Source organism: Physella acuta, unplaced genomic scaffold, assembly GCF_028476545.2.
Source record: "Physella acuta isolate Inbredline_101_S28 unplaced genomic scaffold, ASM2847654v3 ptg000378l, whole genome shotgun sequence".
In the NCBI taxonomy this organism is placed as follows: domain Eukaryota; kingdom Metazoa; phylum Mollusca; class Gastropoda; family Physidae; genus Physella; species Physella acuta.
In genome coordinates, this window is record NW_026731897.1 from 144,111 (window position 1) to 205,058 (window position 60,948).

At 37.5% G+C, this 60,948-nt stretch overlaps 4 protein-coding genes across 4 annotated transcripts; 1 reads left to right on the top strand and 3 right to left on the bottom strand.

The window, feature by feature from the left end:
* Positions 1-2,723: 2,723 nt before the first annotated feature.
* LOC131941950 (uncharacterized) lies at positions 2,724-6,200 on the top strand. Its single transcript, XM_059301584.1, has 4 exons — positions 2,724-2,727; positions 2,913-4,055; positions 4,105-5,822; positions 5,955-6,200. The coding sequence occupies exons 1-4, from the start codon at positions 2,724-2,726 to the stop codon at positions 6,198-6,200; spliced, it is 3,111 nt and encodes a 1,036-aa protein (XP_059157567.1).
* An 11,837-nt stretch (positions 6,201-18,037) lies between these two features.
* On the bottom strand, positions 18,038-27,562 carry LOC131941951 (metabotropic glutamate receptor 1-like). The gene is made up of 5 exons (XM_059301585.1): positions 27,329-27,562; positions 26,716-26,848; positions 25,745-25,893; positions 20,055-21,560; positions 18,038-18,691 (listed from the first exon to the last, which is right to left on the bottom strand). Exons 1-5 carry the CDS (start codon positions 27,560-27,562, stop codon positions 18,038-18,040), a joined length of 2,676 nt encoding a protein of 891 aa, XP_059157568.1.
* Positions 27,563-31,557: 3,995 nt separating this feature from the next.
* On the bottom strand, positions 31,558-48,284 carry LOC131941952 (metabotropic glutamate receptor 1). Its single transcript, XM_059301587.1, has 11 exons — positions 48,134-48,284; positions 47,336-47,584; positions 46,678-46,807; positions 45,233-45,381; positions 42,098-43,615; positions 41,005-41,409; positions 35,462-35,697; positions 34,334-34,505; positions 33,481-33,968; positions 32,451-32,535; positions 31,558-31,953 (listed from the first exon to the last, which is right to left on the bottom strand). The coding sequence occupies exons 2-11, from the start codon at positions 47,582-47,584 to the stop codon at positions 31,558-31,560; spliced, it is 3,828 nt and encodes a 1,275-aa protein (XP_059157570.1). The 5' UTR covers positions 48,134-48,284.
* Positions 48,285-51,177: 2,893 nt separating this feature from the next.
* Positions 51,178-60,327, bottom strand: LOC131941953 (uncharacterized). The gene is made up of 2 exons (XM_059301588.1): positions 59,453-60,327; positions 51,178-52,428 (listed from the first exon to the last, which is right to left on the bottom strand). The coding sequence occupies exons 1-2, from the start codon at positions 60,158-60,160 to the stop codon at positions 51,178-51,180; spliced, it is 1,959 nt and encodes a 652-aa protein (XP_059157571.1). The 5' UTR covers positions 60,161-60,327.
* Positions 60,328-60,948: the final 621 nt, after the last annotated feature.

The following is a 60,948-nucleotide window of genomic DNA, read 5'->3' on the forward strand; positions in this document are numbered from 1 at the left end:
TGTCTGACAAGAACGCTCTGTCTGACAAGAACGCTCTAGAGAAAACACAAGCAATTTAAAAACATGCACAGTAATTCGAAAAACGAAATATGACGTCGACACATTTAGCGTAGAGTAGAACATAATCTCAAACCAGAGAGTGCACACATTAATATAATGACGTCATTGATTATCGCGTAAACATTGAATAGAAAGGAAATGTTGTCTAATCTAAATGGTTTGCGTGAAGAGTTTCTTGCATACAATTCTTCGGGTAGGGGCGAAGCCCCACCCCACGCGTAAGAACGTCTGAGCCCCTCCCCCCTCCCCAACTCAAAAGAAATTTCTTCATCGATACTCTATAATAAAATTACCGCCTAATTAATGTGTCTAATCTAAAAAGTGGTTTTCTTGCAATTTCTTTAATGCAATTCTTCGGGTAGTGTCTAAGCGCGACACCAGTGTTTCTTTCAGACTTTTTCCTCCCCGGAGAGGGGTGGGGGGTACTTGGAATTTTCGGGGGCGGGTGTAGAATTTTCGGGGAGGGGGCGGACACTAAAAAAAGTATATAATTATATTTCGTTGAATGGGACGGTAGACATGTTTTTTTAGGGCGGGGGGGGGGGGGGGGGTTGGTGGGGGGGGGGGTGGTGTGTGTGTGTGTGGGGGGGGTGAGTGGGGGGGTGGTGGTTTTAATTTAGACTTTTTCCTCCCCGGAGAGGGGTGGGGGTACTTGAAATTTTCGGTGGCGGGGGTAGAATTTTCGGGGAGGGGGCGGACACTGGAAAAAGTATATAATTATATTTCGTTGAATGGGACGGTAGACATGTGTTTTTTTTTTGGGGGGAGGGTGGGGGGTGGGGGGTGGGGGGGTGGTGTGTTTGGGGGGGGGGGGTGGTGTGGGGGGGGGGTGGGGGTGGTGTGTGTGGGTGGGGTGGGGTGGTTTTAGTTTAGACTTTTTCCTCCCCGGATAGGGGTGGGGGTACTTGAAATTTTCGGTGGCGGGGGTAGAATTTTCGGGGAGGGGGCGGACACTGGAAAAAGTATATAATTATATTTCGTTTAATGGGACGGTAGACATGTTTTTTTTTTTTGGGGGGGGGGGGGGGGTGGGGTTGGGGGTATGTGTGTGTGGGGGATGGGTTGGTTTTAGTTTAGAGAAAAGAGACAGCACTATCAACCTAGCGCCCGGTGTATCCTTCCTCAACGGGCCATTTTTCTCGTTAATGTTATACTTGCCTCCAAAATGACGCACACACAAGCCGCCACTTTCTGTAACTCGCGCAGACGAACCTTGACCGAGGGGTCCCCCGGTAGGTTCTGACTGCAGTAGGAAAGGTCAAAGGCCTTAATCGCCACACACACGTAGAGCGCGTTGAAACTCAGTTCAAAAAATCCAAGCCCAGCCATACACGTCAGCTTCTGAGGTTGAAAAACAAAGAAAGGAATCGCGAAGTAGCCCAAAGACGTGCACACGATTTGACAGCTGGCGATACAATAATGGCCTGATGTTATTCGGAGATAGAACTTTTTACTGTAGTATGCGTACTGAGTAAAAGCTGATACACCGAACAGCGCCATGGATAGGAAGATAAGTAATTGGGATGTCAATGACGTGAAGTAGATGTAGGATATTTTAATGGCTTCGCAGGACGATTTCTTTCCTTGTTGGACCGTAGGCCAGTAGAAGGTTGGGCATTTCTCGCAGTGACTGCCGTTACCCGCCACGATCTCGTAAGAGCTGCATTCAGTGCACGTCCAGCAACAGCGGTTGTAGAAGTCTTTGGCGGCGTCTCCTGGGCATTCTGGCTGGCACCGATAGGACGCTTCAAAAACGTTCTCAGGCACAGTGAATCCCTCCAGGTCGAGTTTCCGGAGCAAATTCGTCGTTTTTGTCGTGTAATCAAACCTGGAAATCTCCACGACCCTGCTGCCAGTGTCCGTAGAGATTGACTGGAAGATACATACGTCGGTTAATCGTAGTCGATCTTCATCAAAAAAATATATATTTTGGTCGGCAAAAGACTTCACGTCGCTGATAAAACGAACCATTTCATGTCTAAAACCCAAGAAACAGTCGGCCGCTTCTTGTCTGTCTTTCCCAGGGCAGTACTCAGTTAACAATTTTTTTATCGCGGCTGCATACACCTTTACAATATCATACACGTCGCCTAGAGGCAAAGCATTCAATAAATTGTCATCGTGCCGAAAATGCTGCGCGCATAGCGTATGCGGACATTTATAAACGTTTGCGTACAAGCTCTTTATCCACGGGTCTTGATTTTTCGCGCTGTCTAACCCCATCAAATGATATTTCAACCCGGTGACCTGAGTGGCAGGGGGCCCGAGGGACAGGAAACCTTTGGCCAGGTTCCCAGTGTAAAGCTCGTAATAAAAGAAATCACATCCGATGATGATGATCGAACCTTCTAACTCGGAGTCCTTCACGGCCTGCGACAGTTTCCGCGCCGACGAGGACAGGACGAATGCAACGATAACGTTGACGTCAAAGGTGTTGCGGTGGTAGAGGAGGAGACTCCGGAAGTCGACGTCACTTTTCACGCTCGATATGACGCCGATGCACATGCCGAACTTCTTTCGATCTTTCTTCAGCAGCCTGACACTGTGATAGCCGTAAGGATTCGCATCGGCAATCACGGAAAAATAGAACCATTTTTTTTCCACTAGGAACTGCATCAGGGCCTGGACATGGTGTTTCATGGTGGGCGTGACCCGAAAAAGCGATGGGTATTTCATCTGTGGAAGATACATGTTTCAAAATAAAATGGTTACTGTTAAACCTTGAAAAAAGTTGATTTTTTATTTGTTATTTTGTCAAGTAAAACGGGTGTTGTTTGTTTATACAAAGAATAGGTGGATACAGTATAAAATTATCAGAATATCTTGAAATTACGATTTGGTGGACCAAGTAGTGGACCAAGTAGTGGACCAAGTGGTGGACCTGGTGGTGGACCAAGTGGTGGACCTGGTGGTGGACCAAGTGGTGGACCAAGTGGTGGACCTGGTGGTAGACCAAGTGGTGGACCTGGTGGTGGACCAAGTGGTGGACCAAGTGGTGGACCAAGCGGTGAACCAAGTGGTGGACCTGGTGGTGGACCAACTGGTGGACCAAGTGGTGGACCAAGTGGTGGACCAAGTGGTGGACCAAGTGGTGGACCTGGTGGTGGACCAACTGGTGGACCAAGTAGTGAACCAAGTAGTGGACCAAGTGGTGAACCAAGTGGTGGACCAAGTGGTGGACCTGGTGGTGGACCTGGTGGTGGACCAAGTGGGGGACCAAGTGGTGGACCAAGCGGTGAACCAAGTGGTGGACCTGGTGGTGGACCAACTGGTGGACCAAGTGGTGGACCAAGTGGTGGACCAAGTGGTGGACCTGGTGGTGGACCAACTGGTGGACCAAGTGGTGAACCAAGTGGTGGACCAAGTGGTGAACCAAGTGGTGGACCAAGTGGTGGACCAAATGGTGGACCAAGTAGTGAACCAAGTGGTGGATCAAGTAGTGGACCAAGTGGTGGACCAAGTGGTGGACCTGGTGGTGGACCAACTGGTGGACCAAGTGGTGAACCAAGTAGTGGACCAAGTGGTGAACCAAGTGGTGGACCAAGTGGTGGACCAAGTGGTGGACCAAGTAGTGAACCAAGTGGTGGACCAAGTAGTGGACCAAGTGGTGGACCAACTGGTGAACCAAGTGGTGGACCTGGTGGTGAACCAAGTGGTGGACCTGGTGATGGACCAACTGGTGGACCAAGTAGTGGACCAAGTGGTTGACCAAGTAGTGGACCAAGTGGTGGACCAAGTGGTGGACCAAGTGGTGGACCAAGTGGTGGACCTGGTGGTGGACCAAATAGTGGACCAAATAGTGGACCTGGTGGTAGACCAAGTGGTGGACCAAGTGGTGGACCAACTGGTGGACCAAGTGGTGGACCTGGTGGTGAACCAAGTGGTGGACCTGGTTGTGGACAAAGTGGTGGACCAAGTGGTGAACCAAGTGGTGGACCAAGTGGTGGACCAAGTGGTGAACCAAGTAGTGGACCGACCAAGTGGTGGACCAAGTGGTGGACCAAATAGTGGACCAAGTTGTGGACCTGGTGGTGGACCAAATAGTGGACCAAGTGGTGAACCAAGTGGTGAACCAAGTGGTGGACCAAGTGGTGGACCAAGTGGTGGACCAAATAGTGGACCAAGTGGTGGACCATGTGGTGGACCAAATAGTGGACCAAGTGGTGGACCAAGTGGTGGTACAAATAGTGGACCAAGTGGTGGACCAAGTGGTGGACCTGGTGGTGGACCAAGTGGTGGACCAAGTGGTGGACCAAGTGGTGGGCCAAATAGTGGACCAAGTAGTGGACCAAGCGGTGGACCAAGTGGTGGACCAAATAGTGGACCAACTGGTGGACCAAGTGGTGAACCAAGTGGTGGACCAAGTGGTGGACCAAATAGTGGACCAAGTGGTGGACCTGGTGGTGGACCAAATAGTGGACCAAGTGGTGAACCAAGTGGTGAACCAAGTGGTGGACCAAGTGGTGGTCCAAGTGGTGGACCAAATAGTGGACCAAGTGGTGGACCAAGTGGTGGACCAAATAGTGGACCAAGTGGTGGACCAAGTGGTGGACCTGGTGGTGGACCAAGTGGCGGACCTGGTGGTGGACCAAGTGGTGGGCCAAATAGTGGACCAAGTAGTGGACCAAGCGGTGGACCAAGTGGTGGACCAAATAGTGGACCAACTGGTGGACCAAGTGGTGAACCAAGTAGTGGATGACCAAGTGGTGGACCAAGTGGTGGACCAAATAGTGGACCAAGTGGTGGACCTGGTGGTGGACCAAATAGTGGACCAAGTGGTGAACCAAGTGGTGAACCAAGTGGTGGACCAAGTGGTGGTCCAAGTGGTGGACCAAATAGTGGACCAAGTGGTGGACCAAGTGGTGGGCCAAGTAGTGGACCAAGTGGTGAACCAAGTGGTGGACCAAATAATGGACCAAGTAGTGGACCAAGTGGTTGACCAAGTGGTGGACCTGGTGGTGAACCAAGTGGTGGACCTGGTGGTGGACCAAGTGGTGGACCAAGTGGTGGACCAAGCTGTGGAACAAGTGGTGGACCAAGTGGTGGACCAAGTGGTGGACCAAATAGTGGACCAAGTGGTGGACCTGGTGGTGAACCAAGTGGTGAACCAAGTGGTGAACCAAATAGTGGACCAAGTAGTGGACCAAGTAGTGGACCAAGCGGTGGACCAATTAGTGGACCAAGTGGTGGACCAAGTGGTGGACCTGGTGGTGGACCAAGTGGTGGACCAAGTGGTGGACCAAGCTGTGGAACAAGTGGTGGACCAAGTGGTGGACCAAGTGGTGGACCTGGTGGTGGACCAAATAGTGGACCAATTGGTGAACCAAGTGGTGGACCAAATAGTGGACCAATTAGTGGACCAAGCGGTGGACCTGGTGGTGGACCAAGTGGTGGACCAAGTGGTGGACCAAATAGTGGACCAAGTAGTAGACCAAGTGGTGGACCAAATAGTGAACCAAGTGGTGGACCAAGTGGTGGACCTGGTGGTGAACCAAGTGGTGGACCTGGTGGTGGACCAAGTGGTGGACCAAGTGGTGGACCAAATAGTGGACCAAGTAGTGGACCAAGTGGTGGACCAAATAGTGGACCAAGTGGTGGACCAAATAGTGGACCAAGTGGTGGACCTGGTGGTGAATCAAGTGGTGAACCAAGTGGTGAACCAAATAGTGGACCAAGTAGTGGACCAAGTAGTGGACCAAGCGTTGGACCAATTAGTGGACCAAGTGGTGGACCAAGTGGTGGACCTGGTGGTGGACCAAATAGTGGACCAATAGGTGAACCAAGTGGTGGACCAAATAGTGGACCAAGTAGTGGACCAAGCGGTGGACCAAGTAGTGGACCAAGTGGTGAACCAAGTGGTGGACCATGTGGTGGACCAAGTGGTGGACTAAGTGGTGGACCTGGTGGTGGACCAAGTGGTGGACCTGGTGGTGGACCAAATAGTGGACCAATTGGTGGACCAAGTAGTGGACCAAGTGGTGGACCAAGTAGTGGACCAAGTGGTGAACCAAGTGGTGAACCAAGTGGTGGACCAAGTGGTGAACCAAGTGGTGGACCATATGGTGAGGTACACAGTGCTAGTGCACAACTTTCAGGAACACCACGCCATCCCCAATATTTCTGCGACCCGGCAGAACTGATGACCTACAAATGACCTACAAATGACCTACAAACGTGGTACCTTATTTGTGAGCACATCGTCTGTGGCCCAAGAGCTGATCACCGGAATCTTAGCGGCTCCAAGAATTGACGCGAGTGACATTGTAGTCAAACTATACTCGGTACCAAGTACTCCGATGACGTTGAATGACCTCAAATAGCCAGGGATTTCTAGGAGAACATTTCAAAGCAAAGTCCTGGGTATACAATAGTTTCACACAAGCTTGGGGTTTGTTTCGAGGTTTGGGTAAAGGTGAAAATACATTAAAACACATCCTTCATAAACACAACAAAACAAACACAATAAAATAAGCCAGTCTAGTATCTTTCTCGTATATACGAAGTATAGAGAAAGTATTGTAATTGTGCACAAAAATCACTTGAAATTTTAACAATTTTCACCGTATTACACCTCAATCCTTCTTCACATCCGAAGTATAGAGGACTTATTTTAATCGGGCAAAAATTATCAATCCAGATTTATCAAAATTAAAAGGTTTTATGCGTAATCTAGTCTGAAATACTGGGCTTTGCAATTCTGTCCGTATGTCTGTGTGTCTGTGTGTAAACACGATTACTTGAGTACCGTTACAGCTAGGTTGCTGAAATTTTATATATAAGTATTTTATCAAAATCGTATATCCGTATCAACTTTTTGATTTCCAATAACCGGAAGTGGTACTTTTTCTACTTTGAATTTTTCAAAAGCCTATAACTTGAGTACTATTTCAGATAGATAAATTAAGTTTCACATGTGAGTAAAAGTTCTAATTTTCTACCTTCCGTTAAATTTTGAGTAATTTCCGTTGACCGGAAGTACTAATTTACGCTACTTCCGATTTCTCAAAAAACTAATGTACATTTTTAAAGTACAAATAATATTGCGCACTAGTACAAAAACAGAGCAGTCATAATCGTGTGGTTTTTACATTCAACACAATCAAACAACAAACCTTTCGTGCCAAATTGTATTTCATCTAAGTCGGAAATGAAGCGAAGGGCTTGCAACGCTGAGACGTTCGCGCTCCCACAGTTGTCAATGATTGCATAACCTAAAGTAAAACTAGGAGATTTGTCGTTCATCTGGAATTAACGAATTATTAAAAAATAAGATTTTCATGAATTCTGAAATTTAAAGAAAATTAATTAAATACATTTGATTCTGGTTAGCTATTATATACGTTAACCAGTGCAAAGAGCTAATAGTAATAGATTATATGCTTCAGTGGCGTAGCGAGGTCGGGTGTCTCTTGGTGCGCACTCTTAATGGTGTCACCCCCCAGAGGCGTAGCGACCCTTCCCGGGGGAAAACTTTCAAATTTTCGATCTGCATCCCCCCCCCCCCCTCAAATTTTTGATTTGCAACTCCCCCCCCCCCCCCCCCCCCCCCACCGCTTGAACTTTCGATTTGCACATCCCCCTCAAGTTTTTCTCTATATATTTTGCTATTTTTTGCCTTGGTGTCACCCCCATAAACAGTGTCACCCCGCCCCCCCCCCCTCGCTGCGCCTCTGATATGCTTACACCATTCATGTATTACCCTTACATAGCTGCTTCTACTAGATTCCCTCTCAGCCAACAGTTAGCTAATAGATTATATGCTTATACCATTCACGTGTTACCCTTACATAGCTGCTTCTACTAGATTCCCTCTAAACCAACAGTTAGCTAATAGATTATATGCTTATACCATTCACGTGTTACCCTTACATAGCTGCTTCTTATAGACTTCGTCCCGAATAAGTAACGGATAATTCGTGTTTAGTCTCATAAAAACGGGTTGATTTTATCAGTTTCATCTATAAAACATTGGGATACTGATCCCATTCATACAATATTCCGTCATGTTAGAAGATACCAAGACATTCGTGAGTATCAATACTGAGTATCATATTCCGGAGATATTTAGGTCTAGTAACCGTTTTAAAAATTGAAAGGACGTATACGTCATTCATCTTCTATCAATGAGGATACCTGGTTTACCAAATGGATACCTGGTTTACCAAATGGATACCTGGTTTACCAAATGGATACCTGGTTTACCAAATGGATACCTGGTTTACCAAATGGATACCTGGTTTACCAAATGGATACCTGGTTTACCAAATGGATACCTGGTTTACCAAATGGATACCTGGTTTACCAAACGGATACCTGGTTTACCAAATGGATACCTGGTTTATCAAATGGATACCTGGTTTACCAAATGGATACCTGGTTTATCAAATGGATACCTGGTTTATCAAATGGATACCTGGTTTATCAAATGGATACCTGGGTTATCAAATGGATACCTGGTTTACCAAATGGATACCTGGTTTACCAAATGGATACCTGGTTTACCAAATGGATACCTGGTTTACCAAATGGATACCTGGTTTATCAAATGGATACCTGGTTTATCAAATGGATACCTGGTTTATCAAATGGATACCTGGTTTATCAAATGGATACCTGGTTTATCAAATCCACAGAGTGGACCATTGCCCGCATTAGAGCGTATGGAATGTTGTTTCGCACACTTTTGCAGTCCTCTGTCACACCAAACGATCCTCCAATTATAAAGTCGCCTGGCTTATAGAAATAGACATCCTTCAGGTCCCCGCTGTACACGTACTGGTGTGAGTAGTGGGGGAAGTTGAGCATTAGAAACAAGCTGGACAGGACTGGTGGAAGTGTATGGAGCATGCTCAAACCTGACATCTGAAACAGAAACCTAGAATCACGTCCCTTCACATCTGATAAGGAAATACAATAAAGTAAATCAGATGTTGTGGTTCTTGTTTTTTATTCCGATATAACTGAAACATCTCAAAGCGAGTTTTTTGCGAATGCGGAAGCGCATGCCTATGCGTTTGAGTATGTTTATGGCTATACATATGTGTTTGGGTGTGTGTATGGCTATAGATATGTGTTTGGGCGTGAGTATGGCTATACATATGTGTTTGGGTGTGTGTATGGCTATACATATGTGTTTGGGTGTGTATATCGCTATACATATGTGTTTGGGTGTGTGTATGGCTATACATATGTGTTTGGGTGTGTATATCGCTATACATATGTGTTTGGGTGTGTGTATGGCTATACATGTGTGTTTGGGTGTGTGTATGGCTACACATATGTGTTTGGGTGTGTGTATGGCTATACATATATGTTTGGGTGTGTGTATGGCTATACATATGTGTTTGGGTGTGTGTATGGCTATACATATGTGTTTGGGTGTGTGTATGGCTATACATATGTGTTGGGGTGTGTGTATGGCTATACATGTGTGTTTGGGTGTGTGTATGGCTATACATGTGTGTTTGGGTGTGTGTATACGTGTGTGAATTTGAATTAAGAAGTGGGTGTGGATGGGGATGGGGATGGGGATGTGGATGTGTGATTGTGATTGTGAGTGTGAGAGTGGGTGTGAATGTGATTGTGATTGTGGGTGTGTGTGTGTGTGTGTGAATTTGATTGTGATTGTGATTGTGATTGTGGGTGTGGGTGTGAATGTGAGCGTGAATGTGTGTGAGTGTGAGTGTGAACGTGGACATGGGTACATACAGATATAGATATAGATACAGATACACATTATTCGGATGTCGCAAATGTAGAAATTACAAAAATGTATCGTAAAGGTTTGCGTGAGTGTGTGTGTGTGTTAAAACCGTTGAAAACAAAGTCGAAAAGCCCGGTCAACATTTTCAAAAAAATCAGTAACCCAGTGTAGCTCTTTTAAAACACCGGTAATACCCTGTTTTAATAGCAGTAGTCGACCGAAACAACCCTAACTTTTAGCACTGTGTCATGTAGATCACGGTGTACCAAAGTTTGAGCACATACAGACACAGCCCCCCCCCCCCTCCCACTTTTTTCTTGTCCTTAAACTTATTTATAGCTAAAGCTACGTAAGGGGTGGGGTCCTAGGACCTTTGACCACAGGTGCTTTGACCATAGGGGGTTTGACCATAGGGGGTTTGACCACAGCGGAGCTTTGACCATAGGGGCTTTGACCATAGGGGGTTTGACCACAGCGGGTCTTTGACCATAGCGGTGCTTTGACCATAGGGGGTTTGATCATAGGGGGGTTTGACCATAGAGGGTTTGACCACAGGTGTTTTCTCAGCAGAGGGTCTTTGATCACAGGTGGTCTATCAACTGGTGTTTGATTACAAGCGCTGTGTCCGGCTTTGATCATAGGTGTTTTGTCCACATAGGGTCTTTGATCTCAGGTGTTTTGTCCACATAGGGTTTTTGATCTCAGGTGGTTTGTCCAATGCTGTCCATATATGGTAAGGATTTATTTTAAAAGTTGCTAAATTATATTTTAAATTTCGACATGATGTAATAATATGGTCAAACAGATGTACTGACATATTTGCGTGCTATTTTTTTTTGAAAAATCGTAATTATACGAAAATTTGATTCAGATTTTATGTATTACATCTTTGACTATATTGTTGGCAAGTTTTGTATCATTTTTTATCCTTTATATATGCTATGTATTTTCAAGTACATCTACATTATTTATTTGTGAAACTTGTTATATGTCGCATTATTTGTGTTTCATTTATATTTAAAATAAATCTATGAGGTCTAGCACCAGCCTTTATGTGGAGACTAAAATACAGTTCTTGGCTTTTTTAAATACATGTTAATTTCTATTAACGTACTCTCAGGAAACATGTATAAAATCGTGTTAATTGTATCACACCTATGATCAAAGCCGGACACAGCGCTTGTGATCAAACACCCGTTGATAGACCACCTGTGATCAAAGACCCTCTGCTGAGAAAACACCTGTGGTCAAACCCCCTATGGTCAAACCCCCTATGGTCAAAGCACCGCTATGGTCAAAGGTCCGCTGTGGTCAATCCCCCTATGGTCAAAGCCCCTATGGTCAAAGCTCCGCTGTGGTCAAACCCCCTATGGTCAAACCCCCTATGGTCAAAGCACCTGTGATCAAAGGTCCGCGCACCAGGGGTGGAACATGAAAATAAAATGAAACATTCTGAAGGTTTTTTGAGATATTAGAACGGAGCAGGTTACCACTTTTTACGTTATCGTATACTTAGTTTAGAGGAAGTATAAAACGTTACACACACATTACATGAGATTTTGATAGTTTTTGCCATTTTACACCTTCTTATTTTATCGTTTACGGAACATAAAGGGACTATTGTAATCGTGTAAAACATCCAAATAAAGTGTTTTCAATCCTGTCCGTCAGTGTGCTTGTATTTAAACACGATAACTTGAGAACCGTTTGTGTTAGGTTCACGAAATGTTACAAAACAACATGCACACGAAAAGGCAAATCTGCGTTCATCTTTCTAGACTTAGATCTGTACCATAGTAAGACTTATAGATCTTGTGGTTGATGTGCCAATATGTAGTTAGATGCTTGATTAACTAAACTAAAACTATCTGTCATTCGATTTTTGTGGCTGTTTTGTTTGTATTTATCAAACAACTGAGCAATTGTAAAGTTTAGATCTAGATCTAGATCTAGATCTAGACTAGATCTAGATTCTAGATCTATATTATTACAATAACCATTAAAACCATAAAACGTTCTTAATTTCAATTAAATATATCTGCGTTAGTGTTGTTAAACCAACCTTAAATCACAATATAAAATTGATATAAAAACAGTAACGTAGTAATTCAGCAAAAACTAAAATGTGGAAAATTTAATGTTGACAGGAATTTGTAAAAATAATTATATGCCGTTTTTTGTGATGTGAGAAATGGTGCGGGAAAGATATTTTCGATTGGAAATTTCCACAACTCTTTTTTTTCAAATCAAGGGGTAATTTTACAAGCTTTTTCTTAACTTGGTACCTTTTGCATATCTTTGTACGTATATTATATATATATATATATATATATATATATATATATATATATATATATATATATATATATATATATATATATATATACATATATATATATATATGAGGTTTGAGCTCAGAAAATATTACAAAAAGAAATCGATATTTTTAAAAGACATGTAAGCTGATGTGCTACTTCTTTATAGATGTGTAAGATGCGGGCAGCTGGGTAGGTTTTGGATTTGCTTCCATAGCCTTTGTCCAACCAAGAACAAATTACAAGGCAGCAGTTGTTTGATATTGGAGTTGTCTTTCCTAGAAGAGTAGTAGTCCCCAGCTAACGAGCCTCATCTGCCTGAGGGTTCGAACTCGAGACTATTCGGTTTAGCAACCATGAGCTTTACCGACTCAACCACGCGGAACATAGTATGATCCGATTATCAAGGCATCTATATATATAATTTTCTTCTTGGAGACCCTAGAAAACACCAAGCTGTAAGCGCGCCTAGCAGTCCTCTCTCTTCCTCTCGAGGCGTATCGCTACCACCCCCATCCCCACATGGTCTGGTGAGTTGTGGTTCACGCTAAATGTTTACAATCGTAGAGACGGGTTTAGTGACGGCTATTAGGGGCAGATAATTTAGTTTGAAACGATTTTAAACTTAGGGGAGGTAACTAAGAGTAGGCTGCTTTCACGGGGTGGGGGTGGGGATATGGGTTGGGGGAGCTACTGATAGTGTTTTAAAGCAAATATTTTCAGTGGCAGCATTGGTACTGTCGAATTCACAAATTATAAATTACTGAAAAGCAGAAAATAAAACAACTAGATGGCGGCGTATGCTACGTCGCGGGTCAGCTCGTTAAATATAATTAGTATATTGTATAGCCTTTCTATATTTGTGGCTAAGGAATATCATATGTAGATTGTATAACTTATTTACTATGGAGGCTTATGAATAGCATCTGTACATTGATTAATCTTACTGTATGAATGGCGGATGAATCTCATCTGTAGACTGTTAAAATCCTTATATTCATGCATGAGGAATATCATTTGTAGATTGTGTAAACTTCCCATATTCATGGCTTATTAATCTCATCAGCAAATTGTATTACTTTTTCATACTCATGGCTGAGACATATCGCATGTAGATTATACAACATTCTTATATTCATGGCTTATGAATATCATAAATTGACTCTATAATTTTTTACTCTTAACATTCCCTGCTCCAACAGTATTGTAAAGTCAACATCCATTGCTCCATCAGTAAAGCCAACATCCACTGCTCCATCAGTAAAGTCAACATCCACTGCTCCATCAGTATTGTAAAGTCAACATCCACTGCTCCATCAGTAAAGTCAACATCAACTGCTCCATCAGTAAAGTCAACATCCACTGCCCCATCAGTCTTGTAAAGTCAACATCCACTGCTCCATCAGTAAAGTCAACATCCACTGCTCCATCAGTAAAGTCAACATCCACTGCTCCATCAGTATTGTAAAGTCAACATCAACTGCTCCATCAGTAAAGTCAACATCCACTGCTCCATCAGTAAAGTCAACATCCACTGCTCCATCAGTATTGTAAAGTCAACATCCACTGCTCCATCAGTAAAGTCAACATCCACTGCTCCATCAGTAAAGTCAACATCCACTGCTCCATTAGTAAAGTCAACATCCACTGCCCCATCAGTATTGTAAAGTCAACATCAATTGCTCCATCAGTAAAGTCCACATCCACTGCTTCATCAGTAAAGTCAACATCCACTGCTCCATCAGTATTGTAAAGTCAACATCCACTGCTCCATCAGTAAAGTCAACATCCACTGCTCCATCAGTAAAGTCAACATCCACTGCTCCATTAGTAAAGTCAACATCCACTGCCCCATCAGTATTGTAAAGTCAACATCAATTGCTCCATCAGTAAAGTCCACATCCACTGCTTCATCAGTAAAGTCAACATCCACTGCTCCATCAGTATTGTAAAGTCAACACCCACTGCTCCATCAGTAAAGTCAACATCAATTGCTCCATCAGTAAAGTCAACATCCACTGCTCCATCAGTAAAGTCAACATCCACTGCTCCATCAGTATTGTAAAGTCAACATCCACTGCTCCATCAGTAAAGTCAACATCAATTGCTCCATCAGTAAAGTCAACATCCACTGCTCCATTAGTATTGTAAAGTCAACATCCACTGCTCATCAGTAAAGTCAACATCAATTGCTCCATCAGTAAAGTCAACATCCACTGCTCCATTAGTTTTGTAAAGTCAACATCAACTGCTCTATCAGTAAAGTCAACATCCACTGCTCCATCAGTAAAGTCAACATCCACTGCTTTATCAGTAAAGTCAACATCCACTGCTCCATCAGTAAAGTCAACATCCACTGCTCCATCAGTATTGTAAAGTCAACATCCACTGCTCCATCAGTAAAGTCAATATCCACTGCTCCATCAGTAAATTCAACATCCACTGCTCCATCAGTAAAGTCAGCATCCACTGCTCCATCAGTAAAGTCAACATCAATTGCTCTATCAGTAAAGTCAACATCCACTGCTCTATCAGTAAAGTCAACATCCACTGCTCTATCAGTAAAGTCAACATCCACTGCTCCGTCAGTATTGTAAAGTCAACATCAACTGCTCCATCAGTAAAGTCAACATCCACTGCTCCATCAGTATTGTAAAGTCAACATCCACTGCTCCATCAGTAAAGTCAACATCCACTGCTCCATCAGTAAAGTCAACATACACTGCTCCATCAGTATTGTAAAGTCAACATACACTGCTCCATTAGTAAAGTCAACATCCACTGCTCCATCAGTAAAGTCAACATCCACTGCTCCATCAGTAAAGTCAACATCAATTGCTCTATCAGTAAAGTCAACATCCACTGCTCTATCAGTAAAGTCAACATCCACTGCTCTATCAGTAAAGTCAACATCCACTGCTCCGTCAGTATTGTAAAGTCAACATCAACTGCTCCATCAGTAAAGTCAACATCCACTGCTCCATCAGTATTGTAAAGTCAACATCCACTGCTCCATTAGTAAAGTCAACATCCACTGCTCCATCAGTAAAGTCAACATCCACTGCTCCATCAGTATTGTAAAGTCAACATACACTGCTCCATCAGTAAAGTCAACATCCACTGCTCCATCAGTAAAGTCAACATCCACTGCTCTATCAGTAAAGTCAACATCCACTGCTCTATCAGTAAAGTCAACATCCACTGTACTATCAGTAAAGTCAACATCCACTGCTTCATCAGTAAAGTCAAGTTTTCTGAAAATCTCGATTTCGATTTTCAGCACGATTAAAATACTTTCTCTATACTTCAAAGAGGAGAAAGTAAAAACAAAAAACCAACAGTAGCCTGCAATCTCGTTAGGACAATTATCTGTCACACGTTCGTCAGTGGTCGACTCTCACACAAAAAAATAATTCGCTTAACCGACATATCACAGTCAACGGTTAGCTGGTCAAAGACGACTAGTATTTAATATTATCTCCCCTTTTAATGTTGAAATTAGTAATCGTTAACTTAAATGACTAATCTTATGTTTAATTAGATACAATTTGATATTTTAGCATTGTTATGAGAAACATATGTAACTGCTGAAAGAACGAAATGGCTGCAACAGAATTCAGTTTGAGGTTTTTTCAAGAACCCACTAACAAACAAACAAAACAAACCAAAAAAAAAAAAAATTGTGACCAAATAAAAATGAAGCGGGAGTTATCTCCCCTATAATTTCTAGTATGTTTTAAATAACAGTGAGGGCTGGGATGACACTTCAAGTGTAGTCGGGCTACAGAAATATATAAGTGCGACACTTAATGAATTTTTGTATATTCTGGTATACAGAGTAAAGAGGAAGTATTGTAATCGTACAGAGAAAAGTAATTAAAATATGAATAGTACCGGAAGTGGTACTTTACTCTATTTTATTTTTGTGAAAACACGAAATTTGTTTTTTTAGGGAAACAAAAATTTAATTTATAAGTTGACCGTCGTGTATTTGCATTACTCTCAAATTATGAGCGACACCAATATCCGGGAGTGGTAATCATTTCTTTTTCCAGTTTCTAAAATACCTTTTCAGGTATGTAGATTTTTAAACATAAGTTTAAATCTTTATCTTGTTGATTCCTTTAAGTTTTAAATTACTCCGGAAGTAGACCATTACAATGTTTTCGAATTTTAATTTTTTTTTAAATTTTTGTATAGCCCAGTTTCTTTGGAAGTGATATTCAAACTTCTCTTTGTTACCATAAATCGCTCAAAATAGAAATCTATACACATAAACGAATACAAAATATATGACGTTTTGTCAATCTTACTGAAACGGTACTCAAATTATCGGTATTTTAGAATCAGAAAAATGAATTAGAAACCACTTCCAAATATCCTAGATCACTCAAAAATGTAAGCAAAGAATAGGATTGTATACTTACAGTGGCGTAGCGAGGTCGGGTGTCACCCGGTGCGGTACTTAATGGTGTCACCCCCCCCCCCCCCCCAGAGGCGTTGCGACCCTTCCCGGGGACAAACTTTCAAGTTTTTCGATTTGCACCCCCCCCCCACTATCAAACGTTCGATTTGCAACCCCCCCTCAAGTTTTTCTCTATATATTTTGCTATTTTTTGCCTTGGTGTCACCCCCCTAAATGGTGTCACCCGGTGCGGTCCGCACCCCCGCCCCCCCCCCCTCGCTACGCCCCTGTATACTTATATATATGAGATTCCGTCTTCCTAAAAGAAGGTACTCTGTGTATCGTGTCCTCGTTAAAGTCACGTTGAGTACCAGTTCTGTTTACCCGAAATCGTGTAAAGGAAAACAAAACAACTAATGAGATAATCCAGAGGCGTAGCGAGGGGGGGGGGGGTGCGGGGGGTGACACCATTTAGAAGGGGGGGGGGACACCAAGGCAAAAAAATAGTAAAATATATAGAGAAAAACTTGAGGGGGGTGCAAATCGAAAATTTGAGGGGGTGCGTGCAAATCGAAAATTTTAAAGTTTGTCCCCGGGAAAGGTCGCTACGCCTCTGGAGGGGGAGGAGACACCATTAAGTTCCGCGCCGGGTGACACCCGACCTCGCTACGCCACTGAGATAATCTATTTCTTTTCAGGGGAATTCTTTCCGCCCAACGGTCAAGTTATCGGCCTTTGAGAAACGAGAAGTTGAAAAATTTAGGCTTATGAAAAGAACTCAAAAGTTGACACATGAATGGAAATGTTTAAATAATACTTATACACGACATGTGGTCACCCCAACTAAAACAGGTACTCAACCCAAACACTCCCACACACAGACACAAAGACAACATGGCGAAACTATGATTTTTTTCGACGAGGACGGTATAAAACGTCGAGATTTGACGAAATATCGCATCAATTCTTGCACACTTACAATGTCTTATTTACTCCATATAAAGTAGTGAGGTGTATGTAAAACGCCTAAATCTCTCAATGTCTCACTAATTACGATACTTCCTATATTCCCTGTATAGTACAAAGTAAAAAAAAACAAACTTTGATAAATGAGCATTATAAAGAAGAAACTAATAATTTACTTTAAAAATATTAATGCACGTCGATTTATATTAATAGGAGTATAACTTGTTTTTGAGCAGCACATATATAATAATATCCATTCTAATTAGTATTTTTGTACTGGAGGATTTCATAACATAAGGTAGCGGCAAACCCTTTTCATTATGGCTTTATAAATAAAGGTGCATTACTATATTTAAAGAAAATATATTTCACGAGCTATTTTAGGTGCACATATAAACGTTTATCGTTCTTATGCGGAAAACTCTAATTTTACAGTTTAGGATTATAGCCGATTTATTAAAAAAAAGAATAAAAATTATTTAGAACATATTAATAAAATTCACAAAATTATGTACAAAAAGTAAGCTAAAAATTCCATAACATTCAGATGTATATTTCCCGAAGCTATACATTTTCAAAAATTTGAATTCAATTTTGAAGAACCGGGGGTCCATTCTCCGTAGGCTCTGTAGGCTCTGTAGGCTCCGTAGGCTCCGTATGCTCCGTATGCTCCGTACGCTCCGTATGCTCCGTACGCTCCGTATGCTCCCTATGCTCCCTATGCTCCGTTCGCTCCGTAGGCCGTTCTTGTGCTTTTACATTCACGGTGCTGACTTTCACACCTACTTTAGTGTGTACTATGATTTTACTGTCTCGAAGCTCCACGCGTGTTTCATATACTTTGCTTAGCTTTCTATTGGTCAGCACGTAGTACAACCGAGGGGCTATCAAAAGCGCGAGGGCTGTAGTGTGATTGATGATGATTGCTAGGATGATGTAGTAGATACGAATCTGTAGCCGGTAGGACATGAAGTAGGCGGGGATGAACGACGCCCATGTGGTGACTTTGATTGTTAGGCACATGGAGAGGAACTCGCTCTCCAAGTAGTGGAATTTAAAAGTTCGGTACCGAGAGATCAGCAGCATGCAGGAGGTCAGGATTAGTATGGTTTGTGTCAGGAATAACAAAAGGTGGACTTGAGGAAAGATGCAGACTTCCTCGACGTAGTCAACCAGCTGAGAAGGCTGTTGCGACACCATCTTGACAGGGAAAGCGTAATGCATCATCACTATCGTAACGGTCTGTCTCAGGGAAGAAAGAGATAAAAATTTACGCAACACAAAATGTATAGGCCTACATGTTTACACATTTTTAACGTGCCCTGCTTTTAAAAAGCTTCGTCTATCGCACACAAATATACAAGTAGAGCAGCCACACACATGCAAAGATTAGCCTCACACAGAAGAAGACCACACACCCACACACACACAAGAAGACCAGCCCCACACAGAAGAAGACCACACACATACACAAGAAGACCAGCCCCACACAGAAGAAGACCACACACATACACAAGAAGACCAGCCACACACACACAAGAAGACCAGCCCCACACAGAAGAAGACCAGCCCCACACAGAAGAAGACCACACACATACACAAGAAGACCAGCCACACACACACATGAAGACCAGCCCCACACAGAAGAAGACCACACACACACACACAAGAAGACCAGCCCCACACATAAGAAGACCAGCCCCACACAGAAGAAGACCACACACATACACAAGAAGACCAGCCACACACACACAAGAAGACCAGCCCCACAAAGAAGAAGACCAGCCACACACAAAAACCAACCACACGTACAAGAACAGCCACACACACGCATACACACACTAAGACCAACCACACACAAAAAAGACTAGCCACTCACACAAAAAGACCAGTGACACACACACACACACACACAAAGACAAGCCTCACACACACACACAAATAGACTAGCCACACACACACAAAGACTAGCCACACATACAAAAATTAGCCACACACTTGAAAACCATCAGCACACAAAAATCAGCCACACACACAAAAACCATCCACACACAAAATCCAGCCACACACGAAAATCAGCCACACACACACACAAACTAAACCACACACACACAAACCAGCCACACACAAAAATCAGCCACACACACACATACACAAAACAACCACACATTGCAAATTTATGACTAGTCCGCTTTTGTAAAGCAAGTATTTGAAATGACACACCTAACGGTTTTTCAAATATGATTCACTAATTGAAATTATCGCTACAATGTCTAGGAATCATAAAAATCCTATATGAACAGTTAGGTCATACATATAATTTACATATTAAAAATGTATTTTCAAAGCAGTCCTTTGATTACTTTTGTAGATGAAAACACCTACTGATTTCAGTTTATAAGCTCAATTTATTGAAATATTTTTAAAAATTAAAGTGAATAACTCTTTAAAAATTAGGATATTTCACAGATACACAAATAGCTTCTAGTTACTAATTAGTCATGCCCAGTTAGTTTATTATTTAACTATAATTAGAAATTAAACTACCTATTTCAACTGCTTAGCATGTCTTTTAAATTTTACTTAGAATATTTTTTATACTTGCCTCAAATATAGCAAATACAATTGCTGCGCTGATCTCAATATCTCGAATAAAACGTTTTCGATGGTTTTTTCCGCTCGAGTATAAGAGATCAAAGGTTTTTATTGCCATGCTGATGTAAAGTGCGTTAAAACTGATTTCGAACAGGCTTAGACCGATGCAGCAGCTGAGCGTTCTCGGTTGAAGAACGAGAACAGGTACTGCCAGGTACCCGGCTGCTATGGCGGAGATTTGACCGTTGGCGATCACAAAGTGAAATCTGGTTATCATGAGAGTTTGTTTTTTAGTATAGTAATTATACTGCACAATCAATGTAATCGTTAGGAGAACTATGGATAGAATAATCAAAAATTGGGATTTTAGTGAGTAGAGGTCGACTTGTGACACTTCAATTAATTTACAAATCGTTTTCCTTCCTTGCTCATATGACGGCCAGTACAGGGCCGGGCATTTCTCGCAGTTGGTGCCGTTGGCAGTGACGATTTCGTAATGGCTGCACTCAATACAGTTCCAGCAGTAGCGAGAGTAGTAGGACCGAAAAGAGTTCCCCGGACATTCGGGTTGGCAATGTTGTGAGGCCAAAAACCTTTCTTCAGGCACGGCGAACCCTTCAAAGTCCATGTGTGCTAGAAATGTCGTCTTCTCAGCATAGTAATCGAACCTAGAAATCTCAACGACTTTACGGCTGACATCATTGACGATCGACTGGAAAATAGATATCGACGATACTCGAATTCTATCTGTCTTAAAAACAAAATGACCTTGGTCCGTAAAGGACATCACGCTTTCGATGCTTGCAACCATTTCACCTCTATTTTGACGGAAGCAAGACATCGCCTCTTGTTTCGATTTTCCATGGCAAAATGTTTTTAATAAAGAAGACAATGCTCTGGCATATATCTTAACAGTATCGAATATATCCCCAAAGGGTATCGTATTTAGTATATTGCTGTCTTCAGTTATTCGTTGAGCGCAAGCCTTATTAAAACATTTATAAACTTTTTCATAAACGTCTATTAGCCAAGGATCTCGCGGATGTTTTACATCTAACTCCGACAATTGTTCTTTTAACCCTGGAACAGGATAGGCCGACGCTGCTAAAACTAGAAAGCCTTTATTTAAATTTCCATAATACAGATCGTATAAAAAGAAATTGCATCCTATAATGATAATAGAACCTTCTAAACCCGAGCTATTCACAGCCTTAGAAATTTTCTGTACTAATGTGTTTCGGACGAAGACAACGATAACGTAGACACCGAAATGTTTGCGATGGTAGAGAAGCAGGCTCTCGGCGTCTACATCTTCCCTTACGCTAGAGATGACAGCTATGGACAAGCCATGCGATTTGTACCCATTGTTCAACAGTCTCAAACAACCTATCCCGTAGCTTGATTTTTCAGCAATCACGGAGAAGTAGAGCCAACGTTTTATGGCAAGGAACTGCAGCAAAGCTCTGATGTGTTGCCTCTGTGCGCTTGTAAGCCGAAAAAATGTTGGGTAATGGACCTGTCATTGGAAGATTAATCAATTAGTGTGTATTCAAACAAAACATTTAAATGTAATACCAATGCAATAGACAGACCCTTTCACAAAGAAAGTAAATAGTGTGGGCTAATTGAGTAATTAAAAGTTTTGTGCAACAGTATCTTTGTGGAATTAAATACATAGCGTTCAACTAGTGTTTGTTATTTTTTTTTTGATGGTTCTAAAACTATTATTATTGTTAGTTGTTAAAATGTACAAAGAACCGATTTTGTTCAGGGTTAGCTTTTTACGTGATAACATTTACTTTTGGGTAATAAAAATACAGCGGTTTATAAGTGCCTCGGACGCCTCAATTTAGAGGTTTAATATCATTGACGTGAATATTATGACGATATGTTTTTGTATAACCCTCAATATGCTAGAGATTCTTTAGTTGAAATCTCATTGACGTGAATATTATGACGATATGTTTTTGTATAACCCTCAATATGCTAGAGATTCTTTAGTTGAAATCTCATTGACGTGAATATTATGACGATATGTTTTTGTATAACCCTCAATATGCTAGAGATTCTTTAGTTGAAATCTCATTGACGTGAATATTATGACGATATGTTTTTGTATAACCCTCAATATGCTAGAGATTCTTTAGTTGAAATCTCATTGACGTGAATATTATGACGATATGTTTTTGTATAACCCTCAATATGCTAGAGATTCTTTAGTTGAAATCTCATTGACGTGAATATTATGACGATATGTTTTTGTATAACCCTCAATATGCTAGAGATTCTTTAGTTGAAATCTCATTGACGTGAATATTATGACGATATGTTTTGTATAACCCTTAATATGCTAGAGATTCTTTAGTTGAAATCTCATTGACGTGAATATTATGACGATATGTTTTTGTATTACCCTCAATATGCTAGAGATTCTTTAGTTGAAATCTCATTGACGTGAATATTATGACGATATGTTTTTGTATAACCCTCAATATGCTAGAGATTCTTTAGTTGAAATCTCATTGACGTGAATATTATGACGATATCTTTTTGTATAACCCTCAATATGCTAGAGATTCTTTAGTTGAAATCTCATTGACGTGAATATTATGACGATATGTTTTTGTATAACCCTCAATATGCTAGAGATTCTTTAGTTGAAATCTCATTGACGTGAATATTATGACGATATGTTTTTGTATAACCCTCAATATGCTAGAGATTCTTTAGTTGAAATCTCATTGACGTGAATATTATGACGATATGTTTTTGTATAACCCTCAATATGCTAGAGATTCTTTAGTTGAAATCTCATTGACGTGAATATTATGACGATATGTTTTTGTATAACCCTCAATATGCTAGAGATTCTTTAGTTGAAATCTCATTGACGTGAATATTATGACGATATGTTTTTGTATAACCCTCAATATGCTAGAGATTCTTTAGTTGAAATCTCATTGACGTGAATATTATGACGATATGTTTTTGTATAACCCTCAATATGCTAGAGATTCTTTAGTTGAAATCTCATTGACGTGAATATTATGACGATATGTTTTGTATAACCCTTAATATGCTAGAGATTCTTTAGTTGAAATCTCATTGACGTGAATATTATGACGATATGTTTTTGTATAACCCTCAATATGCTAGAGATTCTTTAGTTGAAATCTCATTGACGTGAATATTATGACGATATGTTTTTGTATAACCCTCAATATGCTAGAGATTCTTTAGTTAAAATCTCATTGACGTGAATATTATGACGATATGTTTTTGTATAACCCTCAATATGCTAGAGATTCTTTAGTTGAAATCTCATTGACGTGAATATTATGACGATATGTTTTTGTATAACCCTCAATATGCTAGAGATTCTTTAGTTGAAATCTCATTGACGTGAATATTATGACGATATGTTTTTGTATAACCCTCAATATGCTAGAGATTCTTTAGTTGAAATCTCATTGACGTGAATATTATGACGATATGTTTTGTATAACCCTTAATATGCTAGAGATTCTTTAGTTGAAATCTCATTGACGTGAATATTATGACGATATGTTTTTGTATTACCCTCAATATGCTAGAGATTCTTTAGTTGAAATCTCATTGACGTGAATATTATGACGATATGTTTTTGTATAACCCTCAATATGCTAGAGATTCTTTAGTTGAAATCTCATTGACGTGAATATTATGACGATATCTTTTTGTATAACCCTCAATATGCTAGAGATTCTTTAGTTGAAATCTCATTGACGTGAATATTATGACGATATGTTTTTGTATAACCCTCAATATGCTAGAGATTCTTTAGTTGAAATCTCATTGACGTGAATATTATGACGATATGTTTTTGTATAACCCTCAATATGCTAGAGATTCTTTAGTTGAAATCTCATTGACGTGAATATTATGACGATATGTTTTTGTATAACCCTCAATATGCTAGAGATTCTTTAGTTGAAATCTCATTGACGTGAATATTATGACGATATGTTTTTGTATAACCCTCAATATGCTAGAGATTCTTTAGTTGAAATCTCATTGACGTGAATATTATGACGATATGTTTTTGTATAACCCTCAATATGCTAGAGATTCTTTAGTTGAAATCTCATTGACGTGAATATTATGACGATATGTTTTTGTATAACCCTCAATATGCTAGAGATTCTTTAGTTGAAATCTCATTGACGTGAATATTATGACGATATGTTTTGTATAACCCTTAATATGCTAGAGATTCTTTAGTTGAAATCTCATTGACGTGAATATTATGACGATATGTTTTTGTATTACCCTCAATATGCTAGAGATTCTTTAGTTGAAATCTCATTGACGTGAATATTATGACGATATGTTTTTGTATAACCCTCAATATGCTAGAGATTCTTTAGTTGAAATCTCATTGACGTGAATATTATGACGATATCTTTTTGTATAACCCTCAATATGCTAGAGATTCTTTAGTTGAAATCTCATTGACGTGAATATTATGACGATATCTTTTTGTATAACCCTCAATATGCTAGAGATTCTTTAGTTGAAATCTCATTGACGTGAATATTATGACGATATGTTTTTGTATAACCCTCAATATGCTAGAGATTCTTTAGTTGAAATCTCATTGACGTGAATATTATGACGATATGTTTTTGTATAACCCTCAATATGCTAGAGATTCTTTAGTTGAAATCTCATTGACGTGAATATTATGACGATATGTTTTTGTATAACCCTCAATATGCTAGAGATTCTTTAGTTGAAATCTCATTGACGTGAATATTATGACGATATGTTTTTGTATAACCCTCAATATGCTAGAGATTCTTTAGTTGAAATCTCATTGACGTGAATATTATGACAATATGTTTTTGTATAACCCTCAATATGCTAGAGATTCTTTAGTTGAAATCTCATTGACGTGAATATTATGACGATATGTTTTTGTATAACCCTCAATATGCTAGAGATTCTTTAGTTGAAATCTCATTGACGTGAATATTATGACGATATGTTTTTGTATAACCCTCAATATGCTAGAGATTCTTTAGTTGAAATCTCATTGACGTGAATATTATGACAATATGTTTTTGTATAACCCTCAATATGCTAGAGATTCTTTAGTTGAAATCTCATTGACGTGAATATTATGACGATATGTTTTTGTATAACCCTCAATATGCTAGAGATTCTTTAGTTGAAATCTCATTGACGTGAATATTATGACGATATGTTTTTGTATAACCCTCAATATGCTAGAGATTCTTTAGTTGAAATCTCATTGACGTGAATATTATGACGATATGTTTTTGTATAACCCTCAATATGCTAGAGATTCTTTAGTTGAAATCTCATTGACGTGAATATTATGACGATATGTTTTTGTATAACCCTCAATATGCTAGAGATTCTTTAGTTGAAATCTCATTGACGTGAATATTATGACAATATGTTTTTGTATAACCCTCAATATGCTAGAGATTCTTTAGTTGAAATCTCATTGACGTGAATATTATGACGATATGTTTTTGTATAACCCTCAATATGCTAGAGATTCTTTAGTTGAAATCTCATTGACGTGAATATTATGACGATATGTTTTTGTATAACCCTACTATTTATCGTTTCCGGTGTGTTTCACTTTTTTATTCTACTTATGACTGTCAGTTTAGAATTATAATATTTTACCTTGTCCGACAGTTCGTCTTCGGAAGCTGACGAGCTGATGACTGGCATACTAACGGCTCCAAGAACCGACGAGAGTGGTATCGTAGTCGAACTGGACTCGGTACCTACCATTCCGATTACATCGAACGATCTCAAATAGCCAGGGACGTCTGTGAGAATATAAGATTAAGTTTGGGGTATAATTGTAATCACATGTTTTGAATTTGTTAATGGAACTAGGATCACAATAACACAAACCTCTATCATCATATGCTGTTAGATTCTACATATTAACACACACCTTTCGCATTTTATGCTGTTAGATTCTACATATTAACACAAACCTTTAGCATCATATGCTGTTAGATTCTACATATTAACACAAACCTTGTGCATCATATGCTGTTAGATTTTACATATTAACACAAACATTTTGCATCATATGCTGTTAGATTCTACATATTAACACACACCTTTTGCATCATATGCTGTTAGATTCGACATATTAACACAAACATTTTGCATCATATGCTGTTAGATTCTACATATTCACACAAACCTTTAGCATCATATGCTGTTAGATTCTACATATTAACACAAACATTTTGCATCATATGCTGTTAGAGTCGACATATTAACACAAACCTTTAAGCATCATATGCTGTTAGATTCTACATATTAACACAAACCTTTCGCATTTTATGCTGTTAGATTCTACATATTAACACAAACCTTTAAGCATCATATGCTGTTAGATTCTACATATTAACTCAAACCTTTAGCATCATATGCTGTTAGATTCTACGTATTAACACAAACCTTTTGCTTCATATGCTGTTAGATTCTACATATTAACACAAACATTTTGCATCATATGCTGTTAGAGTCGACATATTAACACAAACCTTTAAGCATCATATGCTGTTAGATTCTACATATTAACACAAACATTTTGCATCATATGCTGTTAGATTCGACCCATTAACACAAACCTTTATCATCAATTAATGCTGTTAGATTTGACTGGGGAATGAAGCGAAGGGCTTGCAGAGCCGATACGTTTGCTTTCTCGCAGTTGTCCACGATCACATAACCTAATTGTAAATCACTACGAACTTCTCTCATCTGAAAAAGAAACAAAATACACGAGTCAATTTTTTAAAAAGATTGGTTTATTGTACTAAAGTAAAATAAAACGTCAAATTTTATTTTATTTTCCTTAGTCTGAGTATGTGTTGTGGTGTAATATATATATATATATATATATATATATATATATATATATATATATATATATATATATATATATATATAGCAGAGCATGTTTGAAGATGAGGTTTTGTTTTGGTATTCACAATAGGTGGAAAAACAAATAGCATTTTCGATACTAAGAACATTTAGAAGGATATCAGTACAGCAAAGGTCAACAACACATTTGGAAAAAAATTGTTCCATGTATTCAGTCATTTTGGGGGTTATTTAAACCCCTTTAAATTATGCGCAGAATTAAACCTGAAGCGATAAAGCTGATGCCAACAGGACACAAAGATAAAGTAGACTACAAATGTATATTTTATATTTCATTATATCTCAAATTTTGCCCACCTTGTTGACGACCTCAACTGCATAGACCATTGTTCTCATCATAATATAAGGGATGCTGTTCTCAATATGTTTGCAGTCGACTGTCACACCAAACGATCCTCCGATTAGAAAGTCCCCTGGCTTATAGAAATAGACATCCTTCAGGTCCCCACCATAGACGTACTGGTCTGAGTAGTGGGGGAAGTTGAGCATTAGAAACAAGCTGGACAGGACTGGTGTAAGTGTATGGAGCATGATCAAACTTGATATCTGTTAAAAAAAAACATATTGATATTTTGAATTATAGTTGTTCTAGTTATTTTCGTCAGTTAAAAAATTAGTTTAAGATGCTCTAGGCTGTTAAAGTTTTGAATTTTTTCTTCCAATCAGTGGAGACCCAACATGTTTTAACGGTCAATGAACCTTAATAATGAATCGCAGCTTCTGTTTCGCTACCCTGTCTATTTAAAGGTCAATACAACTACAATGAAAAAACTCCATTTTGCGTATTAATTGTAGTGCGCTAATAATTAAATAACAATGTTTTCTTTTTACAAAAATAACACTAAATACCGTCTTTCATTTATTGAATGGAATTTCTTATTTCATTTAGCTATTAAAAAGTTTATCAACCCAATATTTTAAAAATTAAAATTTTGACATTGAAACTTGATGATTTAAGATTTGCTTGCATGGAAAATGAATGTATCATTTTGTGCATTTTTGTAAAAAAAATTCTCAGTTCCACTTTTTGAAAAACAAACTTTAAGATGACTATCTTAGTTTTTATTTGAATTGAACTGGTTTCTTTAGCTATTCTTTATACACAGACCAATACAATTTTAGAACACTTGAACATAATTTCTGATTCTTCTTCTAAAGAAGTGCTATTGCTGTGATGGTTATTTTTAACTAATTTTTTAAATGTGCAAAATTAATCTATTAGAAGACTAACCTACAAGTTTTCTCTTTATGGAATTTGTTTACGCATTCCTAGATATATTTCAAATTTCAATGTAAATAACATCAAAAACGGCCGTCATCATCCATGTCAAAGGTGAAATTGTTGATACTTTTTCTCTATAATTAAGATTACGGCTTTTAAACTAGATGTAGATCCAGATCTATATAATATAGATCTAGATCTAGATCTACCAACATGTAACACCATAAGTTTTGGAAATAAGATCTTTGAATCACCCATAAATCACCCACAAGGAAATACTATATTAGTACCCTGGTGTATTATAACCATTCAACCAATGGCGTATTTAACGTTATAGAATTTTAATTGAAATCTAAAATTAAATCACTACTTAACTGATTGTACATAATTTAAACAGGAAATATTGACATGAATTAATTCAAGCAACTTTCCGGCCTCGATTGCAATGTGAACAATGGTGCACGTAAAACATTTAATAGGAAATTTCCATAAATTATTATTTTGAATCGAGTGTGTAAATTTTTACCAGCTTTTACTTACGGGGCTGGGCTCCGTAAAAAACAACTTTTTAATTAATGAGCTGTATTTTTTAAATTGTGCATTTAAGTTGGAGTACTTCAATTAGATATTTGTATGCATTAGGGACTCTTCTGAAAAAAATTGGTTGCCATGGCAAAAGCGGCCATCTTGGAAAATCAACTGTTGGTTGAGGTCTTGAAGCTAATACATTAACATGTATTGATCCTATAAACATTGATCCTTCAAATAGAGTCCAATGGATAGTTATTCTAAAAGAAAACACCGTAGATTTTTTTTTCGAATTTTCTAAATTTTGTTTGGTGACATACCATTTAAATTAATTTCAAAATGTATCTAGCCGCCTCTCGCGCAATGGACTTCGATTATTTTTATTAGAAGAATTTTGCCGACAACAGCGTGTATTTGGTTGCAGGAGAAAGAGGACTCGGCTTTCACAGTGGATTAAAAACAAAGGGAAAAAGAAATACAAAAGCGTGGGATGGTGTCTATAGAATAAAGATAATCCAACCGCAGCTACAATAACCTTTTTACAAAACAACCATCAAGTCAAATATGCTAGAAAACTCATTGATTTTAAACTATTAAAAAAAAATTATTATGGAAAGCTGTGTGTTTCTAAATGTTGTGCAGCTCCCCCCCCCCCCCCTCGCGGGGTCTGGCGGCATAGTAGTTACATCCCTGGTAGGGATAGAGGTAAGGATATGTATATGGATGAGGATTGGGATAAATTAATGTTTATGTTAGTGTTTTTTTTTTCTGCTGGAGGTTTGTGTTTGCGGTTATGTTCCGAGTAGGTTTTAAGGTTGTATACATGTACCTACTCGTCCATACTTGCATTAGACATTAATTGATTATTTTACAAAACCCCAGGCAGCGCTAGGTGCATACCGCTAGTATATTCATAGTTTTGTAGCCCAATTGTGGCTAGTTTAGTCGTCTAAGACTTTTGTACCTAACGTAATTGTATCGTCGAAATAAATGCATTTAGACCAGTGGCGTAGCGAGGTCGGGTGTCACCCGGTGCGGCACTTAGTGGTGTCAACCCCTAGAGGCGCAGTGACCCTTCTCGGGGACAAACTTTCAAATTTTCGATTTGCACCCCCCCCTCAAACTTTCTATATATTTTGCTATTTTTTGCCTTGGTGTCCCCCCCCCTGAATGGTGTCACCCGGTGCGGTCCGCACCCCCCGCCCCCCCCCCACCCCACCCCCTCGCTGCATCTCTGATTTAGACTATATCGAAGGTTTTGGAGCTGGCGTTCTGCCTGTTGAGATTACTTACAATGTTATTCTAATAAAAGAGAAGAAAATATTTCTGTGAAGAGGCTTCTATCAGGTCTCACTCACTAGTAATAGATGATACAAGAGAATGATACAATAGATGATACAAGAGAATGACACAATAGATGATACAGGAGAATGATACAATAGATCATACAAAAGAAGTACAATGGCATAATTTTAAAAAAAAACGATCTTTTTGGAAATTTTAAACATTATTTTTAATTATATATTTTATTCTAAAACTCTTAAAATAGTATTTATAAATCAATTGAAAAAAAAAACATACAAAATCAGGCATAATTTACAATAATAAGCATATAATTAAATCAAACGAAGGCAGAAATGTTATTTTGCTATAATATTTAACTCAGCGATGCGTAAATGTGTGTACTTCACTATGGAGTTGCTCTAGTCAAATGAAAATGTCTAGTTATGAAGACTGCTAAACATCAATCATAGCATCAAAAATACTTGCTCGAAAGGATTGCGTGGACAGAGTAAAATTACTACCATTGACCAGTGACGTAGCGAGGTCGGGTGTCACCCGGTGCGGCACTTAAGGGTGTCACCCCACCCCCCCCCCCAGAGGCGTAGCGACCCTTCCCGGGGACAAACTTTCAAATTTTCGATTTGCAACCCCCCCCCTCGAACTTTTGATTTTCACCCCCACCCTCAAGTTTTTCTCTATATATTTAGCTATTTTTTGCCATGGTGTCACCCCCCTAAATGGTGTCACCCTGTGCGGTCCGCACCCCCCCCCCCCCCCCCCCATCGCTACGCCTCTGCCATTGACTCTTTGAAACATTTACTCGGCGGTGTGAGGGGGGGGGGTACAATACACTCCTTATCTAACGTTCTAACTCCCCCCCCCCCCCTTCACCCCCAAGCCTTTGCGGGCGAAATTTAAAACAAAAAGTCAAAGTACATAGTTTACACATTCCTACATTTGCTCAATCCCCACTGGAAATTTTAAAGCCACCACCCCCCCCCCCTCTCCCCTCCAACCCCTACATCTGAGTAAAATATCTGGAATAAACCATATTGCTGACTGTGATTTGCTTAAATGGTGACAATTAAGATTTCAATGTGATTTACATTTTTAGCCGATTTGCAGAAATGAAACTGAAAAGTAACATGCAATTACTTTTGGTAGAAATTATTAAAGCGATTTTTATAATTCACAAATTTAAGTAAAATACTAAACCCACGATAGGGACCAAATATTCAAAAACATTACTCTTTTAAAATTATTTTTAAGTTTACTTTTTAAGCAGCGTTATTTTGGACACGTAATGTTTTCACAAACTCAACTACGGAAAAAGCTTTTGGTCGTCAACTACTTCTTTCCGCGAGTTGGGCCCGTTGGGACGCAGTGAATTGGAGAGCAATATCGATTTGCGTGCGACCATAGTACCTCCCTTGTTCGTCTTCTCGAACCTCACAGCGCGTGTGAAATATTTTGCTTACTTTCCTATTATAGGCTACCTAGCGTTGGTCAGCACGTAGTACAGTCTCGGGGCTAGCAAGAGAGCCAGGGCTGTTGTGTGGTTGATTAGAATAACAAAGATGATGTAGTAGATACGAATCTTTAGTCGGTCTGACATGAAGTAGGCTGGGATAAAACAAGCCCATGTGGTCATTTGGATTGAGAGACATGTGAAGAGGAACTTGCTTTCTGAATAGTGGACTTGAAAAGTTCGGTAACGAACAATCATGAGCAGGCAGACGACAAGGAGTGTCAAGTTGTGGCCCAGGAACATGTAAATGTGGACTGGGGGGAACTTGCAGACTTTTTCTGCGTATTTGACCAGCTCTGAAGGCTGTTGGGATACCATCTCAACAGGTACGGCGATGTGAATGGAGGCTAGCATTATAACCTGTCACAGGAAAGAAAGAAAGAAACCTTACAAACATATAAATAATAGTTTCCACATTTTCATATTACTTAATTTTCTAAAAGCTTGATCTCTATGTAACATACATAGACACAAGGGAACAGACACACATATAAGAAAAAGGCATACCACAGAGAGAGAGAAAGAAGGTCACACACATATTGAAACCAACCTCACACTTAAACAGACTAGACAAACAAACGGTAAGACAACACACATACCAAGAACAGTCAGCCAACACACTGACACACATACACTAGCCACATACTCCAAATACCTTCCACAAACATAGGAAGACCTATCACACACACACACACAAAGCTCTGCCACACACAACAAACAGCGATAAACAAAAGAAGAACAATCTTACTCAGCCGCTAATGTTTTTTTTAATCTTAACTAATTTGAATTCGGAAGCTACCGACTGCGCAAATTACGAGCGTCAACAACAATTAATGTTTTAATAATGCTATACTTGCCTCAAAAAGGACGAATAAAACTGCAGCAGTTATTTCATATTTGCGAATCTTCTGTTTATAATCCCGTTCCAAAGTAGCGCTTGGACTGCAGTATAAGAGGTCAAACAATTTAACCAGAAAGCAGATATAAAGCGAGTTGAAACTTATTTCAAACATGACTAGACCAATGAAGCAGTTCAGTGGCCTGGGTTCAATAACAAGAGCTGGTATAGCCAGGTAACCAACACTTATAGCAGAGATCTCACAGTGCGTAAAAATAAAATGTGCTTTGTTCATAATTAGATATTGTTTTTTCTTGCAGTAAGCGTATAGCATGAAAGAATTCACGTAAAGAAGTGTCACGGTTAAGAGTACTAGCACTTGAGAGTGAGTTGAGAAAATGCTATCGTAGGAAAGTTTAATTAATTTACAGGCAGTTTTCTTGCCGTCTTGATAGTAGGGCCAGTAGAGGATCGGGCATTTTTTGCAATTTGTTCCGTTGTTTGTGACGATTTCGTAAAAGCTGCATCTAACACATGCCCAACACAGACGTGTGTACTTTCGAAACGCGTCCCCTGGACACACAGGTTGGCAGTGATTTGAGGCTAAAAACGTTTCTTCAGGCACGGTGAATCCTTGAAAATCTATTCGTCTTAGAATTCTGCTCTTCTTAGTGTAGAAATCAAACCTTGAAATTTCAACGACCTTCTTGGCGGTATTATTAAACGCGACGGACTGGAAAATAGAAACCTCTGTCACGCTGTTTCCTTCTTGATCAAAAAAAGGTTTGTCTGGGTCTCTGAATGATTTCATGTTTTCGAGAATCGAAACCATTTCACCTCTGTGTTTACGAAAGCAGGCCATCGTCTCGTTTTTAGATTTCCCAGGGCATAAAGTGTGTAACAAAGAAGAGAGTGCTCGGGCATATATCTTAACGGTATCAAACACATCTCCCAGAGGTAAAGAATTGATTAAATTGTCATCTTGACAGAAATGTTGAGCACATAATTGATAAAAACATTTATAAACTGTTTCATAAATGTCTATTAACCAAGGATCCCGGGGTTCCTTTTTATCCAACTCCAGCAAATGGTATTGTAATCCTGGAACAGGATAGGCCGATGGTCCCATGACTAGAATGCCTTTATTTAAATTTCCGTAATACAGATCGTATAAAAAGAAATCACATCCTATAATGATAACAGAACCTTCTAAACCCGAGCTATTCACAGCCTTTGAAATCATCTGTACTAATTGGTATCGGACGAAGACAAGGATAACGTAGACACCGAAATGTTTGCGATGGTAGAGAAGCAGGCTCTCGGCGTCAACATCATTCCTTACTCTAGAGATGACAGCTATGGACAAGCCATGCGATTTGTAAGCATTCTTCAACAGAGTGACAAAACAAATACCGTAGGTTGTTTGTTCAGCAATCACTGAAAAGTAGCTCCAACCTTTATAAGCCAAGAACTGAACCAAGACTCTGATTTGATGCTTCATTGTGGCCGTAATCCGAAAGAATGTGGGATACTGCTTCTGTTATTGAAAAATAAGAGACTGCATTTAAATGAATGGTCTAATTGTATACTTAATATTCTGGAATCAACGAACCGATTTTGTTCAGGGGTAGCTTGTTACGCGAAAACATTTATTTTTGGGTAATGACACACAATACAGCGGTATGTAAGCGGCTCAATCTAGAGGTTTTCTCTTGTCAGAATCTTATTGTGCATTATGCTAGCGATGCTTAAGTTTAGTCTATTTAACATGAATGTTAAGAACAATAGTGTGTGTATAACCCTGCTATGTAGGCCTTATTGACAATGCTACATGTATGTGTCTCATTATGTAACTCTGCTTATATCGTGTGAGATGGTCAGTCTAAAATTCTACAATTGTACCTTGTTGGACAACTCGTCGTCTGTGGCCCAGGAACTAATGACAGGCAAGTTCACGGCCCCTAGTATAGACGAGATTGGTATTGTGGTCAAGCTGTACTCTGTACCAACCAGTCCGATAACATCGAACGACCTCAAGTAGCCAGGGACTTCTATGAGATTATACAAAATCGTTCTGCAGTATAATAACAATTTCACAGATTCTAAATTTGTTCATTGGATTGGAACGCGCTATAAAAAAACAAGTCTTTCTCATCAAATCTCAAATCTTTCGCAACGTGCTTTTAGACTCGACATAATAAACACTTTTGCATCATACGCTGTTAGATTCGACACAATAACACAAATCTTTCGCATCATATGCTGTTAGATTCGACAAAATAACACAATCTTTCGCATCATATGCTGTGAGATTTGACACAATAACACAAATCTTTCGCATCATATGCTGTGAGATTTGACAAAATAACACAAATCTTTCGCATCATATGCTGTGAGATTTGACACAATAACACAAACCTTTATCGTCATATGCTTTTTGATTCGACTGGGGAATGAAGCGAACAGCTTGCAAAGCCGATAAGTTTGCGCTCTCGCAATTATCAAAGATCACATAACCTAATTGAAAATCACGTCCCAATTCTTTTCTCTGAAAACGAAAAAAATATACATGAAGAAATGAATTATGCGATTTTTAAATTAGATCTTTTTTTTCGGAAAGTATTATAAAATGTCAAAATTTAATTATTTTTCCATTTTCTTAACGTTTGTTGAGGTATAATAATATATAGAGGAACTAGGTCAATCTGAAGTTAGCAGATCGTGTTTTAACAATCAGTTTTTGTTTTGGGATTTAGGATAGGCCGAGGAAGCAAAAAAGTTGTAGATTTAAATGACATTAGAGGGAGGATATTAGTACAGCAAACGTCAATAACACATTTTAAACGAAATTTTACCAGGTATTCAGTCATTTAGAGGTTATTGAAACCCCTTTAAACACCTTTGAAATTACACGCAGAATTAAACTTAAAGCAAGAAGTTATTACCTACAGTGCACAAAGAAATAGGAGATTACAAATTGTATATTTCATTATAGATCTAGCTCAAAATTGTCCCACCTTGTTCATGTACTCAATTGCATAGATCATTGTTCTCATCATAAAATAAGGGATACTGTTCTGAACACGCTTGCAGTCGACTGTCACACCAAACGATCCTCCGATTAGAAAGTCCCCTGGCTTATAGAAATAGACATCCTTCAGGTCCCCAACATAGACGTACTGGTGTGAGTAGTGGGGGAAGTTGAGCATTAGAAACAAGCTGGACAGGACTGGAGGAAGTGTATGGAGCATGCTCAAACTTGATATCTGTTAAAAAAACATATTGATATTTTGAATTATAGTTGTACTAGTTATTTTCGTCAGTTAAAAAGTTAGTTTAAGATGCTCTAGGCTGTTAAAGTTTTGATTTTTTTTTTCTTCCAATACGCCGTGTTCCAACATGTTTTACCAAAGAACAACACGTTTTTTTTTCCTAATCCGTATTTTTCAACGAAACCGATTTATTTTTAACAATGGATGATTAGTGTCTGATGCAAATTCGCCTTTTGTACATTGCTTGGCCTATTCGCCGAAAACATCGAGCAGAACGTAAGTTGAGAAATACTTTAATTTCTGTATTTAATTATATTGTGACAACACGCACACACTTGTTTCGACTTAGGTATTACGTTTAACTAAACTATTTTCGTCAATTTAGACTTCATTAAAATAAAATTTTAAATTGAGTTTGAGTTTGAGTGTGAGTGTGAGTGTGAGTGTGAGTGTGAGTGTGAGCGTGAGCGTGAGCGTGAGCGTAAGCGTGAGAGTGATGTTGATGTTGATGTTGATGTTGATGTTGATGTTGATGTTGATGTTGATGTTGATGTTGATGTTGATGTTGATGTTGATGTTGATGTTGATGTTGATTTTGATTTTGATTTTGATTTTGATTTTGATTTTGATTTTGATTTTGATTTTGATTTTGATTTTGATTTTGATTTTGATTTTGATTTTGATTTTGATTTTGATTTTGATTTTGATTTTGATTTTGATTTTGATTTTGATTTTGATTTTGATTTTGATTTTGATTTTTATTTTGATTTTGATTTTGATTTTGATTTTGATTTTGATTTATTTTTTTATTTGGATTTTGATTTTGATTTTGATTTTGATGTAAACACATTTAAGTCGAATACTAACAAACTTCAAAACTAAATCCTAATCAAAAATGTTAACAATCGTCTAATTACATAGTATTTAAAGCACAGAATAAAATAAATCATTACCTTAAACCTTAACCTAAACAACTCATCTAAAATAACTGACCTTACTGAAAATATTAAACCGAAAATTGACCATGTACTGATTTAGTAATATCAAAATTAAAAATTAAGATATGTTATTTTCCAGTTTTTAAAGTGTATATTTTTCTCAGTTTCACATTTTCTAAAACGAACTTTGAAATAAAATGTTATTATTAAATAAAGTGAGTTAAACTTTAACAAAAATTTCTGTTTTGTTGTTGTTGTTGTTGTTATTTTAAAAAATGAATTTATCGTGCTATAACAACAGTTAATGGCTGATTATACCAATTTAAAATGTGCCTGAAGTGTGCCTCTTTAATCATCTAGGTTTATTATAGAAAACAATCTTATAGTTATTTCAATCTCAAATTAAAATAATTGACATCAAATATGGCCGCTATCACCCTAACAATGATGAAAATCTTTTAAACTTTATAAATATTTATGCTTAATATTTTGTTTAATAACTAGATCTAGATCTAGATCAAGACTCTAGACTGTAGACTATAGATCTAGATCTAGATCTAGATCTAGATCTAGATCTAATCTAGATCTAGATATAGAATCTCGATCTATTCTAATCTACCAAATGTAACAGTATTAGTACCTTGGTGTATCATAAAAACAATAGCGATTTTTCTTTCTGCTTATATAACATAGATCTAGTAGAATTTAAAAATAAATCTGTAATAGAGACACTTCGTATCAATCGCACTTAAATCAAAAGTAGATCTAACAATAAATAAATATTGACATTAATTCTCTAAAAACATGTGTACACCATTTTTTGCAACGTGATAAATGGTGCACATGAAAAAACTTAAAAGGAAATTTCCATAAATCATTAGTTGGTATCGATGTTTTATTACTAGATCTAGCTTTTATTACAAGATTTTATTGAACATGCTTCCCCTGTCTGTCTTAGGTTTTTACTTACTCTTATACGGAGTATGGAGGAAGTATTTTAATCGTCCACGTTTTAGACCTCACTGAGTCAGAAAACATTAGTTATGCAATTTTTTCGTCTGTCTGTCTCTCGTACAAGAACACAATAACTTGAGTACCGTTTCAGCTAGGTTTCAGAAATTTCATATGTAAGTACTATATCAACTTTGTAATTTTCGATCAATTTTTAAGCGAGTTCTAATAACCAGAAGTTGCACTTATACTACTTTTGGTTTCTCAAAAGCCTAGAACGTGATTACTATTTCGGTTATGTAGACGAAATTTCATACATGTCAGGAAAAGATTTTATTCCCTGGAGTCTGTCATCTTTTAAGTGATTTCCGGTCACAGTCATCTTTTAAGTGATTTCCGGTCACAGTCATCTTTTAAGTGATTTCCGGTCACAGTCATCTTTTAAGTGATTTCCGGTCACAGTCATCTTTTAAGTGATTTCCGGTCACAGTCATCTTTTAAGTGATTTCCGGTCACAGTCATCTTTTAAGTGATTTCCGGTCACAGGAGGTAGTACTTCACGCTATTTCCGGTTTCTCCAAAAACCTGCCGAGCAAAATTTCGACCACTTCTAACGCACCGATTCGTTTCAACATTGGCTCGGGGGGGGGGGGGGGGGGGGGCAAAATCCATGACAATGAAATATTATGTCAATCTTGACTTAATACGATTGCCTAATTAATGTTTACCAATATTTTCTATAAATAAAGGAGACAAGAAGATAAAGGAAAAGATTAAAAGAAGAAAATAAACAATTATTATTAAAGTTATAACAACGCACCACTATTTAAATAACAATAAACGAAAGCGTGACTCACTATATTATCTATTGGATACCTTTACTAAACTTTAAGAAGCGACCCAGTTTTTTCTTTAATTAAATAGTGGTGTATTATTGTATATTTAACGAAAACATTTAGTTATTCCTTTTTGTGCATAATCATATAAAAGCTTGTTATTAAAACGTTGTTTTTTTTTTGTTTAACCTGCTTTTTCTGTTTGTTGTGCTTTTGTCATATTTCATCCGTACTGGGTCGAAGTTGACGAAGAAAATGTTGAAAATTCCTAACAAACCGACTTTTTAAAAACTTGGCATCAGATTAAAATTTATTTGATGCTTAGCTAATTAGTAGAGATATGATATAATAAAGTTTCCTTTTATATGTTAGGGATATAATAAAGTTACCCTATATACAGAACTATTTTCCGCGCCAATACACCAACATTACATTGTTTTTGTTCCTTTGGTGTAGAATTGTTTATTTAAGGCAGTGAAAAAAATCATAAAAACCTTTTATAATAATAAGTATTATTTTAGTAATTATGTACTAAAAAAGGGTGTTACGCTTAATAAACTGTAATAAGTCAACCACGCTTTTGTATAGTTTCTTAAAATATGAATACATTTTTCTATATCTATAGAAAACATTTTTATTTTTATTTTTAGTGCATGCATAATAGATTCTTATTACACACTTTTTCTTAATATTTAACAGAAGTTTAGGTAAAGGTTAGGTTAGAAGAGGTTCCTATCGGTTTGATTTCAATGGACACAAACGAGAAAAGTCTTGATTTAATTTCATTGATGTTTTTATTGTTTTCGGTGATCAATTTTAAATCAAAACCAGAAAACAATCGGATTGTTTATATCCATCACAGACATTGAAATAAAAAATCGCTAAACTGTAAAAAAGTGTATCTGCAAAGTTCTCAATACAAATTAAAATGAGTTGTTTTTTTTATGTAGTGAGGTTTTCAGAATATTGATCACGGAGTTCCTGTACAGCCAATTAATGTTTGTCTTATAAAAGTAAAACTTCCATTTATAACTTAGGCTTGATGGAAATAGAAATTTAGCCCAAAACATTATTTTAATGTTCTCTGTACTTACAACTTCTATAACTTTGATTCTTAAACAAATTAAATTTATGTATTATTATTATGCTAGTTGTTTTTTTTTTTATTATTTTTTACGATTTCTGTTATTACAAAATCTAAAACAACGTGTTTTTGTTTGAAAACACACGTTGTTTTTTGTTTATGTCAGCAATAAAGATGGAAGATTGTCGCCAACACTGGCATGTCCATTAAGTTTTGTTTTGATTTTTTGGTTTTGTTTACCGTGAATAATATTTTATTTTTTATCTTTGTCGAATTCAAGATTACATATTATTTCGAATGCGCTTTTTAAATGTATTTGAATAATAAATTACACGTAAAATAATGTAAGGTCATTTATGTCTTCATGGTTGGAAATATTCAACAAGATTTTCTTACGTCACAATATTCGGATGTGAAGAGACTTCTATTAGGTCAAACTGAACAGTAATAGAGGATAAATAAGGCTGTACAATTACGTAGTTAAAACAAAGATCTGTTTGGAAATTATATAAATTATTTTTATATTATTTATTAATGTTTTAAAACATATAAAAACAGTATTTTACAATTCATCAATTAAAAAATAAAAACATACAGATCTGGACATGTTTGCAATAATAAGCATAGAATGAAATTAAACGAAGACGGATTTTATTTTGCAATAATGTTTAACTCGCCGATGCGTACTGAATTATGGAGTAAAAATCCGTTGCTTATGTCAAATTAAAATATCTAGTTATAAAGAAAGTTAAACATCAATAATATTATAAAACGTACTTAATCCACCCCACTGAGAGAACAAATTGACTGATAGTTACCTTGAGACATCTTTCCAGATTAGGGTGGGGTGAGGACACTTCACCCCTTCTCCACCCCAACCCCCTCACCACACACACACGAGATCTTCTAATCCTACCTCCCACTCTCCAGAGAATTTTTTTTAAAAGCCAAATAAATTTATTTTACAGCATTCTCACATTTGCCATCTTCCCACTGGTAATGTTATAGCCCCCATCCCGCGTTCCCCCCTTTCCCCACACAACCCTCCATCTGAGCAGAAGGTTGTAATTTGCTTAAATGTCGACAGTTTATATCTCAGTGTGACTGGCATTTTTAGCCAATTTACTAAGATGAAACTGAAAAGTAACACAAAATTACTTTTGGCGTAAATTATTAAAGTGATTTTCTATGAGGCATAAATTTAAGTAGAACACATAACCTACGACAGGGGTCAAATATTTAAAAAAAATAGTATCACTAGTTTTAATTATGCTTTTAAGTCGAATTTTTTTTTGGGACCAAATTTGGAAAATTGTTTGGCTTGTCAGGCTAGACTAGACTAAACAATGGACGTGACTCTACCTCGCCGACTATTCTTTCTGTTCGTGGGATCGGACATCGGGAGCGTTGAGAAAACTACCGACCTGCGCACATAGTATCTCCCTTGTTTGCCATCTCGAACCTCCCAGTGCGTTTCAAATATTTTGCTTACTTTCGCATTATACCTAGCGTTGGTCAGCACGTAGTACAGCCTCGGGGCTAGCAAGAGGGCTAGGGCTGTTGTGTGGTTGATTAGAATAACAAAGATGATGTAGTAGATACGAATCTGTAGTCGGTCTGACATGAAGTAGGCTGGGATAAACGACGCCCATGTGGTCATTTTGATTGTGAGACATGTGAAGAGGAACTCGCTTTCTGAATAGTGGACTTGGAAAGTTCGGTATCGAACAATCATGAGCAGGCAGACGACAAGGAGTGTCAAGTTGTGGCCCAGGAACAAGTAAATGTGGACTGGCGGGAAACTGCAGACGTTCTCAGCGTAGTTGACCAGCTCTGAAGGCTGTTGGGACACCATCTCGGCGGGGAAGAGTATGTGCATCAAAGCTATAATAATACTCTGTCACAAGACATAAATAGCAAATTAAAAACACGAATCATATACATATTTAGACATTTTCATCTTACTTTATTATCTAAAAGCTTTATTTCTCTATCACACACACACACACACACACACTTAAGGGAAACAATCCACACACACAAAGACAGTCACTCTCACACAAGTAGACCAGACACACGTAAGTTAAAGTATTTGTAAAGTTCCCCTTCCAAACCTGACGGTCTTTGGGGCAAGTGAAGTAGAGTTCACCTGTTTCTGTGACCTCGGTATATGAAGGAATAGTGTGATACACAAGCAGACCACACAAACACAAGTCGGCCAGCCATACAAACAAACAAGTATATCAAAAAATACATACATGAAAAACCAGATTCACACACTTTAGACAGGCCACACACACACTCATACACACATCTATACCAGGCATACATACATGAAAACCAGCTTCACACATACGTAGACTCACCACACACACACATACACATACACACACGTATACCAGCAACAAACATTGCTTTTTTCATTGAACTTCTTTTAGACACTATCATTTACTCACATGTTCAGGCAACTTTAATTATCGCCTAATTAATCTTGTCCAGTCAATCAACATTTGGTTGATTTTAAAACCTACCGACAACGCAAACGACAAGCACTACATTCAATTTTGTAATAATGCTATACTTGCCTCAAAAATGATTAATAAAACAGCTGCAGTTCGTTCGAATTCTCGAAGCTTCTCCTTATATTCCCGATCCCCAATAGCGTTTCGACTGCAGTATACAAGGTCGAAGGTTTTTATCGCCAAGCAGAGATAAAGTGCAGTGAAGCTGATTTCAAATAGGCTTAGACCTATGAAGCAGTTCAGGGGCTTTGGTTGAACAACAAGAACAGGTATGGCCAGGTAACCAACTGCTATGGCGGAGATTTGGCCGTTGGCGATAACAATGTGAGTTCTGTTCATCTTCAGAAATCGCCTTTTCGTGTAGTAAACATACTGCGTGAACACCGCCATGCACAGGAGTGATAATGACACAAAAATTAACAACTGCGAGTAAAGTGAAAAAATGGTGACGTAGGAAAGTTTAATTAATGCACAATTTGTTTTTTTGCTGTCTTCATAAGACGGCCAGTAAAGAGTGGGGCATTTTTCGCAATTTGTGCCGTTTTCTGCGACGATTTCGTAATCGCTGCATTTAACGCAGGCCCAACAACATCTCGAGTAGAGGGACCGTCGGGAGTCCCCGGCACAGGCCGGCTGGCAGTGCTGGGAGGCTAAAAACTTTTCTTCAGGCACGGTGAACCCTTCAAAGTCCATGTGTGTTAGAAAGGTAATCGTCTTGGTATAGTAATCGTACCTTGAAATTTCAACGACTTTATTGACAGTATCGTTGGCGATCGACTGGAAAATAGATACCTCCGTGACGCGGTTTCTGTCGGTATCAAAAAAAAGTTTGGTTTGGTCTGTAAAGGACTTTACGCTTTCGATATGAGAAATCATTTTAGCTTTATTCTGTCGAAAGCAGGAAACCGCTTCGGCTTTAGATTTCTCATAGCAGTTGATAGCTAATAAATTGGACAATGCTTTGGCATATATCTCTACAATATCAGCGACATCCCCCAGGGGTAAAGCATTAATTAAATTTGCGTCATGGCGAAAGTGCTGAGCGCATAGTTTTTTGTAACACTGATACACTTTTTCATAAATGCTTTCTAGCCATGGATCATGCGGTTCTTTGTCATCTAACCCCAATAAGTGATCTCTTAATCCCGAAACGGGAGAAGCAGGGGGTCCTAAAGACAGAAAACCTCTGGCCAGGTTCCCTTCGTACAAGTCATAGTAAAAGAAATCACATCCTATCACAACAAGCGATCCCTCTAGACCCGCGCTCTTCACGGCGCTTGAAATCTTCTCCACCAAAGAGTACCGAACGAACGCCACTATGACGTAGACTCCAAACTTTTCGCGATGGTAGAGGAGCAGACTTTTGAAGTCGACGTCCTCACTCACGCTCGAGATGACGGCGATGCACATGCCGCTTCTTTTGTAGCTCTTCTTTAACAGTTTGACATTTCGATGGCCGTACTCGGTGGCGTCTGCTATCACTGAAAAGTAGAGCCATTCTTTCTGGCGCAAGAAGTGCAGCAGGCCATCGATGTGATGCGGCATGGAGGAGGTCACACGAAAGATTGTTGGGTACGTCAGCTGTCATCAAAATAAAATGTGTCACTTAGCATTTAGCATGTAACGTCTGTTTATAAAAAAAAAAGGCACACGAGTAATTATTTCGCAATGGCATATACATGTATACACGTAATTTTGCTTGTGCACGTATACGCAGATATATAATTTGAGAAAGTGAAAGTTTATTCTTAACGACCTTTAGCAGTCAAAACCCATACAAGGGTATAGACCCAAACATATATTGACGTGGACTGGTAGTAATATAAGCTCACCTAAAGTGCTGAGTTGGGGAATGGGTAGATTCTTAAATCTAAATACTTTTAAACTTGCTTCTTCTTCCTTCTTAATTTTACTGTTGGAAGGGATTCCCTCCAACACAATTAAGTAAACGTGTCAACTGGTTATGCGCCATTGAAGCCATTGACTCCAATTTCAGCCTGTTTTTCTTTTTGGATCTGCTTCCATAGCCTTTGTTCAACCAAGAATAAACTTCGAGGCAGCAGTTGTTTGATTTTGGAGTTGTCTCTCCTAGAAGAGTGACTGTCCCCAGCTATTGAGCCTCGCATACACTGGGGTTCGAACCGGGACTTATCGGTTGAGTAACCATGAGCTTAACCACGCCGACCTCCACCGATACGTTGACTTGAGTAGACAGACTAACAGACTAAAAACGAATTAAAAAAATATACCTTAATTAATAAGCTCATTTTATGGGTAGGCCTACTTAAGAGAAAATAGTTGCATGCATCGGGGACTCTTAAAAAAATATGGTTGCCATAGCAACGACGGCCATCTTGAAAAAATAACCTTTTGTGAAGGTCTCAAGGTTAAAAAATGAACACTTTAATTTTACTGATTTTTCACCATACCAAATTTTGAAAATTAAAAAAAAATGGTTTTCTGTTACAACCACTAATGAGCTGACTAGATATTAGAGTTAGTCCACGATTATATGAGACCTTCGCAAAAAATAAAGTAAGTACTGCTTCAGGTTACCAGAAATTGCTCAGAAAATTTTAGGAAAGTTCAAATATGATAAAAAGAAATTCCGTCAAATAACTGAAACGGTACTCAAGTTATTATGTGTACATATAAACAAAGAGACGTACACTATTACAAAATTAAATTAAAGTTTTTCCGGCTCGGAAGATTATAAAAACGTGAAAATATGTCAATGTGTTTGATTTTTTGAATGATTGCTATAGAGTGTAGATCATTTATGTTCCGTATACGAACAAGTAGGGAACTTTAATGTGGGGTTGCCGCCTGGGCGCCGACACTTAGGGGCGCCAAGCGTGGTAGAAAAAAAAACTATATAAAAAGATCTTTCAAAGCTGCATTACTGAATCATCCACAGTCATTTGCCAAAGAAAATAAACGGCTATTTAACGGACTTTTAAAACTGTTTTTTTTTAATCAATATGGGACACCAGAATAAAACGGAATGTGGCCAGTAAACAGCGTATCAACACTTCCCAACTGGTGGAGTGGGGGGGGGGGTGTTGCTTTTTCACCAACGATAATTCTATGTATATAATTGGAGCAGCAAAATGAATAGTTTGCCTTGGCTGCCGGAGAGGGTCGCTACGCCGCTGGTATCACTAAAGACATGAAAACCGAACTTGTATATTTCCTTACCTTGTTCTTCAGCGCGTCGTCCGTAGCCCAGGAACTGATGACTGGCATTTGTATGGCTCCCAGGATAACCGAGAGGGGTATTGTGGTCAAACTGTACTCGGTACCAACCACTCCGATAACATCGAACGATCTCAAATAGCCAGGGATGTCTGTGAGAATATCAAAAAAATAGTTCTGCGGTATAATTGTAATTCCACAGATTTTGAAGTTGTTTCTGAGATTTGAAATAATAAAACAAACATTTCTCATCATACGATGTTAGATTGGACAGAATAAAACAAACATTTCTCATCATACGATGTTAGATTGGACAGAATAAAACAAACATTTCTCATCATAAGATTTTAGAAATAGACAAAATAAAACCAACATTTCTCATCACACGATGTTAAATTGGACATAATAAAACAAACATTTCTCATCATACGATGTTAGATTGGAGAGAATAAAACAAACATTTCTCACCATACGATGTTAGATTGGAGAGAATAAAACAAACATTTCTTATCATACGATGTTAGATTGGAGAGAATACAACAAACATTTCTCATCATACGATGTTAGATTGGAGAGAATAAAACAAACTTTTCTAGTCATGTGTAGCTAGATTAGACAAATTAAAACAAACCTTTATCGTCGTGTGTAGCTAGATTAGACAAATTAAAACAAACCTTTATCGTCGTGTGTAGCTAGATTAGACAAATTAAAACAAACCTTTATCGTCGTGTGTAGCTAGATTAGACAAATTAAAACAAACCTTTATCGTCGTGTGTAGCTAGATTAGACAAATTAAAACAAACCTTTATCGTCGTGTGTAGCTAGATTAGACAAATTAAAACAAACCTTTATCGTCGTGTGTAGCTAGATTAGACAAATTAAAACAAACCTTTATCGTCGTGTGTAGCTAGATTAGACAAATTAAAACAAACCTTTATCGTCGTGTGTAGCTAGATTAGACAAATTAAAACAAACCTTTATCGTCGTGTGTAGCTAGATTAGACAAATTAAAACAAACCTTTATCGTCGTGTGTAGCTAGATTAGACAAATTAAAACAAACCTTTATCGTCGTGTGTAGCTAGATTAGACAAATTAAAACAAACCTTTATCGTCGTGTGTAGCTAGATTAGACAAATTAAAACAAACCTTTATCGTCGTGTGTAGCTAGATTAGATAAATTAAAACAAACCTTTATCGTCGTGTGTAGCTAGATTAGACAAATTAAAACAAACCTTTATCGTCGTGTGTAGCTAGATTAGACAAATTAAAACAAACCTTTATCGTCGTGTGTAGCTAGATTAGACAAATTAAAACAAACCTTTATCGTCGTGTGTAGCTAGATTAGACAAATTAAAACAAACCTTTATCGTCGTGTGTAGCTAGATTAGACAAATTAAAACAAACCTTTATCGTCGTGTGTAGCTAGATTAGACAAATTAAAACAAACCTTTATCGTCGTGTGTAGCTAGATGTGACTGGGGAATGAAGCGAAGGGCTTGAAGAGCCGAGATATTTGAATTCTGGCAGTTGTCAATTATAAAATAACCCAATGTAAAATCTGGAAGAATTTTTTTCTCCTGGAAAAGAAAAATAATAAATAAATGTTCGAGTCTTTTAAACTGGAACGGTCGCATTGAAAATGATGTACAATATCTATAAATAATGTTTTGTCATTACGTTTGGTATCTGCCAATCTGTTACCGGAGATGGGGCGGGCTAGATCTCAGCGGATAACGTGCTCAGATGATAGAGAGTCGAATAGCTTACCTGAAAGTCTAGAGTTCAAATCCTGGTTTCTTGTCATTAAGAACGTTCACCCAGCTCTGATTGTAACCCGACTTACGTGTACAATGCGGGTACGTAAAGAGTCATTGCAAGTAACTTAACTACAAATTAGGGGACGTAGTGGTCTAGCAGTAGAGAGCTGGACTGCTAACCCGTAAGTCTCGAGTTCGAATTCGTTAATGAAAGTAAAGGCGGCTGGGCTAGTACTGACCACACTATCTCTTCATATGCCGAAGTCACTTTCCCTATAGACCGTCAGGTTTGAAAAGGGAACTTTACTTAAACAACAAATGTATTTTTTATCACGGCTAAAATGTTACCCTGTTCACTACGTCGACTGCGTGGACCATTGTCCGCATTAGAGCATAGGGAATGTTGTTGTGGACACTGTGGCAATCATAGGTTACTCCAAACGATCCTCCGATTATAAAGTCCCCTGGCTTATAGAAATAGACATCCTTCAGGTCCCCGCTGTACACGTACTGGTGTGAGTAGTGGGGGAAGTTGAGCATTAGAAACAAGCTGGACAGGACTAGAGGAAGTGTATGGAGCATGCTCAAACCTGACATCTGAAACAGAAACACATTTCAACTCATGGTAGTGATTGAAATCGAAGAATCAGCAAAAAATTAAAATATGTTTATACGCTACAATTTTGTTTTTAGAAGGCCTATAGAGGCGTTATATAAGGTCAAGATGTTTGCTTTGCCTCGCCAGCAAGTGGCATGTGTTATTGGCTAAAACTATTTCATTTTCAAAATATTAGAATGAACAAAACGAAACGTGGATTAACCAAGTGTCGACTCAGATAATAAAGTCAGTTCTAAGAAAAGAACCCCACTATAAAACATCAGTGCTTGTAGTAGCATCCTTTAACACTTAGCAAGACTAGGAATTTATCTTATTATATATTAATTGTGCGGGATAGGGGGGTAGGGTTAGATGTAAGACGAATTCCTAAAGTCATCACTCAAATGGGGGGGGGGGGAGACGAATTCATCACTCCCACACCCCACCCAGATAGAAAAGGCTTTACAAAAACAATACGATAATTATAGGTTAGGCCTGATGGGGGTGAGTATTTATGACCTTCGATACGCACAGTGCTACGATCTTACCAATAATCGGGGCTACGGCTACGATGAGAATTAAGGTAACGATACTACTAGCAAAGATCACCTAAAATAACAATAGGCAGTTGATAACAACACTGTTGCGCCTGGATTTGGCAAACGCTAAGACAAAAACAATGAAAATGTTGAAGGAAGTCCATCAAACTCCAACAGTGTACGTTTGCTTAGTTGTGTTCATAGGTGCGCAGGATTAGGGAATTTCCGTAACTCATTTTACTTGGGGTAAATGATCGAGATTATTGTTTAGTAATCTAGGCTATTTATAGTTGTCAGAAAGCAATACATGCCTGAAAGAAACACTGCTTTTAAATGCACTACAAATAAGAAAATAAAAACTTGCTTACTTTTCAAAAAGGTTTGGTCGCTTATGAGATATACAATATATTTTAAAAACAAAAGCCTTTATTTTTTTTTAAAGAAGCACCTTTTTTTTTATTTTCTTAATTACGGTGTTTTTAAAAGCTTTTTAGTATAAAGGATTTTATATTTGTTTTATTTAAAGGTAAAGCCACTTTTAGATTTAAAAATATAGGTTGTACAGACGAACAAGCAACAACCCCTACACGCACGCACACACACACAAATACACCACGACCAAATTCAATACAACAAAATATAGATATTTTTTAAATGTAGATGGAATCGCGTCGTTTTAAAGACTAAATTTTTTAATTTTAAAACTTAAATATATTTTGCAATAAAAATTAAATATAGCCGTAGTTTTTTTTAAAATTCTAAATAGAAGTATAATAAATATAATTATTCCAATATATGTACCCGTCGAAGACCTAAGGTCAAAACTGTTAGCATTTCTCTTTCTTTGAGTTTTCTCATTTATGCTTTGTTGAAAAGAACCTTTAATTACCTATTGTATAGCAGTGTAAAAAATAACTTTTAATTACCCTATTTTAACGTGAATACCCTTGTGTCCAGAAAATGCGAACCAAACTAAGTAATTAACTTAGATGTTTTGTTTACAATGGCCATGGATCAAATATCCGTAATTAGACATAATTTAATGTTCATACCTATTTGAAAACAGTTTAGTATAAATTTGACAGGAATATTTATTATATCCAAATTACTTTCTTCGTTTATTTTTGTGTGTCAAAGAACAGGAGAATTATTAAAAGTTTAAATTCCGGACAATCTTGCGTCCCTTTAATAATTAAAATTGAGGCGAAAAAATATTTGAATTTTTAAACCTTTCAATATGACATTTCTGAGAATCTGGTATTTTTTTAGTTTCAGCACCGGAGCCATCTCTTTACCAAATGCCAACTTTTTGTCGTATCTGCAAATGATCGATCTAATTCAAGCACTTTAAAAAATGTATAACTTATAGCAGGCCGCGGTCAATGTAAGTTAGTTTTCGGTCACTTTAAACTCCATTATTGGAATGACTCTAATTCTTTGCTAAAATGAGAGTGAACAACAAAAACTTTTTCAAGAACGATTTCCTTGCAACTTTTTTACAAGTACCCAATCTAATAAATGTGAGGAACAAATAAACCAAATAAACATCCCCAAGCTTGTTTTTATTGTTATAATTTTTATGTCTAGACAGAATTATTGTATTTGTATACCTATTTAGAATGATGTGTTATTTTAATGTCAAGACAGAATTATGAACTATTGGTATGTCTAAGACTATTAATCGAGCTTTTATACGCACATATTTCGTGTTCATTAAGTTTGCTATTGTTTTAGTTATGCAATTGTATTGCATTAAACATTTTAAAGAACTGAAAAAAAATGAATAGAAACGTTTGGATAAAAAGCTTTGAAATAACTAAAAATAAAAATAAAAGCGTGGGTCGCTTCTTAAATTCTAGGAAAAGTTTTCGATACATAATATAGCTTTTCTTTTGAGTTATTTAAATGGTAGTTCATTTTTATTTATGTTAAGAAAATCATTTTATTTTCTACTTTTTCGTATTACATAAAAGTCTGTTATTAAAAAGTCTTTTATACATTATTTATATTTTATCTAGTATAAGAAATTGTATGTTTTAAATTTAATTATCATCTAGCGATGACTTCCATCAAACGAGTCGGTTGTAGGCTGTTAAAACTCTGTGATTATAGAGAGAGGTCCACGCTGTACATGAATCTTCAGTATCCTTGGAGGTTGTAAAAACCAATGTCGTTTATCTAATAAACATCACGTATATCATACATTTAGACTTCTATCCTCGCTTTTAAGCAGCAGATCTTCCCTCTTGTAAATAAAACATTATCAAAGAAAACTTTAAGAGCCCGATTTGTTTTTGAATCGCTGAATTTCATTCAGGCATTTAAAAGAGGTTATAGTGGTAGTGGAGGTAGGAACTGCATGTGATTGGTGCATTGGAAAAAACTGGTTACGTCTATGCCAAAAGTCGTGGTCATACTATTTATTTTTCTTGAACCAATATGTCAAAAGTCATTTTGTTGGGAGCCTATACGTCGTGAGCCCATTTTTCGGGAGTCAACTTGTCGGGAGCCCATTTGTCGCGAGCCAATATATGGGGGGCAATTTTGACTAGGTCATTTTGACTGGGCTATTTTCTCACTGGACGTTTTAACGATGCAGCAAAATTATTTGCGTTAAAACCGACCAGTGATACCTAAAAGACAGTTATCTGCCCCTGCTTAGTTCGTGGTACAGACAAGAAACCACCCAAGATTTGCCTACAAAAAGCAAACAGGTATTGTGGACAAATACTTGTAACCATATCCCTGGAAACAAAAGCAAAAACAAAGTAAGAACACATTTCGTCTGTAAAATTATTCCACTAACTTGTATTACCAAAAAATGTACATTTTTAAATAACTTAAAAGTTTGTAATCTTTATAGATTTACTATGACGTATTGATTTTAATTACGATAATGTAAAGCTAGATCTGTGCATTTCTATCACTCTGACGATAAGCAATTAAAAAATAAAAGTTGTATTTTTCTTCAGTCAATACTGCTTTTCTGATTTATTTGATTTTTTTCGTTGTCATCAAGTCTTTTAAACGATGCTAGCCTTACTACTTTCCTGTCATCCAATGCTATTTTTTGTTTCCTGTGTGCTAGGCTTTGAACTTTCCTGTGACCCAGGCTTTGAACTTTCCTTTGACCCAGGCTGTGAACTTTCCTGTGACCCAGGCTTTGAACTTTCCCGTAACCCAGGCTTTGAACTTTCCTTTGACCCAGGCTTTGAACTTTCCTGTGACCCAGGATTCGAACTTTCCTTTGACCCAGGCTTTGAACTTTCCTTTGACCCAGGCTTTGAACTTTCCTGTGACCCAGGCTTTGAACTTTCCTTTGACCCAGGCTTTGAACTTTCCTGTGACCCAGGCTTTGAACTTTCCTTTGACCCAGGCTTTGAACTTTCCTGTGACCCAGGCTTTGAACTTTCCTTTGACCCAGGCTTTGAACTTTCCTGTGACCCAGGCTTTGAACTTTCCTTTGACCCAGGCTTTGAACTTTCCTTTGACCCAGGCTTTGAACTTTCCTGTGACCCAGGCTTTGAACTTTCCTGTGACCCAAGCATATTATTTGTCTCTTGTGTCAAAAAACTTTGGCGTGACCCAACTTTAACTTGTGCATGTTGTGTCACAGAATTTAAACTTTGGCGCGACCCAACTTTAATTTTTGTGAACTGTAATACAGAATTTAAACTTTCGCTGTCCACAAGATTTTCATCGATTTCTTGTGGTTCTGGCCTCAAACTTTGTATTGACTCATGCTTTATTTCGCCTTCTTGTAGCGCAGAACTCTGAGACAGTATTGACTCAGATGTTTCTATCGTGCTGGTATCTTTGCGTTCATCGTTCCTCTGACCTGCTTCTTTTATCGACGAGAATTCAATTAATAGGTGAGAAGATCTGCTTAGAGAAAACCGCTGCGGGCCGCTGATTGCATTCCATATTTTTTGCCCGTATAGAACGTTCACCAGCGTGTAAAACATCATAATATTGTTCCCTATGATAGCGCCGAGGAGGTAGTGCATCTTGATGATTCGTGACATGGTTAAATGGTAGGCAGGCAGAAAGGCGGTCCACACAATACACGTCCATGTAATGAAGTTCCGGATTGTCCGACTCTGAAACGTGGTGTCTACGTGGGAGCAGGAGAGGTAGGCGCAGTGGTATGCTGGCGTTAGAATGGCCAGCGTGAACAGGTAGAAGGGGACGAAGAAGACTTCGTAGATGTCACACGTCAGCTCCACAAGGCTCTCCCCCAGAACCGGCTGGTGCTTCAGCGCTTGGATGGGGCGGGTGTGTACAATGATCACATAGGATCCATTCTAGGAGAAAACGAATAGCATTACGATAAATTTGATTCAACTCGCGACAAAACTGTCTTAAAACCAGAGGCGTAGCGACCTGGGGACAAACTTTTCGATTTGCACCCCCCCCCTCCAGATTTTGATTTGCAACCCCCCCCCTATTACTTTCGATTTGCACCCCGCTCAATCTTTCAATTTATTTTTCCAACCCATTTTGGCGCCCCCTAAGGTCGGCGCCCAGGGACATATGTCCCCCGCCCTCGCTGTGCTACTGCTTAAAACTCCTACAAAATAATGTCATTAAATTCTCGACAAATATTTTCATTAAATTTTCGACAAATATTGTCATTAAATTCTCGACAATTATTGTCATTAAATTCTCGACAAATAATGTCAATACATTCTCGACAAATATTGTCATTAAATTCTCGATAAATAATGACATTAAATTCTCGACAAATAATGACATTAAATTCTCGACACATATTGTCATTAAATTCTCGACAAATAATGTTATAATACTTTTGGAAAATGATGCAAAATATTTGAACTGGATGACAAAATTAATTCATTTAACGAGTGTGATGTGTAATTTAGCTTGAGTGATTGAGAAGCTCCTCCAGCGTTTGGTGGATTTAGAAGTGTTGAGATTCATTTCAATATCTCGACCTTTCATACTAAACTAGTCAATGTGTTTGTGATTGAAGTTTTGTTGTTGGTTCTGGGTGCATTAAAAACAAAGAGCGAAAACCGTATCGGATACGGGATATAAATGACGCATTGTAACCGTCAAACAATCTGAATGGAGATTTTGACTAATGTTGACGCTTTGCACATGCTGGAATCATTTAGCTTTAACATCATGTCCGTCTGTGTATGTGTGTGGTAATGTGTGTGGTTGTGTGTGTGTGGTTGTGTATGTGTCTATGTGTCTGTAAACACAATTACTTTAGTACCGTTTCAGTTATGATCACCATATTAAAATAAGTTTGTAGTTTTCTATCAACTTCTGAGCGATTTCCGGTAACCAGAAGTGGTACTCTACTTCCGGTCCCTTAAAAGCCGATAACTTAAATATCATTAAAGTTAGGTAGACTAAATTTCACACACAAATATTAGATTGTATGCGCGGATTTTCGATTTCCGGTGTTCGGAAGTGGTACTTTACTTTATTGCCTTTGTTACACGATAGCTTGAGACGAATACTTAGACGAAATATCACATATAAGTAAAAGATCGTTTACATAGATCACTCAATTTTTTAAGTACTTCCGATATCCGGAAGTGGTACTTTATTCAAAATCTGGTTTATAAAATTACTAAAAGCTTGAATAACTTAAGTATTGTTTCAGCTTGACGAAATTTCATAAATTGGTATATGATCTCATGTGTTGTTTTCTGCCGAATTCGGAGCGACTTCCGGTGGTTGGAAGTAAAAGATTACCGTTATTTCCAATTTCTCAAAAAGATAACACTGCTTACTAACTTTCCGCTATATTATATTCACACTCTTTATGTTCATTGGGTGCGCATTCTTTTAACTTCGTGAATCTGTAATGTTTTATTATTCTGGATAAAGCGGGAGTGATCTCCCCTAAACTTTCTCGAATATTCTTATATAACGGTACGTGAAGTGGCAATTCGGGATTTAGATATGACTTTAATCACATTTGAATTACTTAAACTTTTTAATAGAATAGAATTTCATAGAAAACAGCATTGCGCACAAAGCGAACAGCAAACAATGTGTGTATAATCGTGCGGAATATTAGTACATTCTAAATATCATATGCGTTTTTTTAGAAATCGAAAATGCGGCTTAAGTACTACTTCCGATCAACGGAAATTTCTCAAAATTTGAAAGAAGGCAAAAAATTACATATTTTACTTATATTTGAAATTTAGTTCATATATCTGAAACAGTATTTATAGGCTTTTAAAAAACCAACAGTAGAGTAAGTTCCATTTCTGGTTATCGGAAATCGCTGAAAATTTGATGCAGAACTGCTATTTTAATACAATGCTTATTTATGACATTTCATCAACCTAGCTGTAATGGTACTCAAGTTATAATGTTCACAGACACACACACACACATATATATATATGCAGCTAGTTATTATATATATATATATATATATATATATATATATATATATATATATATATATAAATATATATATATATATATATATATATAAATTATATATTATTATTTATTTAAATATATATATATATATATATATATATATATATACTAGCCGTCCCGGACAGGCCCTGCTCTGGCTTCTGTGAAAAACCTTTCTGTTAAAGACCATTACCTGTGTGTTTAGTAATCATCATAAACCCGGCATTGCCCACCCAAACCACAACCAACCAAAACAACAAAACGCAAACATAACGCTAACACAATTACAAATACAAACGAAAACAAAAACCTAACAACAAACCCAACCACAATCACAAACACAAATACAAACACAAAGAAAAAACAAACAAAAAAGCAAACGAAAACAAAATCCTAACAACAAACCCAACCACAACCACAAACATCATACGAACACAAAGAAAAAAACAAACGTAAAAGCAAACGAAAACAAACCAAATCCAAACGCAAAACCAGCCACAAACACAAACCCAAAGAAAAAAACACAAACGAAAAAGCAAACGAAAACAAACCAAATCCAAACGCAAAACCAGCCACAAACACAAACCCAAAGAAAAAACACAAACGAAAAAGCAAACGAAAACAAACCAAATCCAAACGCAAAACCAACCACAAACACAAATACAAACACAAACCCAAAGAAAAAAATACAAACGAAAACGAAAAAAGCTTAATAATCGACTATAGTACCCCAACTTATTCATAGTCGTTTTGCACTCACTTAAACGAATGTAGGTGCCAAACGAAACGAAATGAACAATTATAATACTCCAAGCTTATCAGTAAAATACCTACAACATTTGCACTTGATCAATCCCCGCTAATTATGTAATTATTTTTTTCCCAACACCAAAACAAAGTAATAAAAAGTAAATTCTTTTCCACGAATGCAATGTTTTATAAAGGGAAGTAATTGTGTTTTCCTAATTTATCAAAGGGAAGTAAATGCTAAAGGACTAAACATAAATAATTTTTGAGAAATAATTAGAATTTTTGTTACTTTTTTAAAATTGTGTTTAATGAATATGCCGACAATTATTACTATCAGTTTGAAAAATGAAAATTATTTCCCAACACTTTCAACAGTAATTTTTTAACTCATAAATTTAGATTGTGACCACGGTAAATAGTCTAACACTTAAATCCATAGAAGTATGTCAACGACAAACAAACAAACAGTTATGTTGCATGTTAGTTTAATACAGAATTGAGCTTTATATGTTAGATCAGGGGTCGGCAACCTTTTGAGACAGAAGAGCCAAAAGTTACAATTTACAAAATTTCCAAGTTTTTAAAGAGCCGCCAACATTTTTATATCATCATTAATATTATGATCTTTAATTATGATTTAGTAAATATATATATATATATGTGTGTGTGTGTGTGTGTGTGTGTGTGTGTGTGTGTGTGTTTGTGTGTGTGTGTGTGTGAAACTTGGGAAAATTGTTGAGAATACTCCTAGGAAGGTTTGTGCAAAAAAAATTAAGTTCGCAAGGGCGGCGTCCCAGGGGGGGGGGGGGGGTAGAGGTGCGATTTTTCTCTATATACGGTAAAAACAAAGTTGTATGCGGTTCGACACAGTTTATCCGAGTGCCATGAAACTTTGGGGAGTAAATGAAAATACTCCCGAGAAGATTTCTGCGAAAAAAAAAATTAAAATGTCTTATGAGCGGCGCCCGAGTTAGTGCATTTTTTTGTCAATACACGTTTTGGTGCCCAGAGTTCCAGAGCGGCTGTTAGTACTTGGCATCCGTTAATCGGGCGTTCTGCATTGCCAAGTCGGCAAAACTGCAACAGACGCAACCGCCGGCACCTCGTCCATTGCGCGACCCGAAGAGCCCCGGGCTCACCTGCGATCACTATAGCGCCTACATTCGTTTTTTTTTTAAAGTCTGTACACTATAGACACGATGGGCAACAATACGTTCATTTTAAACAGCGCGATAGGCTATGGATACAATGTATTGCTATAGTCGCTCACTAAATTGAGTCACTGCATGGTGCGATTTGGCGCCCAGGGCTATCCCGTGAGCACTTAGAGCCTACCTTAGTTTTAAGGAGCACCCTACGAAACGACATTCCGACATTCGATAATTAAACCTAGCTAGGGGCCGTACGCGGCGCCCCGGCGGTAGTGTTATCGGGTTCACGGGAGCGCCACTTACCGTCGGTAGTGATTAACGGTGATATTACGGTGAGTGATTAACTTACACTCAAGGCTTTCATACAGCACGCCATGGTGGTAGGTGGTAGAGTAGGAAAGCAGTGCCCTGATAAATATTATCCAAACACAGGAATTGTTTACATTTAAATAACTCACGTTTTAGGAAACAAGGAAGCAGTTCTACATTGAAATATCGAGTAAATAATGTTCTAATAGAATAGCGAGTGTTTAATGTTTATATTATTATTATATTGTTCACTACTGAGTGTTGCAGACTAATACATTTATGAGTTTTAAAAATAAAATAAAATAATTTTTTATGTTTGTGCATCGAGCTGAAGAGCCGCATCTTGACACCAAATGAGCCGCATGCGGCTCGCAAGCCGCAGGTTGCCGACCCCTGTGTTACTTATACATATATCAATATATATATCAATATATATATCAATATATATATATCAATATATATATATATCAATATATATATATATCATATATATATATATATATATATATATATATATATATATATATATATATATATATATATATATATATAAATATATATACATACATATATATATAAATATATATATATATATATATATATATATATATATATATATATATATATATATATATATATATATATATATATATATATATATATATATATATAAGAATAACGAATGGCCAAGGTAGTTTGGTAAGCTTGGAGCTTCTGCGACGTATGTGTATGTCTTTCTTCAGTATAGCAAGGGAGTAGAAATGTATAGCTGTGTACATGCTTGTGAAATTGGCAATAAAATAAAATTAAAATTAATATATATATATATATATATATATATATATATATATATATATATATATATATATATATCAATATATATATATATATATATATATATATATATATTGATATATATATATATATATATATATATATATATATATATATATATATATATATATATATATATTTAAATAAATAAATATATATATATACAAATATATAATATATATATATATATAAATTATATATTATTATTTATTTGAATATATATATATATATTGATATATATATATATTGATATGTATATATATATCTATAATATAAGCGGGCTGTGTCTGTCCGTCATCGCTATAGATTTTGGAACCATAAAAGTAAACTATGCACTACGCAGTGCTTTTGAGTGCACAGCAGTGTCTTATTATAAGTATTAGAGTAGGGTTTGTTTATATAACGACATAGAGCTATTTTATAATTTCCACTGTTTGTACAATTTTGCATAACGTAAAGAGAATATTAAATACATGCACATTGCTGAAACATATTAAAAGGATCAATGTCAAATATTGTTTTCGTTAATATTCCTAGAGAAAGTGGATACATTTTAATAACATAATAGCTGTAGGTTAGAAAAATCTAATTAAACTGTTTAGTAATTTTGCCAAGGGAGGTATTTTAAAAATAAATTGAACTCACGCTAAAAATGTGAATGCAAAATCTGCAAGACGGAATAATTGTTGGAATAATATAATTAGCAAAATGTGAATGCAAATTATGCAGACGTGTAAGAGTACATTATTGTTGGAATATTATAATTAGCATTGATTGATAAAAGGCTATTTTTTATTTATTTTATTCACTGAATGTAATGTTTACTACTTATAATTTTTAATCAACTATTAAGCACTATTATAGACGCGTCATCACGTTCATTCGGTGCGCAATGGTTTTAGTTATGAAACTCTATTGTAAATTTTTAAAATTTAAAGTACTGGGAAAAAAATGCGTGAATGGATAAAGTGAAATATTGTAGGTAAAACACGGATATTTTAAATACTGCCTATTATTTATACTGTTTACTAATTATTATTCTATCTTTCGGTTTGCGTACAAGCTAGGGGTTTTATAGGAGAGGCGTAGCGAGGGGGGGGGGGGGCATATGTCCCCGGGTGCCAACCTTAGGGGGCGCCAAAGTGGGTTGGAAAAAATTTGCGAGGGGGGGGGGGTGGTGGAAATCGAAAGTTTTAGGGCGGGGGGGGGGGGGGAACAGGGGTGCAAATCGAAAGATTGAGGGGGCTGCAAATCACCGGAAAGGGCGCGATTTGGCGCTACGGGCTAGACTGTGAGCAATATGCCTTTATGATTGCATTTAAATTGTGTTTATGTTATGAGTGTTGTGTTTGTTTTTTCGTATGTGTTTTTTTTTGCGTTCGTTTGTGTTGTGTTTAGTTTTGTCCTGTTCCCAAGTTGGTACATTTAAAAAAGATTTACCGTGGCGGAGCACGGGATGCAGCTAGTATATATATATATATATTTATATATTTATATATATATATATATATATATATATATATATATATATATATATATATATATATTCCAAGTTGGTATATTTATAAAAGATTCACCGCGGAGCACGGGTTTGTAGCTAGTATATATATATATATATATATATATATATATATATATATATATATATATATATATATATATATATATATATAAATATATATATATATATATATATATTGTTACAGAACAAAATATCCCATATACAGACAAATGATCTCAAGGACAGATGATCTGAGGAGAAAATATTTCAGGACATATAATACCTTGGACCGGGTGCGGGTGAATCGATCCCCCCCCCCCCCCCCCGCAAACTCACAGAGACTGCCTGGTGAGAAACAGTGTCACTTACCAAAATCAAAAAGAAGCCAGCAGTAACGAGTGGCCAAGGTAGTTTGGTAAGCTTGGAGCTTCTGGGACGTATGTGTATGTCTTTCTTCAGTATAGCAAGGGAGTAGAAATGTATAGCTGTGTACATGCTTGTGAAATTGGCAATAAAATTAACGGTAGCCACGTTACATGCGATGTCCGTCGACTTAAAAACATAAATTGGAACGGTTAAATAGCCCAGCATGGAGGTGATGCATCCAAAGATTAAAATATTTTCCGTGTCTTGAATAACCTCGATCTGGTTCTTGTGGAAACAAAACTTGATGCCCAACAGGCAGGTGGCCAGCATACACACGGCAGCCAGGAAGAGGAAGCAGATGATGATGGACGAAGACAGGTCAAGTTCTTGTGCTACGATCTCCACGCAAGTCATGCTGTTTGTCTCGGGCTCCTCTTGCGGCCATGACAGGTGTGGACAGACGCTACACATTGTTCGATTTTTTGAGGCGATTTCATTGTGCTTACACCGTTTACATGTCCAGCAGCACATGTCGTTGTGGAACAGTTTATAGTGGTTGTCTTGGCAAGGCGGTTTGCAGTAGGCCTCGGCTCGAACTTGAAATGGCGAAAACTCGAACACTTTCCAAAGAATGTCTTCGTACGTGATTAGCGTATTATTCAATGTGAAATAAGACCCTAGGGGGGTACTTATAAAATTTGTTCTGTTCATCAGCGCTTTGAAAAATCTGATAGAACTCTAAAACCTCCAATACGTCCCCTTCTTTGCTAAAAAGAACAGGTTTTTCGCCAAGAGTACTTTCAATACCCTGGAGGATCATATTTTTAAAATCTGTTCTATGATTGTAAAAACAATTTAAAAACGCTTTACCTTTTTCTGTGCACACTTCCTTGTGTAACTCTTGCAACACTCTCGAATACAAATACAACGATCGACGTAGCGCGGTATACTTCGGTACCTGTCGATTTAACTCGCTGTGTTTCATCGCCGAGAGCAAGCATGAGTGATTTTCAAAGCAGTTAAATGTGTCCTCGTACGCATTAAGAAACCAAGGGTTTTCTCTGACTTCTCGGCTGATGTTGAAATTTTCAAAGGTTTCATGGGTGTGATTCGTGGCTTGTATTTCAGACACAACAATCATACCGTCTATGATTGATTCTTGCATCACGTTTTCATGAAAAAAATCGTTTCCTATAAATAGAAGTTTTGATTGGGCTTGTTGCAACTTGACCGCTTTGGATATCAACTCGGCTGCTCTGTCAGTGACAAGCGCTATCACAACCTTGGCCACTTTCGTACTCCGAAGCATATTACTGACGATTTTGCTATAATTCGTTAAATGCCCAACGTGGTAAAAGCGATAGATACACCAACCTTGCTTGACAGCCTCGGCACGGAACTGTTTACCTATATATTCTCCATACATGTTAATGTCCAAAATTAAGGAAAAATAGCTGAGACTATATTTGTTCAAAAAATGAAAGGTACTAGAGATGTAG

What these genes read in the sequence shown, in the direction of transcription:
- LOC131941951 (XM_059301585.1), bottom strand. Translation starts at nt 27,562, where the DNA reads ATGCTCCATACACTTACACCAGTCCTGTCCAGCTTGTTTCTAATGCTC. An exon ending in AAGACGAACTGTCGGACAAG is followed by an intron (nt 21,561 to 25,744) that starts GTAAAATATTAT and finishes TTCCAATGACAG; the next exon opens with GTCCATTACCCAACATTTTT. An exon ending in TTGTATTTGCTATATTTGAG is followed by an intron (nt 18,692 to 20,054) that starts GCAAGTATAAAA and finishes TCCCTGAGACAG; the next exon opens with ACCGTTACGATAGTGATGAT.
- LOC131941953 (XM_059301588.1), bottom strand. Translation starts at nt 60,160, where the DNA reads ATGAACAGAACAAATTTTATAAGTACCCCCCTAGGGTCTTATTTCACA. An exon ending in CTGGCTTCTTTTTGATTTTG is followed by an intron (nt 52,429 to 59,452) that starts GTAAGTGACACT and finishes GTTTTCTCCTAG; the next exon opens with AATGGATCCTATGTGATCAT.
- LOC131941950 (XM_059301584.1), top strand. An exon ending in ACCAAGTGGTGGACCAAGTG is followed by an intron (nt 4,056 to 4,104) that starts GTGGACCAAATA and finishes TGGACCAAATAG; the next exon opens with TGGACCAAGTGGTGAACCAA. An exon ending in ACCTGGTGGTGGACCAAATA is followed by an intron (nt 5,823 to 5,954) that starts GTGGACCAATAG and finishes GTGGACTAAGTG; the next exon opens with GTGGACCTGGTGGTGGACCA.
- LOC131941952 (XM_059301587.1), bottom strand. Translation starts at nt 47,584, where the DNA reads ATGTCAGGTTTGAGCATGCTCCATACACTTCCTCTAGTCCTGTCCAGC. An exon ending in CAGTCGACGTAGTGAACAGG is followed by an intron (nt 46,808 to 47,335) that starts GTAACATTTTAG and finishes TTTCTTTTCCAG; the next exon opens with GAGAAAAAAATTCTTCCAGA. An exon ending in ACGACGCGCTGAAGAACAAG is followed by an intron (nt 43,616 to 45,232) that starts GTAAGGAAATAT and finishes TTTTGATGACAG; the next exon opens with CTGACGTACCCAACAATCTT.